The sequence below is a fragment of the Megalopta genalis genome, unplaced genomic scaffold, assembly GCF_051020955.1.
Source record: "Megalopta genalis isolate 19385.01 unplaced genomic scaffold, iyMegGena1_principal scaffold0122, whole genome shotgun sequence".
Lineage (NCBI taxonomy): Eukaryota > Metazoa > Arthropoda > Insecta > Hymenoptera > Halictidae > Megalopta > Megalopta genalis.
Window position 1 is genome coordinate 239,832 of NW_027476191.1, and position 72,089 is coordinate 311,920.

General features: G+C 39.6%; 1 protein-coding gene across 1 annotated transcript; it reads left to right on the forward strand.

Annotated features, from left to right (window-relative positions):
* The first annotated feature begins 51,272 nt into the window (after window positions 1-51,272).
* Window positions 51,273-58,740, forward strand: LOC143262387 (uncharacterized). The gene is made up of 2 exons (XM_076528194.1): window positions 51,273-51,514; window positions 57,939-58,740. The coding sequence occupies exons 1-2, from the start codon at window positions 51,273-51,275 to the stop codon at window positions 58,738-58,740; spliced, it is 1,044 nt and encodes a 347-aa protein (XP_076384309.1).
* The last annotated feature ends 13,349 nt before the right edge of the window (window positions 58,741-72,089 follow it).

Below are 72,089 nucleotides of genomic sequence, written 5' to 3' on the forward strand. Positions count from 1 at the left end.
AGAATATGCCAAAACCGAATTATAGAGAACGAGGACAATTATCTTCCGGAGATATGCCAGAAAGACTGCACTCGAAGTATTGGGCTCATTCTCCAAAACATATTGACCCAGCAGCATCAAAATTAAGGCCGTCAAAACCTTGTAGGGTTTGCCAAAAAAATAAAAAACGTATAGAAACAACGTGGGAGTGTAAGAAGTGAAAAGTTCCCTTACATCTACCAGAATGATTCGAATTGTCTCACACTATTGCAGATTATTAATTTTGTATTACTGATTTTCGTGTAAATAAACTTTTTGTAGTACTTGCATCTACCACAATTATTGCATCAGGCTGTAATTACTTATCAAATATTTTTAATTTTAAAAGGGCGCCGCCGCTAATATTTATATTTGGCCCGATCATCGTACTACGGGCTATGCCCGTAATATTCACTTTTGGCCCGATCAGCGTACTACGGGCTATGCCCGTAGTTGTCGTTTAACAATTTGAGCGCCACGCTGATTTTTAAGGAAGTCCCCGCCAGGCCACGCGCGCCGCTTAAAAGCGCTGAAATTGTAGAGCCAATGTCTCTTATCGCAGTAGAAGATAGTTTACGTTAAGAACGTGATCCTTATAAGCATTCATTCAACACGTTGGACGCCAAGTCTGTTTTGTTCTCTTTACCGTTTGACCCGCTAGATAAGATTTTATCGAAATGGATTCGTGGCCGGCATTACTTTTACGACAAACCAGTTCATTGCAGTACTTGGTCCTGTGCAGACAAAAATTTTCTTTAACCCTAAGCGTCAAAATGCCAGTCCGAGAGTGTGTGTAAAAGACGGTCTAAAAAACAACAACACAAACTCCAAAGAAAACCGGGAAAAGGCTCTGTAGTACGAAAATATTGTTAATTATGTTATGATAAAAATGTAACAAAACATGGTAGAGTAATGGCCAGGAGAAAGACTAAGCGAGGTGTCACATTTTGTAATACCCGTAAAGGAGATCGGTTATTATGTTTACCGTGTTTGAATGAAATCCATTAATCCTGTAATGAGTCAAAATTATGTAAATTTGAAATAATTTTTCTGTAAATCCATAAAACAGTGTAAATTTTATAGTTCTATATCATGTTACACGATGTCAGCCAGTGGTGGTTGACGCGGCCTAAACGGAAAGTCTAGTGTCAGCCACCGATGGCTGACGTGGCGCTCAACGTATTAAGGGGGGATAAAAGGGACGGTTGGGTCCACCCGATGGCCTGCCATTGGCTAACTGAAACGAGATTCTAACGCAGTAGCTTCAGATTTTTATAAAAGCAACTTGCTTCGTCTTCTACCTCTCATTTTGATCCTGCTTGCCACAGAAAATCTGCGTTGCGTCGACGAGTCTGAACAGCTAGTATAGCTAGAAGGAATTGCTATAGTGTCTTCGAAGTGACAGTTTCCGTGCAACTAGAAGGAATTCTTACAGTGAATTTTACGATGATTCGCTCTATTACCGATCTTGCCAAGGATTGCGCTCCTTCGAATGAGGTAATTAATTTTTGACCTTTTAATTTCGCAAGTTCGCCGTAGTTTCAGGATCATACAATTATGTTGTCCAAATTTGTATATTGTAACTGGTTTATAAAATTGATTGCCATTTTTTATAGAATCTTAAATGACTAACGTCAGAGAATGCATTAGGATCAACAGAATTAATAAAAAATTCATGATGTCATTCAAAAAGTGATATGGTTAATAGACTCATCTAATAATTTGGAGATAAACAAAATTAAAATACAGGCTCGATAAATTATTTAACGACTAACTGAATTAATATATGCATTCTCATTAATATAATGTATTCTCTGTTACCGTATTTAACCAATAGATGAAATAATTTTCAAATCCATTAAATTATTCTCACAAATACAATTAAGTAATTTGGCGATCAACCGAACCAATATACAAATTTACAAAATAATATATATATGTAATAAGAACGAAATATTCGCTTTTCGTTACAGAGATCGAGAAATGGAGCGAATAACGAGGCGTCCGCTGCGATGGACGAAATACATGTACAGCTCGCAGTACGGTTTCTTGTAAAGAGATCGAAAAGCTACACGATCGGCAAACACCCGTCGTCAAGAAGACAGAGACAATCGAGTAGGGTTGCGAGGACTGTTGCGAGGACGATTGCGAGTTCCATTCCGAGTTTGTCTGCCAGTTCGATTGCCAGATTGATTTCGAGTCCAATTGCGAATTCGATTGCGAGTTCGAGTTCGACTGTAAGTTCGACTGCGAGTCCATCTTCGAATTCGACCGCACAAGAATCTCTGCAATATTTACGCTTGGCGCCAAGAACAGGGCACAGAACCCTAGCGGAACCGCAGTTCAAGGAACCGCTAACTTATCAATGTTATTATTGCCCGAAATACTTTCTGCACAAAATGGTCTATAGACAGCACGCAATTTGCCATATTCGGAAGCTCCACTGATATACGAAATACAAGAAGGGATACAAATCGATAATAGAAAAGAGAAGACACGAATTTTTTTCGATCGCGTCGCATAAAACAATCGGCTCTTTTCAGGGCCATACATATTAACCCCGGAAAGTACGTCCATAAATATTATTGATAAGTGATCAGTGTTTAGTGACCATGTAGTGAAAGTAAACGTTGAAATTGCCTGCCCGGAGACATTCTTCTCTTCGTCACCGTCGGCTACAGATCAGCTGCGCAGTTCATCAAAAATTGTACGAGGTCAATGCACTATCCTCCTGCACCCATTTCCGTGCATGAAGTGGATTTACAACTAAATGGGTGAGTTTTTTATTAATTATATTCTTCATATACAAATTACATACGCCTTTTAACGCGAATATTTATTATTAAATTAGCTTTGCGAATCATTCGTTGAACTGTGTTCGGAAACGGTATTATTTAAATTAAAATATCATTTACGTACCTTGTTAAACTTCACTGTACACCTTGCTTAAAAATTTCGTATCTTACACACGAGGTGTCATGCACACTAGAAAATTAAAACGGCCGTCACGGTTAAATTACTTATTATTTTGAATTCGAAAAATTAGTAAATATTCTTCAGACATTCTGAAGTAAGAATAAATAGCGTTCTTCTTAAAATTATCACTGTAATGTAATAAAATTAAATTCGGAAGTTCACGCACCGTGACTTGTTCATTGATGCGAAAGCAGCACTTCACCTCTCATTGGTCAGTGTTTATCGTTAATAACTCGTAAACAAAGCCGCGGATTGTATTTTCGCAAAGGAAAAAGTTACTTCAAATGACCTTAGCTATCCCTCATTTTCTGCTGTTAAAATAATTGTGGAACGCCCTGTACATATATATATATATATATATATATATATATATATATATAATGGAAATTACTTTCCTTAGACATCAAATTATAAAAACATATCAATCGTAATCAAATAAAGTTTTCATTTAATCTCAAAACAAAACATATTTCAATGCTTTCTATAAATACTATAGAAATTGAAAGAGTATCAACTTCAGTTTTTTAAAATAGAACTTCTTTATTCGTCTCCTAATACTTGCCATCGATGAAAAATATGTTTATTTTGCAAAAAAATCTACTATTCCAATGTAATGTGAGATGTTGCATTGAAAATGAACTTCACGCGTTCAGTCTGCAGGGGAAATTGTGAAAGCGGCTACCTGATTGGGTTTGCGGAAATATGTCTAGTCTCAGCCCCTGACTTTTGCTGCTTAACCTCTTAAATCTGCGATTTACGTTCGAGAATTTCGGGCCGGAAACGTAAACAAGCTCGCGCAGCCTTCGAGCCATTCGCACGACTTGTACAATACGCTGATCGGGCCAATCGTAAATATTACGGGCATCGCTCGTGGTACGACGGTCGCGGTTGGTAATTTGCCCCATCACAAATAGCACAGACAAGGTTCGTGATGCGTTCTTATTATCTCTTCGTATCGTGATCAGTTTCAAGTTATTCTTGATCACATTCGCACATCGAAATTTATCTTCATAAATTCTAGAGAAGCATCCCCACAAGATGTTTTCAAGAAAAAGATTTCGTGATGAGAGCAGTGAGATTTGTGCTAATAATTTTGCTAACGAAAGTGACAGTAGTGACAATATATGTTCTGTTCGAAGAAAATGCATGCGATTAGATATTGATGATACTTCTGACGACGATCAACTACCAGAGCCCTGGCTTTGGAGAGGAATAAGAAATAGTCCAAAAATCTGAGACTATACGATGACTGCTAGCCTAAGAGAGGCAGCCTCACTCTGACTTAGGAGGAAGTAGAAGAGAATTAGATATATTTAATCTAATATTTATTTGATGACATATTCTGGCAAAATATTGTAACCGAAACTAACCGGTATGCAGATCAAATACGAGTGAATCCATGCAGAACAGGAGAAATCGACGACACTTGATTTCCTGTAGATTCTAACGAAATCAAAAGATATTTTGCATTGTCCATAATAACTGCACAGGTAAAAAAACCAGAAAAACAAATGAATTGGTCGAAGAGGGCTGTTATTGAAAGGCCGATGAAATGCCTTTGAAAAGATATCTGCAAATTACAAGGTGTTTGCATTTCGCAAACAATAATCTGTTTGTCAATACAGATAAATTGAGCAAGATTAAACCTGTGATCAATTATTTGAACAAAAACTTTAAAGAAGTATATATAATGAAAGAGAAGACAATGCTATTGATGAATCGCTCATGAAATTGTAGGGGCGCTTATCTTATAGGCAATTTAACCCGTCATAAAAGGCTGACTCATCGAAATGACTACACAAGGATCCAATCGTACTCCAAAACCACATTGTATTACAGAGTACAACAAGGGAATGAATGGAATTGATCTCCAAGACCAAATATTAGCAAGCTTTCCAGTAGTGAGGAAATACATGAAAGGAAGTAAAAAAAATATTTTTATCTGCTGGTCTAATTAATTCCTACATTTTATGCAACGAAATAAATAACGGGTGGAAACAATGTTACGTTGACTATAGGATCAACATAGCCGAATCACTATTGAAGAATATGCCAAAACCGAATTATAGAGAACGAGGACAATTATCTTCCGGAGATATGCCAGAAAGACTGCACTCGAAGTATTGGGCTCATTCTCCAAAACATATTGACCCAGCAGCATCAAAATTAAGGCCGTCAAAACCTTGTAGGGTTTGCCAAAAAAATAAAAAACGTATAGAAACAACGTGGGAGTGTAAGAAGTGAAAAGTTCCCTTACATCTACCAGAATGATTCGAATTGTCTCACACTATTGCAGATTATTAATTTTGTATTACTGATTTTCGTGTAAATAAACTTTTTGTAGTACTTGCATCTACCACAATTATTGCATCAGGCTGTAATTACTTATCAAATATTTTTAATTTTAAAAGGGCGCCGCCGCTAATATTTATATTTGGCCCGATCATCGTACTACGGGCTATGCCCGTAATATTCACTTTTGGCCCGATCAGCGTACTACGGGCTATGCCCGTAGTTGTCGTTTAACAATTTGAGCGCCACGCTGATTTTTAAGGAAGTCCCCGCCAGGCCACGCGCGCCGCTTAAAAGCGCTGAAATTGTAGAGCCAATGTTTCTTATCGCAGTAGAAGATAGTTTACGTTAAGAACATGATCCTTATAAGCATTCATTCAACACGTTGGACGCCAAGTCTGTTTTGTTCTCTTTACCGTTTGACCCGCTAGATAAGATTTTATCGAAATGGATTCGTGGCCGGCATTACTTTTACGACAAACCAGTTCATTGCAGTACTTGGTCCTGTGCAGACAAAAATTTTCTTTAACCCTAAGCGTCAAAATGCCAGTCCGAGAGTGTGTGTGAAAGACGGTCTAAAAAACAACAACACAAACTCCAAAGAAAACCGGGAAAAGGCTCTGTAGTACGAAAATATTGTTAATTATGTTATGATAAAAATGTAACAAAACATGGTAGAGTAATGGCCAGGAGAAAGACTAAGCGAGGTGTCACATTTTGTAATACCCGTAAAGGAGATCGGTTATTATGTTTACCGTGTTTGAATGAAATCCATTAATCCTGTAATGAGTCAAAATTATGTAAATTTGAAATAATTTTTCTGTAAATCCATAAAACAGTGTAAATTTTATAGTTCTATATCATGTTACACGATGTCAGCCAGTGGTGGTTGACGCGGCCTAAACGGAAAGTCTAGTGTCAGCCACCGATGGCTGACGTGGCGCTCAACGTATTAAGGGGGGATAAAAGGGACGGTTGGGTCCACCTGATGGCCTGCCATTGGCTAACTGAAACGAGATTCTAACGCAGTAGCTTCAGATTTTTATAAAAGCAACTTGCTTCGTCTTCTACCTCTCATTTTGATCCTGCTTGCCACAGAAAATCTGCGTTGCGTCGACGAGTCTGAACAGCTAGTATAGCTAGAAGGAATTGCTATAGTGTCTTCGAAGTGACAGTTTCCGTGCAACTAGAAGGAATTCTTACAGTGATTTTTACGATGATTCGCTCTATTACCGATCTTGCCAAGGATTGCGCTCCTTCGAATGAGGTAATTAATTTTTGACCTTTTAATTTCGCAAGTTCGCCGTAGTTTCAGGATCATACAATTATGTTGTCCAAATTTGTATATTGTAACTGGTTTATAAAATTGATTGCCATTTTTTATAGAATCTTAAATGACTAACGTCAGAGAATGCATTAGGATCAACAGAATTAATAAAAAATTCATGATGTCATTCAAAAAGTGATATGGTTAATAGACTCATCTAATAATTTGGAGATAAACAAAATTAAAATACAGGCTCGATAAATTATTTAACGACTAACTGAATTAATATATGCATTCTCATTAATATAATGCATTCTCTGTTACCGTATTTAACCAATAGATGAAATAATTTTCAAATCCATTAAATTATTCTCACAAATACAATTAAGTAATTTGGCGATCAACCGAACCAATATACAAATTTACAAAATAATATATATATGTAATAAGAACGAAATATTCGCTTTTCGTTACAGAGATCGAGAAATGGAGCGAATAACGAGGCGTCCGCTGCGATGGACGAAATACATGAACAGCTCGCAGTACGGTTTCTTGTAAAGAGATCGAAAAGCTACACGATCGGCAAACACCCGTCGTCAAGAAGACAGAGACAATCGAGTAGGGTTGCGAGGACTGTTGCGAGGACGATTGCGAGTTCCATTCCGAGTTTGTCTGCCAGTTCGATTGCCAGATTGATTTCGAGTCCAATTGCGAATTCGATTGCGAGTTCGAGTTCGACTGTAAGTTCGACTGCGAGTCCATCTTCGAATTCGACCGCACAAGAATCTCTGCAATATTTACGCTTGGCGCCAAGAACAGGGCACAGAACCCTAGCGGAACCGCAGTTCAAGGAACCGCTAACTTATCAATGTTATTATTGCCCGAAATACTTTCTGCACAAAATGGTCTATAGACAGCACGCAATTTGCCATATTCGGAAGCTCCACTGATATACGAAATACAAGAAGGGATACAAATCGATAATAGAAAAGAGAAGACACGAATTTTTTTCGATCGCGTCGCATAAAACAATCGGCTCTTTTCAGGGCCATACATATTAACCCCGGAAAGTACGTCCATAAATATTATTGATAAGTGATCAGTGTTTAGTGACCATGTAGTGAAAGTAAACGTTGAAATTGCCTGCCCGGAGACATTCTTCTCTTCGTCACCGTCGGCTACAGATCAGCTGCGCAGTTCATCAAAAATTGTACGAGGTCAATGCACTATCCTCCTGCACCCATTTCCGTGCATGAAGTGGATTTACAACTAAATGGGTGAGTTTTTTATTAATTATATTCTTCATATACAAATTACATACGCCTTTTAACGCGAATATTTATTATTAAATTAGCTTTGCGAATCATTCGTTGAACTGTGTTCGGAAACGGTATTATTTAAATTAAAATATCATTTACGTACCTTGTTAAACTTCACTGTACACCTTGCTTAAAAATTTCGTATCTTACACACGAGGTGTCATGCACACTAGAAAATTAAAACGGCCGTCACGGTTAAATTACTTATTATTTTGAATTCGAAAAATTAGTAAATATTCTTCAGACATTCTGAAGTAAGAATAAATAGCGTTCTTCTTAAAATTATCACTGTAATGTAATAAAATTAAATTCGGAAGTTCACGCACCGTGACTTGTTCATTGATGCGAAAGCAGCACTTCACCTCTCATTGGTCAGTGTTTATCGTTAATAACTCGTAAACAAAGCCGCGGATTGTATTTTCGCAAAGGAAAAAGTTACTTCAAATGACCTTAGCTATCCCTCATTTTCTGCTGTTAAAATAATTGTGGAACGCCCTGTACATATATATATATATATATATATATATAATGGAAATTACTTTCCTTAGACATCAAATTATAAAAACATATCAATCGTAATCAAATAAAGTTTTCATTTAATCTCAAAACAAAACATATTTCAATGCTTTCTATAAATACTATAGAAATTGAAAGAGTATCAACTTCAGTTTTTTAAAATAGAACTTCTTTATTCGTCTCCTAATACTTGCCATCGATGAAAAATATGTTTATTTTGCAAAAAAATCTACTATTCCAATGTAATGTGAGATGTTGCATTGAAAATGAACTTCACGCGTTCAGTCTGCAGGGGAAATTGTGAAAGCGGCTACCTGATTGGGTTTGCGGAAATATGTCTAGTCTCAGCCCCTGACTTTTGCTGCTTAACCTCTTAAATCTGCGATTTACGTTCGAGAATTTCGGGCCGGAAACGTAAACAAGCTCGCGCAGCCTTCGAGCCATTCGCACGACTTGTACAATACGCTGATCGGGCCAATCGTAAATATTACGGGCATCGCTCGTGGTACGACGGTCGCGGTTGGTAATTTGCCCCATCACAAATAGCACAGACAAGGTTCGTGATGCGTTCTTATTATCTCTTCGTATCGTGATCAGTTTCAAGTTATTCTTGATCACATTCGCACATCGAAATTTATCTTCATAAATTCTAGAGAAGCATCCCCACAAGATGTTTTCAAGAAAAAGATTTCGTGATGAGAGCAGTGAGATTTGTGCTAATAATTTTGCTAACGAAAGTGACAGTAGTGACAATATATGTTCTGTTCGAAGAAAATGCATGCGATTAGATATTGATGATACTTCTGACGACGATCAACTACCAGAGCCCTGGCTTTGGAGAGGAATAAGAAATAGTCCAAAAATCTGAGACTATACGATGACTGCTAGCCTAAGAGAGGCAGCCTCACTCTGACTTAGGAGGAAGTAGAAGAGAATTAGATATATTTAATCTAATATTTATTTGATGACATATTCTGGCAAAATATTGTAACCGAAACTAACCGGTATGCAGATCAAATACGAGTGAATCCATGCAGAACAGGAGAAATCGACGACACTTGATTTCCTGTAGATTCTAACGAAATCAAAAGATATTTTGCATTGTCCATAATAACTGCACAGGTAAAAAAACCAGAAAAACAAATGAATTGGTCGAAGAGGGCTGTTATTGAAAGGCCGATGAAATGCCTTTGAAAAGATATCTGCAAATTACAAGGTGTTTGCATTTCGCAAACAATAATCTGTTTGTCAATACAGATAAATTGAGCAAGATTAAACCTGTGATCAATTATTTGAACAAAAACTTTAAAGAAGTATATATAATGAAAGAGAAGACAATGCTATTGATGAATCGCTCATGAAATTGTAGGGGCGCTTATCTTATAGGCAATTTAACCCGTCATAAAAGGCTGACTCATCGAAATGACTACACAAGGATCCAATCGTACTCCAAAACCACATTGTATTACAGAGTACAACAAGGGAATGAATGGAATTGATCTCCAAGACCAAATATTAGCAAGCTTTCCAGTAGTGAGGAAATACATGAAAGGAAGTAAAAAAAATATTTTTATCTGCTGGTCTAATTAATTCCTACATTTTATGCAACGAAATAAATAACGGGTGGAAACAATGTTACGTTGACTATAGGATCAACATAGCCGAATCACTATTGAAGAATATGCCAAAACCGAATTATAGAGAACGAGGACAATTATCTTCCGGAGATATGCCAGAAAGACTGCACTCGAAGTATTGGGCTCATTCTCCAAAACATATTGACCCAGCAGCATCAAAATTAAGGCCGTCAAAACCTTGTAGGGTTTGCCAAAAAAATAAAAAACGTATAGAAACAACGTGGGAGTGTAAGAAGTGAAAAGTTCCCTTACATCTACCAGAATGATTCGAATTGTCTCACACTATTGCAGATTATTAATTTTGTATTACTGATTTTCGTGTAAATAAACTTTTTGTAGTACTTGCATCTACCACAATTATTGCATCAGGCTGTAATTACTTATCAAATATTTTTAATTTTAAAAGGGCGCCGCCGCTAATATTTATATTTGGCCCGATCATCGTACTACGGGCTATGCCCGTAATATTCACTTTTGGCCCGATCAGCGTACTACGGGCTATGCCCGTAGTTGTCGTTTAACAATTTGAGCGCCACGCTGATTTTTAAGGAAGTCCCCGCCAGGCCACGCGCGCCGCTTAAAAGCGCTGAAATTGTAGAGCCAATGTTTCTTATCGCAGTAGAAGATAGTTTACGTTAAGAACATGATCCTTATAAGCATTCATTCAACACGTTGGACGCCAAGTCTGTTTTGTTCTCTTTACCGTTTGACCCGCTAGATAAGATTTTATCGAAATGGATTCGTGGCCGGCATTACTTTTACGACAAACCAGTTCATTGCAGTACTTGGTCCTGTGCAGACAAAAATTTTCTTTAACCCTAAGCGTCAAAATGCCAGTCCGAGAGTGTGTGTGAAAGACGGTCTAAAAAACAACAACACAAACTCCAAAGAAAACCGGGAAAAGGCTCTGTAGTACGAAAATATTGTTAATTATGTTATGATAAAAATGTAACAAAACATGGTAGAGTAATGGCCAGGAGAAAGACTAAGCGAGGTGTCACATTTTGTAATACCCGTAAAGGAGATCGGTTATTATGTTTACCGTGTTTGAATGAAATCCATTAATCCTGTAATGAGTCAAAATTATGTAAATTTGAAATAATTTTTCTGTAAATCCATAAAACAGTGTAAATTTTATAGTTCTATATCATGTTACACGATGTCAGCCAGTGGTGGTTGACGCGGCCTAAACGGAAAGTCTAGTGTCAGCCACCGATGGCTGACGTGGCGCTCAACGTATTAAGGGGGGATAAAAGGGACGGTTGGGTCCACCTGATGGCCTGCCATTGGCTAACTGAAACGAGATTCTAACGCAGTAGCTTCAGATTTTTATAAAAGCAACTTGCTTCGTCTTCTACCTCTCATTTTGATCCTGCTTGCCACAGAAAATCTGCGTTGCGTCGACGAGTCTGAACAGCTAGTATAGCTAGAAGGAATTGCTATAGTGTCTTCGAAGTGACAGTTTCCGTGCAACTAGAAGGAATTCTTACAGTGATTTTTACGATGATTCGCTCTATTACCGATCTTGCCAAGGATTGCGCTCCTTCGAATGAGGTAATTAATTTTTGACCTTTTAATTTCGCAAGTTCGCCGTAGTTTCAGGATCATACAATTATGTTGTCCAAATTTGTATATTGTAACTGGTTTATAAAATTGATTGCCATTTTTTATAGAATCTTAAATGACTAACGTCAGAGAATGCATTAGGATCAACAGAATTAATAAAAAATTCATGATGTCATTCAAAAAGTGATATGGTTAATAGACTCATCTAATAATTTGGAGATAAACAAAATTAAAATACAGGCTCGATAAATTATTTAACGACTAACTGAATTAATATATGCATTCTCATTAATATAATGCATTCTCTGTTACCGTATTTAACCAATAGATGAAATAATTTTCAAATCCATTAAATTATTCTCACAAATACAATTAAGTAATTTGGCGATCAACCGAACCAATATACAAATTTACAAAATAATATATATATGTAATAAGAACGAAATATTCGCTTTTCGTTACAGAGATCGAGAAATGGAGCGAATAACGAGGCGTCCGCTGCGATGGACGAAATACATGAACAGCTCGCAGTACGGTTTCTTGTAAAGAGATCGAAAAGCTACACGATCGGCAAACACCCGTCGTCAAGAAGACAGAGACAATCGAGTAGGGTTGCGAGGACTGTTGCGAGGACGATTGCGAGTTCCATTCCGAGTTTGTCTGCCAGTTCGATTGCCAGATTGATTTCGAGTCCAATTGCGAATTCGATTGCGAGTTCGAGTTCGACTGTAAGTTCGACTGCGAGTCCATCTTCGAATTCGACCGCACAAGAATCTCTGCAATATTTACGCTTGGCGCCAAGAACAGGGCACAGAACCCTAGCGGAACCGCAGTTCAAGGAACCGCTAACTTATCAATGTTATTATTGCCCGAAATACTTTCTGCACAAAATGGTCTATAGACAGCACGCAATTTGCCATATTCGGAAGCTCCACTGATATACGAAATACAAGAAGGGATACAAATCGATAATAGAAAAGAGAAGACACGAATTTTTTTCGATCGCGTCGCATAAAACAATCGGCTCTTTTCAGGGCCATACATATTAACCCCGGAAAGTACGTCCATAAATATTATTGATAAGTGATCAGTGTTTAGTGACCATGTAGTGAAAGTAAACGTTGAAATTGCCTGCCCGGAGACATTCTTCTCTTCGTCACCGTCGGCTACAGATCAGCTGCGCAGTTCATCAAAAATTGTACGAGGTCAATGCACTATCCTCCTGCACCCATTTCCGTGCATGAAGTGGATTTACAACTAAATGGGTGAGTTTTTTATTAATTATATTCTTCATATACAAATTACATACGCCTTTTAACGCGAATATTTATTATTAAATTAGCTTTGCGAATCATTCGTTGAACTGTGTTCGGAAACGGTATTATTTAAATTAAAATATCATTTACGTACCTTGTTAAACTTCACTGTACACCTTGCTTAAAAATTTCGTATCTTACACACGAGGTGTCATGCACACTAGAAAATTAAAACGGCCGTCACGGTTAAATTACTTATTATTTTGAATTCGAAAAATTAGTAAATATTCTTCAGACATTCTGAAGTAAGAATAAATAGCGTTCTTCTTAAAATTATCACTGTAATGTAATAAAATTAAATTCGGAAGTTCACGCACCGTGACTTGTTCATTGATGCGAAAGCAGCACTTCACCTCTCATTGGTCAGTGTTTATCGTTAATAACTCGTAAACAAAGCCGCGGATTGTATTTTCGCAAAGGAAAAAGTTACTTCAAATGACCTTAGCTATCCCTCATTTTCTGCTGTTAAAATAATTGTGGAACGCCCTGTACATATATATATATATATATATATATATATATATATATATAATGGAAATTACTTTCCTTAGACATCAAATTATAAAAACATATCAATCGTAATCAAATAAAGTTTTCATTTAATCTCAAAACAAAACATATTTCAATGCTTTCTATAAATACTATAGAAATTGAAAGAGTATCAACTTCAGTTTTTTAAAATAGAACTTCTTTATTCGTCTCCTAATACTTGCCATCGATGAAAAATATGTTTATTTTGCAAAAAAATCTACTATTCCAATGTAATGTGAGATGTTGCATTGAAAATGAACTTCACGCGTTCAGTCTGCAGGGGAAATTGTGAAAGCGGCTACCTGATTGGGTTTGCGGAAATATGTCTAGTCTCAGCCCCTGACTTTTGCTGCTTAACCTCTTAAATCTGCGATTTACGTTCGAGAATTTCGGGCCGGAAACGTAAACAAGCTCGCGCAGCCTTCGAGCCATTCGCACGACTTGTACAATACGCTGATCGGGCCAATCGTAAATATTACGGGCATCGCTCGTGGTACGACGGTCGCGGTTGGTAATTTGCCCCATCACAAATAGCACAGACAAGGTTCGTGATGCGTTCTTATTATCTCTTCGTATCGTGATCAGTTTCAAGTTATTCTTGATCACATTCGCACATCGAAATTTATCTTCATAAATTCTAGAGAAGCATCCCCACAAGATGTTTTCAAGAAAAAGATTTCGTGATGAGAGCAGTGAGATTTGTGCTAATAATTTTGCTAACGAAAGTGACAGTAGTGACAATATATGTTCTGTTCGAAGAAAATGCATGCGATTAGATATTGATGATACTTCTGACGACGATCAACTACCAGAGCCCTGGCTTTGGAGAGGAATAAGAAATAGTCCAAAAATCTGAGACTATACGATGACTGCTAGCCTAAGAGAGGCAGCCTCACTCTGACTTAGGAGGAAGTAGAAGAGAATTAGATATATTTAATCTAATATTTATTTGATGACATATTCTGGTAAAATATTGTAACCGAAACTAACCGGTATGCAGATCAAATACGAGTGAATCCATGCAGAACAGGAGAAATCGACGACACTTGATTTCCTGTAGATTCTAACGAAATCAAAAGATATTTTGCATTGTCCATAATAACTGCACAGGTAAAAAAACCAGAAAAACAAATGAATTGGTCGAAGAGGGCTGTTATTGAAAGGCCGATGAAATGCCTTTGAAAAGATATCTGCAAATTACAAGGTGTTTGCATTTCGCAAACAATAATCTGTTTGTCAATACAGATAAATTGAGCAAGATTAAACCTGTGATCAATTATTTGAACAAAAACTTTAAAGAAGTATATATAATGAAAGAGAAGACAATGCTATTGATGAATCGCTCATGAAATTGTAGGGGCGCTTATCTTATAGGCAATTTAACCCGTCATAAAAGGCTGACTCATCGAAATGACTACACAAGGATCCAATCGTACTCCAAAACCACATTGTATTACAGAGTACAACAAGGGAATGAATGGAATTGATCTCCAAGACCAAATATTAGCAAGCTTTCCAGTAGTGAGGAAATACATGAAAGGAAGTAAAAAAAATATTTTTATCTGCTGGTCTAATTAATTCCTACATTTTATGCAACGAAATAAATAACGGGTGGAAACAATGTTACGTTGACTATAGGATCAACATAGCCGAATCACTATTGAAGAATATGCCAAAACCGAATTATAGAGAACGAGGACAATTATCTTCCGGAGATATGCCAGAAAGACTGCACTCGAAGTATTGGGCTCATTCTCCAAAACATATTGACCCAGCAGCATCAAAATTAAGGCCGTCAAAACCTTGTAGGGTTTGCCAAAAAAATAAAAAACGTATAGAAACAACGTGGGAGTGTAAGAAGTGAAAAGTTCCCTTACATCTACCAGAATGATTCGAATTGTCTCACACTATTGCAGATTATTAATTTTGTATTACTGATTTTCGTGTAAATAAACTTTTTGTAGTACTTGCATCTACCACAATTATTGCATCAGGCTGTAATTACTTATCAAATATTTTTAATTTTAAAAGGGCGCCGCCGCTAATATTTATATTTGGCCCGATCATCGTACTACGGGCTATGCCCGTAATATTCACTTTTGGCCCGATCAGCGTACTACGGGCTATGCCCGTAGTTGTCGTTTAACAATTTGAGCGCCACGCTGATTTTTAAGGAAGTCCCCGCCAGGCCACGCGCGCCGCTTAAAAGCGCTGAAATTGTAGAGCCAATGTTTCTTATCGCAGTAGAAGATAGTTTACGTTAAGAACATGATCCTTATAAGCATTCATTCAACACGTTGGACGCCAAGTCTGTTTTGTTCTCTTTACCGTTTGACCCGCTAGATAAGATTTTATCGAAATGGATTCGTGGCCGGCATTACTTTTACGACAAACCAGTTCATTGCAGTACTTGGTCCTGTGCAGACAAAAATTTTCTTTAACCCTAAGCGTCAAAATGCCAGTCCGAGAGTGTGTGTGAAAGACGGTCTAAAAAACAACAACACAAACTCCAAAGAAAACCGGGAAAAGGCTCTGTAGTACGAAAATATTGTTAATTATGTTATGATAAAAATGTAACAAAACATGGTAGAGTAATGGCCAGGAGAAAGACTAAGCGAGGTGTCACATTTTGTAATACCCGTAAAGGAGATCGGTTATTATGTTTACCGTGTTTGAATGAAATCCATTAATCCTGTAATGAGTCAAAATTATGTAAATTTGAAATAATTTTTCTGTAAATCCATAAAACAGTGTAAATTTTATAGTTCTATATCATGTTACACGATGTCAGCCAGTGGTGGTTGACGCGGCCTAAACGGAAAGTCTAGTGTCAGCCACCGATGGCTGACGTGGCGCTCAACGTATTAAGGGGGGATAAAAGGGACGGTTGGGTCCACCTGATGGCCTGCCATTGGCTAACTGAAACGAGATTCTAACGCAGTAGCTTCAGATTTTTATAAAAGCAACTTGCTTCGTCTTCTACCTCTCATTTTGATCCTGCTTGCCACAGAAAATCTGCGTTGCGTCGACGAGTCTGAACAGCTAGTATAGCTAGAAGGAATTGCTATAGTGTCTTCGAAGTGACAGTTTCCGTGCAACTAGAAGGAATTCTTACAGTGATTTTTACGATGATTCGCTCTATTACCGATCTTGCCAAGGATTGCGCTCCTTCGAATGAGGTAATTAATTTTTGACCTTTTAATTTCGCAAGTTCGCCGTAGTTTCAGGATCATACAATTATGTTGTCCAAATTTGTATATTGTAACTGGTTTATAAAATTGATTGCCATTTTTTATAGAATCTTAAATGACTAACGTCAGAGAATGCATTAGGATCAACAGAATTAATAAAAAATTCATGATGTCATTCAAAAAGTGATATGGTTAATAGACTCATCTAATAATTTGGAGATAAACAAAATTAAAATACAGGCTCGATAAATTATTTAACGACTAACTGAATTAATATATGCATTCTCATTAATATAATGCATTCTCTGTTACCGTATTTAACCAATAGATGAAATAATTTTCAAATCCATTAAATTATTCTCACAAATACAATTAAGTAATTTGGCGATCAACCGAACCAATATACAAATTTACAAAATAATATATATATGTAATAAGAACGAAATATTCGCTTTTCGTTACAGAGATCGAGAAATGGAGCGAATAACGAGGCGTCCGCTGCGATGGACGAAATACATGAACAGCTCGCAGTACGGTTTCTTGTAAAGAGATCGAAAAGCTACACGATCGGCAAACACCCGTCGTCAAGAAGACAGAGACAATCGAGTAGGGTTGCGAGGACTGTTGCGAGGACGATTGCGAGTTCCATTCCGAGTTTGTCTGCCAGTTCGATTGCCAGATTGATTTCGAGTCCAATTGCGAATTCGATTGCGAGTTCGAGTTCGACTGTAAGTTCGACTGCGAGTCCATCTTCGAATTCGACCGCACAAGAATCTCTGCAATATTTACGCTTGGCGCCAAGAACAGGGCACAGAACCCTAGCGGAACCGCAGTTCAAGGAACCGCTAACTTATCAATGTTATTATTGCCCGAAATACTTTCTGCACAAAATGGTCTATAGACAGCACGCAATTTGCCATATTCGGAAGCTCCACTGATATACGAAATACAAGAAGGGATACAAATCGATAATAGAAAAGAGAAGACACGAATTTTTTTCGATCGCGTCGCATAAAACAATCGGCTCTTTTCAGGGCCATACATATTAACCCCGGAAAGTACGTCCATAAATATTATTGATAAGTGATCAGTGTTTAGTGACCATGTAGTGAAAGTAAACGTTGAAATTGCCTGCCCGGAGACATTCTTCTCTTCGTCACCGTCGGCTACAGATCAGCTGCGCAGTTCATCAAAAATTGTACGAGGTCAATGCACTATCCTCCTGCACCCATTTCCGTGCATGAAGTGGATTTACAACTAAATGGGTGAGTTTTTTATTAATTATATTCTTCATATACAAATTACATACGCCTTTTAACGCGAATATTTATTATTAAATTAGCTTTGCGAATCATTCGTTGAACTGTGTTCGGAAACGGTATTATTTAAATTAAAATATCATTTACGTACCTTGTTAAACTTCACTGTACACCTTGCTTAAAAATTTCGTATCTTACACACGAGGTGTCATGCACACTAGAAAATTAAAACGGCCGTCACGGTTAAATTACTTATTATTTTGAATTCGAAAAATTAGTAAATATTCTTCAGACATTCTGAAGTAAGAATAAATAGCGTTCTTCTTAAAATTATCACTGTAATGTAATAAAATTAAATTCGGAAGTTCACGCACCGTGACTTGTTCATTGATGCGAAAGCAGCACTTCACCTCTCATTGGTCAGTGTTTATCGTTAATAACTCGTAAACAAAGCCGCGGATTGTATTTTCGCAAAGGAAAAAGTTACTTCAAATGACCTTAGCTATCCCTCATTTTCTGCTGTTAAAATAATTGTGGAACGCCCTGTACATATATATATATATATATATATATATATATATATATATATATATATATAATGGAAATTACTTTCCTTAGACATCAAATTATAAAAACATATCAATCGTAATCAAATAAAGTTTTCATTTAATCTCAAAACAAAACATATTTCAATGCTTTCTATAAATACTATAGAAATTGAAAGAGTATCAACTTCAGTTTTTTAAAATAGAACTTCTTTATTCGTCTCCTAATACTTGCCATCGATGAAAAATATGTTTATTTTGCAAAAAAATCTACTATTCCAATGTAATGTGAGATGTTGCATTGAAAATGAACTTCACGCGTTCAGTCTGCAGGGGAAATTGTGAAAGCGGCTACCTGATTGGGTTTGCGGAAATATGTCTAGTCTCAGCCCCTGACTTTTGCTGCTTAACCTCTTAAATCTGCGATTTACGTTCGAGAATTTCGGGCCGGAAACGTAAACAAGCTCGCGCAGCCTTCGAGCCATTCGCACGACTTGTACAATACGCTGATCGGGCCAATCGTAAATATTACGGGCATCGCTCGTGGTACGACGGTCGCGGTTGGTAATTTGCCCCATCACAAATAGCACAGACAAGGTTCGTGATGCGTTCTTATTATCTCTTCGTATCGTGATCAGTTTCAAGTTATTCTTGATCACATTCGCACATCGAAATTTATCTTCATAAATTCTAGAGAAGCATCCCCACAAGATGTTTTCAAGAAAAAGATTTCGTGATGAGAGCAGTGAGATTTGTGCTAATAATTTTGCTAACGAAAGTGACAGTAGTGACAATATATGTTCTGTTCGAAGAAAATGCATGCGATTAGATATTGATGATACTTCTGACGACGATCAACTACCAGAGCCCTGGCTTTGGAGAGGAATAAGAAATAGTCCAAAAATCTGAGACTATACGATGACTGCTAGCCTAAGAGAGGCAGCCTCACTCTGACTTAGGAGGAAGTAGAAGAGAATTAGATATATTTAATCTAATATTTATTTGATGACATATTCTGGTAAAATATTGTAACCGAAACTAACCGGTATGCAGATCAAATACGAGTGAATCCATGCAGAACAGGAGAAATCGACGACACTTGATTTCCTGTAGATTCTAACGAAATCAAAAGATATTTTGCATTGTCCATAATAACTGCACAGGTAAAAAAACCAGAAAAACAAATGAATTGGTCGAAGAGGGCTGTTATTGAAAGGCCGATGAAATGCCTTTGAAAAGATATCTGCAAATTACAAGGTGTTTGCATTTCGCAAACAATAATCTGTTTGTCAATACAGATAAATTGAGCAAGATTAAACCTGTGATCAATTATTTGAACAAAAACTTTAAAGAAGTATATATAATGAAAGAGAAGACAATGCTATTGATGAATCGCTCATGAAATTGTAGGGGCGCTTATCTTATAGGCAATTTAACCCGTCATAAAAGGCTGACTCATCGAAATGACTACACAAGGATCCAATCGTACTCCAAAACCACATTGTATTACAGAGTACAACAAGGGAATGAATGGAATTGATCTCCAAGACCAAATATTAGCAAGCTTTCCAGTAGTGAGGAAATACATGAAAGGAAGTAAAAAAAATATTTTTATCTGCTGGTCTAATTAATTCCTACATTTTATGCAACGAAATAAATAACGGGTGGAAACAATGTTACGTTGACTATAGGATCAACATAGCCGAATCACTATTGAAGAATATGCCAAAACCGAATTATAGAGAACGAGGACAATTATCTTCCGGAGATATGCCAGAAAGACTGCACTCGAAGTATTGGGCTCATTCTCCAAAACATATTGACCCAGCAGCATCAAAATTAAGGCCGTCAAAACCTTGTAGGGTTTGCCAAAAAAATAAAAAACGTATAGAAACAACGTGGGAGTGTAAGAAGTGAAAAGTTCCCTTACATCTACCAGAATGATTCGAATTGTCTCACACTATTGCAGATTATTAATTTTGTATTACTGATTTTCGTGTAAATAAACTTTTTGTAGTACTTGCATCTACCACAATTATTGCATCAGGCTGTAATTACTTATCAAATATTTTTAATTTTAAAAGGGCGCCGCCGCTAATATTTATATTTGGCCCGATCATCGTACTACGGGCTATGCCCGTAATATTCACTTTTGGCCCGATCAGCGTACTACGGGCTATGCCCGTAGTTGTCGTTTAACAATTTGAGCGCCACGCTGATTTTTAAGGAAGTCCCCGCCAGGCCACGCGCGCCGCTTAAAAGCGCTGAAATTGTAGAGCCAATGTTTCTTATCGCAGTAGAAGATAGTTTACGTTAAGAACGTGATCCTTATAAGCATTCATTCAACACGTTGGACGCCAAGTCTGTTTTGTTCTCTTTACCGTTTGACCCGCTAGATAAGATTTTATCGAAATGGATTCGTGGCCGGCATTACTTTTACGACAAACCAGTTCATTGCAGTACTTGGTCCTGTGCAGACAAAAATTTTCTTTAACCCTAAGCGTCAAAATGCCAGTCCGAGAGTGTGTGTGAAAGACGGTCTAAAAAACAACAACACAAACTCCAAAGAAAACCGGGAAAAGGCTCTGTAGTACGAAAATATTGTTAATTATGTTATGATAAAAATGTAACAAAACATGGTAGAGTAATGGCCAGGAGAAAGACTAAGCGAGGTGTCACATTTTGTAATACCCGTAAAGGAGATCGGTTATTATGTTTACCGTGTTTGAATGAAATCCATTAATCCTGTAATGAGTCAAAATTATGTAAATTTGAAATAAATTTTCTGTAAATCCATAAAACAGTGTAAATTTTATAGTTCTATATCATGTTACACGATGTCAGCCAGTGGTGGTTGACGCGGCCTAAACGGAAAGTCTAGTGTCAGCCACCGATGGCTGACGTGGCGCTCAACGTATTAAGGGGGGATAAAAGGGACGGTTGGGTCCACCCGATGGCCTGCCATTGGCTAACTGAAACGAGATTCTAACGCAGTAGCTTCAGATTTTTATAAAAGCAACTTGCTTCGTCTTCTACCTCTCATTTTGATCCTGCTTGCCACAGAAAATCTGCGTTGCGTCGACGAGTCTGAACAGCTAGTATAGCTAGAAGGAATTGCTATAGTGTCTTCGAAGTGACAGTTTCCGTGCAACTAGAAGGAATTCTTACAGTGATTTTTACGATGATTCGCTCTATTACCGATCTTGCCAAGGATTGCGCTCCTTCGAATGAGGTAATTAATTTTTGACCTTTTAATTTCGCAAGTTCGCCGTAGTTTCAGGATCATACAATTATGTTGTCCAAATTTGTATATTGTAACTGGTTTATAAAATTGATTGCCATTTTTTATAGAATCTTAAATGACTAACGTCAGAGAATGCATTAGGATCAACAGAATTAATAAAAAATTCATGATGTCATTCAAAAAGTGATATGGTTAATAGACTCATCTAATAATTTGGAGATAAACAAAATTAAAATACAGGCTCGATAAATTATTTAACGACTAACTGAATTAATATATGCATTCTCATTAATATAATGCATTCTCTGTTACCGTATTTAACCAATAGATGAAATAATTTTCAAATCCATTAAATTATTCTCACAAATACAATTAAGTAATTTGGCGATCAACCGAACCAATATACAAATTTACAAAATAATATATATATATGTAATAAGAACGAAATATTCGCTTTTCGTTACAGAGATCGAGAAATGGAGCGAATAACGAGGCGTCCGCTGCGATGGACGAAATACATGAACAGCTCGCAGTACGGTTTCTTGTAAAGAGATCGAAAAGCTACACGATCGGCAAACACCCGTCGTCAAGAAGACAGAGACAATCGAGTAGGGTTGCGAGGACTGTTGCGAGGACGATTGCGAGTTCCATTCCGAGTTTGTCTGCCAGTTCGATTGCCAGATTGATTTCGAGTCCAATTGCGAATTCGATTGCGAGTTCGAGTTCGACTGTAAGTTCGACTGCGAGTCCATCTTCGAATTCGACCGCACAAGAATCTCTGCAATATTTACGCTTGGCGCCAAGAACAGGGCACAGAACCCTAGCGGAACCGCAGTTCAAGGAACCGCTAACTTATCAATGTTATTATTGCCCGAAATACTTTCTGCACAAAATGGTCTATAGACAGCACGCAATTTGCCATATTCGGAAGCTCCACTGATATACGAAATACAAGAAGGGATACAAATCGATAATAGAAAAGAGAAGACACGAATTTTTTTCGATCGCGTCGCATAAAACAATCGGCTCTTTTCAGGGCCATACATATTAACCCCGGAAAGTACGTCCATAAATATTATTGATAAGTGATCAGTGTTTAGTGACCATGTAGTGAAAGTAAACGTTGAAATTGCCTGCCCGGAGACATTCTTCTCTTCGTCACCGTCGGCTACAGATCAGCTGCGCAGTTCATCAAAAATTGTACGAGGTCAATGCACTATCCTCCTGCACCCATTTCCGTGCATGAAGTGGATTTACAACTAAATGGGTGAGTTTTTTATTAATTATATTCTTCATATACAAATTACATACGCCTTTTAACGCGAATATTTATTATTAAATTAGCTTTGCGAATCATTCGTTGAACTGTGTTCGGAAACGGTATTATTTAAATTAAAATATCATTTACGTACCTTGTTAAACTTCACTGTACACATTGCTTAAAAATTTCGTATCTTACACACGAGGTGTCATGCACACTAGAAAATTAAAACGGCCGTCACGGTTAAATTACTTATTATTTTGAATTCGAAAAATTAGTAAATATTCTTCAGACGTTCTGAAGTAAGAATAAATAGCGTTCTTCTTAAAATTATCACTGTAATGTAATAAAATTAAATTCGGAAGTTCACGCACCGTGACTTGTTCATTGATGCGAAAGCAGCACTTCACCTCTCATTGGTCAGTGTTTATCGTTAATAACTCGTAAACAAAGCCGCGGATTGTATTTTCGCAAAGGAAAAAGTTACTTCAAATGACCTTAGCTATCCCTCATTTTCTGCTGTTAAAATAATTGTGGAACGCCCTGTACATATATATATATATATATAATGGAAATTACTTTTCTTAGACATCAAATTATAAAAACATATCAATCGTAATCAAATAAAGTTTTCATTTAATCTCAAAACAAAACATATTTCAATGCTTTCTATAAATACTATAGAAATTGAAAGAGTATCAACTTCAGTTTTTTAAAATAGAACTTCTTTATTCGTCTCCTAATACTTGCCATCGATGAAAAATATGTTTATTTTGCAAAAAAATCTACTATTCCAATGTAATGTGAGATGTTGCATTGAAAATGAACTTCACGCGTTCAGTCTGCAGGGGAAATTGTGAAAGCGGCTACCTGATTGGGTTTGCGGAAATATGTCTAGTCTCAGCCCCTGACTTTTGCTGCTTAACCTCTTAAATCTGCGATTTACGTTCGAGAATTTCGGGCCGGAAACGTAAACAAGCTCGCGCAGCCTTCGAGCCATTCGCACGACTTGTACAATACGCTGATCGGGCCAATCGTAAATATTACGGGCATCGCTCGTGGTACGACGGTCGCGGTTGGTAATTTGCCCCATCACAAATAGCACAGACAAGGTTCGTGATGCGTTCTTATTATCTCTTCGTATCGTGATCAGTTTCAAGTTATTCTTGATCACATTCGCACATCGAAATTTATCTTCATAAATTCTAGAGAAGCATCCCCACAAGATGTTTTCAAGAAAAAGATTTCGTGATGAGAGCAGTGAGATTTGTGCTAATAATTTTGCTAACGAAAGTGACAGTAGTGACAATATATGTTCTGTTCGAAGAAAATGCATGCGATTAGATATTGATGATACTTCTGACGACGATCAACTACCAGAGCCCTGGCTTTGGAGAGGAATAAGAAATAGTCCAAAAATCTGAGACTATACGATGACTGCTAGCCTAAGAGAGGCAGCCTCACTCTGACTTAGGAGGAAGTAGAAGAGAATTAGATATATTTAATCTAATATTTATTTGATGACATATTCTGGCAAAATATTGTAACCGAAACTAACCGGTATGCAGATCAAATACGAGTGAATCCATGCAGAACAGGAGAAATCGACGACACTTGATTTCCTGTAGATTCTAACGAAATCAAAAGATATTTTGCATTGTCCATAATAACTGCACAGGTAAAAAAACCAGAAAAACAAATGAATTGGTCGAAGAGGGCTGTTATTGAAAGGCCGATGAAATGCCTTTGAAAAGATATCTGCAAATTACAAGGTGTTTGCATTTCGCAAACAATAATCTGTTTGTCAATACAGATAAATTGAGCAAGATTAAACCTGTGATCAATTATTTGAACAAAAACTTTAAAGAAGTATATATAATGAAAGAGAAGACAATGCTATTGATGAATCGCTCATGAAATTGTAGGGGCGCTTATCTTATAGGCAATTTAACCCGTCATAAAAGGCTGACTCATCGAAATGACTACACAAGGATCCAATCGTACTCCAAAACCACATTGTATTACAGAGTACAACAAGGGAATGAATGGAATTGATCTCCAAGACCAAATATTAGCAAGCTTTCCAGTAGTGAGGAAATACATGAAAGGAAGTAAAAAAAATATTTTTATCTGCTGGTCTAATTAATTCCTACATTTTATGCAACGAAATAAATAACGGGTGGAAACAATGTTACGTTGACTATAGGATCAACATAGCCGAATCACTATTGAAGAATATGCCAAAACCGAATTATAGAGAACGAGGACAATTATCTTCCGGAGATATGCCAGAAAGACTGCACTCGAAGTATTGGGCTCATTCTCCAAAACATATTGACCCAGCAGCATCAAAATTAAGGCCGTCAAAACCTTGTAGGGTTTGCCAAAAAAATAAAAAACGTATAGAAACAACGTGGGAGTGTAAGAAGTGAAAAGTTCCCTTACATCTACCAGAATGATTCGAATTGTCTCACACTATTGCAGATTATTAATTTTGTATTACTGATTTTCGTGTAAATAAACTTTTTGTAGTACTTGCATCTACCACAATTATTGCATCAGGCTGTAATTACTTATCAAATATTTTTAATTTTAAAAGGGCGCCGCCGCTAATATTTATATTTGGCCCGATCATCGTACTACGGGCTATGCCCGTAATATTCACTTTTGGCCCGATCAGCGTACTACGGGCTATGCCCGTAGTTGTCGTTTAACAATTTGAGCGCCACGCTGATTTTTAAGGAAGTCCCCGCCAGGCCACGCGCGCCGCTTAAAAGCGCTGAAATTGTAGAGCCAATGTCTCTTATCGCAGTAGAAGATAGTTTACGTTAAGAACGTGATCCTTATAAGCATTCATTCAACACGTTGGACGCCAAGTCTGTTTTGTTCTCTTTACCGTTTGACCCGCTAGATAAGATTTTATCGAAATGGATTCGTGGCCGGCATTACTTTTACGACAAACCAGTTCATTGCAGTACTTGGTCCTGTGCAGACAAAAATTTTCTTTAACCCTAAGCGTCAAAATGCCAGTCCGAGAGTGTGTGTGAAAGACGGTCTAAAAAACAACAACACAAACTCCAAAGAAAACCGGGAAAAGGCTCTGTAGTACGAAAATATTGTTAATTATGTTATGATAAAAATGTAACAAAACATGGTAGAGTAATGGCCAGGAGAAAGACTAAGCGAGGTGTCACATTTTGTAATACCCGTAAAGGAGATCGGTTATTATGTTTACCGTGTTTGAATGAAATCCATTAATCCTGTAATGAGTCAAAATTATGTAAATTTGAAATAATTTTTCTGTAAATCCATAAAACAGTGTAAATTTTATAGTTCTATATCATGTTACACGATGTCAGCCAGTGGTGGTTGACGCGGCCTAAACGGAAAGTCTAGTGTCAGCCACCGATGGCTGACGTGGCGCTCAACGTATTAAGGGGGGATAAAAGGGACGGTTGGGTCCACCTGATGGCCTGCCATTGGCTAACTGAAACGAGATTCTAACGCAGTAGCTTCAGATTTTTATAAAAGCAACTTGCTTCGTCCTCTACCTCTCATTTTGATCCTGCTTGCCACAGAAAATCTGCGTTGCGTCGACGAGTCTGAACAGCTAGTATAGCTAGAAGGAATTGCTATAGTGTCTTCGAAGTGACAGTTTCCGTGCAACTAGAAGGAATTCTTACAGTGATTTTTACGATGATTCGCTCTATTACCGATCTTGCCAAGGATTGCGCTCCTTCGAATGAGGTAATTAATTTTTGACCTTTTAATTTCGCAAGTTCGCCGTAGTTTCAGGATCATACAATTATGTTGTCCAAATTTGTATATTGTAACTGGTTTATAAAATTGATTGCCATTTTTTATAGAATCTTAAATGACTAACGTCAGAGAATGCATTAGGATCAACAGAATTAATAAAAAATTCATGATGTCATTCAAAAAGTGATATGGTTAATAGACTCATCTAATAATTTGGAGATAAACAAAATTAAAATACAGGCTCGATAAATTATTTAACGACTAACTGAATTAATATATGCATTCTCATTAATATAATGCATTCTCTGTTACCGTATTTAACCAATAGATGAAATAATTTTCAAATCCATTAAATTATTCTCACAAATACAATTAAGTAATTTGGCGATCAACCGAACCAATATACAAATTTACAAAATAATATATATATGTAATAAGAACGAAATATTCGCTTTTCGTTATAGAGATCGAGAAATGGAGCGAATAACGAGGCGTCCGCTGCGATGGACGAAATACATGAACATCTCGCAGTACGGTTTCTTGTAAAGAGATCGAAAAGCTACACGATCGGCAAACACCCGTCGTCAAGAAGACAGAGACAATCGAGTAGGGTTGCGAGGACTGTTGCGAGGACGATTGCGAGTTCCATTCCGAGTTTGTCTGCCAGTTCGATTGCCAGATTGATTTCGAGTCCAATTGCGAATTCGATTGCGAGTTCGAGTTCGACTGTAAGTTCGACTGCGAGTCCATCTTCGAATTCGACCGCACAAGAATCTCTGCAATATTTACGCTTGGCGCCAAGAACAGGGCACAGAACCCTAGCGGAACCGCAGTTCAAGGAACCGCTAACTTATCAATGTTATTATTGCCCGAAATACTTTCTGCACAAAATGGTCTATAGACAGCACGCAATTTGCCATATTCGGAAGCTCCACTGATGTACGAAATACAAGAAGGGTTACAAATCGATAATAGAAAAGAGAAGACACGAATTTTTTTCGATCGCGTCGCATAAAACAATCGGCTCTTTTCAGGGCCATACATATTAACCCCGGAAAGTACGTCCATAAATATTATTGATAAGTGATCAGTGTTTAGTGACCATGTAGTGAAAGTAAACGTTGAAATTGCCTGCCCGGAGACATTCTTCTCTTCGTCACCGTCGGCTACAGATCAGCTGCGCAGTTCATCAAAAATTGTACGAGGTCAATGCACTATCCTCCTGCACCCATTTCCGTGCATGAAGTGGATTTACAACTAAATGGGTGAGTTTTTTATTAATTATATTCTTCATATACAAATTACATACGCCTTTTAACGCGAATATTTATTATTAAATTAGCTTTGCGAATCATTCGTTGAACTGTGTTCGGAAACGGTATTATTTAAATTAAAATATCATTTACGTACCTTGTTAAACTTCACTGTACACATTGCTTAAAAATTTCGTATCTTACACACGAGGTGTCATGCACACTAGAAAATTAAAACGGCCGTCACGGTTAAATTACTTATTATTTTGAATTCGAAAAATTAGTAAATATTCTTCAGACATTCTGAAGTAAGAATAAATAGCGTTCTTCTTAAAATTATCACTGTAATGTAATAAAATTAAATTCGGAAGTTCACGCACCGTGACTTGTTCATTGATGCGAAAGCAGCACTTCACCTCTCATTGGTCAGTGTTTATCGTTAATAACTCGTAAACAAAGCCGCGGATTGTATTTTCGCAAAGGAAAAAGTTACTTCAAATGACCTTAGCTATCCCTCATTTTCTGCTGTTAAAATAATTGTGGAACGCCCTGTACATATATATATATATATATATAATGGAAATTACTTTTCTTAGACATCAAATTATAAAAACATATCAATCGTAATCAAATAAAGTTTTCATTTAATCTCAAAACAAAACATATTTCAATGCTTTCTATAAATACTATAGAAATTGAAAGAGTATCAACTTCAGTTTTTTAAAATAGAACTTCTTTATTCGTCTCCTAATACTTGCCATCGATGAAAAATATGTTTATTTTGCAAAAAAATCTACTATTCCAATGTAATGTGAGATGTTGCATTGAAAATGAACTTCACGCGTTCAGTCTGCAGGGGAAATTGTGAAAGCGGCTACCTGATTGGGTTTGCGGAAATATGTCTAGTCTCAGCCCCTGACTTTTGCTGCTTAACCTCTTAAATCTGCGATTTACGTTCGAGAATTTCGGGCCGGAAACGTAAACAAGCTCGCGCAGCCTTCGAGCCATTCGCACGACTTGTACAATACGCTGATCGGGCCAATCGTAAATATTACGGGCATCGCTCGTGGTACGACGGTCGCGGTTGGTAATTTGCCCCATCACAAATAGCACAGACAAGGTTCGTGATGCGTTCTTATTATCTCTTCGTATCGTGATCAGTTTCAAGTTATTCTTGATCACATTCGCACATCGAAATTTATCTTCATAAATTCTAGAGAAGCATCCCCACAAGATGTTTTCAAGAAAAAGATTTCGTGATGAGAGCAGTGAGATTTGTGCTAATAATTTTGCTAACGAAAGTGACAGTAGTGACAATATATGTTCTGTTCGAAGAAAATGCATGCGATTAGATATTGATGATACTTCTGACGACGATCAACTACCAGAGCCCTGGCTTTGGAGAGGAATAAGAAATAGTCCAAAAATCTGAGACTATACGATGACTGCTAGCCTAAGAGAGGCAGCCTCACTCTGACTTAGGAGGAAGTAGAAGAGAATTAGATATATTTAATCTAATATTTATTTGATGACATATTCTGGCAAAATATTGTAACCGAAACTAACCGGTATGCAGATCAAATACGAGTGAATCCATGCAGAACAGGAGAAATCGACGACACTTGATTTCCTGTAGATTCTAACGAAATCAAAAGATATTTTGCATTGTCCATAATAACTGCACAGGTAAAAAAACCAGAAAAACAAATGAATTGGTCGAAGAGGGCTGTTATTGAAAGGCCGATGAAATGCCTTTGAAAAGATATCTGCAAATTACAAGGTGTTTGCATTTCGCAAAAAATAATCTGTTTGTCAATACAGATAAATTGAGCAAGATTAAACCTGTGATCAATTATTTGAACAAAAACTTTAAAGAAGTATATATAATGAAAGAGAAGACAATGCTATTGATGAATCGCTCATGAAATTGTAGGGGCGCTTATCTTATAGGCAATTTAACCCGTCATAAAAGGCTGACTCATCGAAATGACTACACAAGGATCCAATCGTACTCCAAAACCACATTGTATTACAGAGTACAACAAGGGAATGAATGGAATTGATCTCCAAGACCAAATATTAGCAAGCTTTCCAGTAGTGAGGAAATACATGAAAGGAAGTAAAAAAAATATTTTTATCTGCTGGTCTAATTAATTCCTACATTTTATGCAACGAAATAAATAACGGGTGGAAACAATGTTACGTTGACTATAGGATCAACATAGCCGAATCACTATTGAAGAATATGCCAAAACCGAATTATAGAGAACGTGGACAATTATCTTCCGGAGATATGCCAGAAAGACTGCACTCGAAGTATTGGGCTCATTCTCCAAAACATATTGACCCAGCAGCATCAAAATTAAGGCCGTCAAAACCTTGTAGGGTTTGCCAAAAAAATAAAAAACGTATAGAAACAACGTGGGAGTGTAAGAAGTGAAAAGTTCCCTTACATCTACCAGAATGATTCGAATTGTCTCACACTATTGCAGATTATTAATTTTGTATTACTGATTTTCGTGTAAATAAACTTTTTGTAGTACTTGCATCTACCACAATTATTGCATCAGGCTGTAATTACTTATCAAATATTTTTAATTTTAAAAGGGCGCCGCCGCTAATATTTATATTTGGCCCGATCATCGTACTACGGGCTATGCCCGTAATATTCACTTTTGGCCCGATCAGCGTACTACGGGCTATGCCCGTAGTTGTCGTTTAACAATTTGAGCGCCACGCTGATTTTTAAGGAAGTCCCCGCCAGGCCACGCGCGCCGCTTAAAAGCGCTGAAATTGTAGAGCCAATGTTTCTTATCGCAGTAGAAGATAGTTTACGTTAAGAACGTGATCCTTATAAGCATTCATTCAACACGTTGGACGCCAAGTCTGTTTTGTTCTCTTTACCGTTTGACCCGCTAGATAAGATTTTATCGAAATGGATTCGTGGCCGGCATTACTTTTACGACAAACCAGTTCATTGCAGTACTTGGTCCTGTGCAGACAAAAATTTTCTTTAACCCTAAGCGTCAAAATGCCAGTCCGAGAGTGTGTGTGAAAGACGGTCTAAAAAACAACAACACAAACTCCAAAGAAAACCGGGAAAAGGCTCTGTAGTACGAAAATATTGTTAATTATGTTATGATAAAAATGTAACAAAACATGGTAGAGTAATGGCCAGGAGAAAGACTAAGCGAGGTGTCACATTTTGTAATACCCGTAAAGGAGATCGGTTATTATGTTTACCGTGTTTGAATGAAATCCATTAATCCTGTAATGAGTCAAAATTATGTAAATTTGAAATAAATTTTCTGTAAATCCATAAAACAGTGTAAATTTTATAGTTCTATATCATGTTACACGATGTCAGCCAGTGGTGGTTGACGCGGCCTAAACGGAAAGTCTAGTGTCAGCCACCGATGGCTGACGTGGCGCTCAACGTATTAAGGGGGGATAAAAGGGACGGTTGGGTCCACCCGATGGCCTGCCATTGGCTAACTGAAACGAGATTCTAACGCAGTAGCTTCAGATTTTTATAAAAGCAACTTGCTTCGTCTTCTACCTCTCATTTTGATCCTGCTTGCCACAGAAAATCTGCGTTGCGTCGACGAGTCTGAACAGCTAGTATAGCTAGAAGGAATTGCTATAGTGTCTTCGAAGTGACAGTTTCCGTGCAACTAGAAGGAATTCTTACAGTGATTTTTACGATGATTCGCTCTATTACCGATCTTGCCAAGGATTGCGCTACTTCGAATGAGGTAATTAATTTTTGACCTTTTAATTTCGCAAGTTCGCCGTAGTTTCAGGATCATACAATTATGTTGTCCAAATTTGTATATTGTAACTGGTTTATAAAATTGATTGCCATTTTTTATAGAATCTTAAATGACTAACGTCAGAGAATGCATTAGGATCAACAGAATTAATAAAAAATTCATGATGTCATTCAAAAAGTGATATGGTTAATAGACTCATCTAATAATTTGGAGATAAACAAAATTAAAATACAGGCTCGATAAATTATTTAACGACTAACTGAATTAATATATGCATTCTCATTAATATAATGCATTCTCTGTTACCGTATTTAACCAATAGATGAAATAATTTTCAAATCCATTAAATTATTCTCACAAATACAATTAAGTAATTTGGCGATCAACCGAACCAATATACAAATTTACAAAATAATATATATATGTAATAAGAACGAAATATTCGCTTTTCGTTACAGAGATCGAGAAATGGAGCGAATAACGAGGCGTCCGCTGCGATGGACGAAATACATGAACAGCTCGCAGTACGGTTTCTTGTAAAGAGATCGAAAAGCTACACGATCGGCAAACACCCGTCGTCAAGAAGACAGAGACAATCGAGTAGGGTTGCGAGGACTGTTGCGAGGACGATTGCGAGTTCCATTCCGAGTTTGTCTGCCAGTTCGATTGCCAGATTGATTTCGAGTCCAATTGCGAATTCGATTGCGAGTTCGAGTTCGACTGTAAGTTCGACTGCGAGTCCATCTTCGAATTCGACCGCACAAGAATCTCTGCAATATTTACGCTTGGCGCCAAGAACAGGGCACAGAACCCTAGCGGAACCGCAGTTCAAGGAACCGCTAACTTATCAATGTTATTATTGCCCGAAATACTTTCTGCACAAAATGGTCTATAGACAGCACGCAATTTGCCATATTCGGAAGCTCCACTGATATACGAAATACAAGAAGGGATACAAATCGATAATAGAAAAGAGAAGACACGAATTTTTTTCGATCGCGTCGCATAAAACAATCGGCTCTTTTCAGGGCCATACATATTAACCCCGGAAAGTACGTCCATAAATATTATTGATAAGTGATCAGTGTTTAGTGACCATGTAGTGAAAGTAAACGTTGAAATTGCCTGCCCGGAGACATTCTTCTCTTCGTCACCGTCGGCTACAGATCAGCTGCGCAGTTCATCAAAAATTGTACGAGGTCAATGCACTATCCTCCTGCACCCATTTCCGTGCATGAAGTGGATTTACAACTAAATGGGTGAGTTTTTTATTAATTATATTCTTCATATACAAATTACATACGCCTTTTAACGCGAATATTTATTATTAAATTAGCTTTGCGAATCATTCGTTGAACTGTGTTCGGAAACGGTATTATTTAAATTAAAATATCATTTACGTACCTTGTTAAACTTCACTGTACACCTTGCTTAAAAATTTCGTATCTTACACACGAGGTGTCATGCACACTAGAAAATTAAAACGGCCGTCACGGTTAAATTACTTATTATTTTGAATTCGAAAAATTAGTAAATATTCTTCAGACATTCTGAAGTAAGAATAAATAGCGTTCTTCTTAAAATTATCACTGTAATGTAATAAAATTAAATTCGGAAGTTCACGCACCGTGACTTGTTCATTGATGCGAAAGCAGCACTTCACCTCTCATTGGTCAGTGTTTATCGTTAATAACTCGTAAACAAAGCCGCGGATTGTATTTTCGCAAAGGAAAAAGTTACTTCAAATGACCTTAGCTATCCCTCATTTTCTGCTGTTAAAATAATTGTGGAACGCCCTGTACATATATATATATATATATATATAATGGAAATTACTTTTCTTAGACATCAAATTATAAAAACATATCAATCGTAATCAAATAAAGTTTTCATTTAATCTCAAAACAAAACATATTTCAATGCTTTCTATAAATACTATAGAAATTGAAAGAGTATCAACTTCAGTTTTTTAAAATAGAACTTCTTTATTCGTCTCCTAATACTTGCCATCGATGAAAAATATGTTTATTTTGCAAAAAAATCTACTATTCCAATGTAATGTGAGATGTTGCATTGAAAATGAACTTCACGCGTTCAGTCTGCAGGGGAAATTGTGAAAGCGGCTACCTGATTGGGTTTGCGGAAATATGTCTAGTCTCAGCCCCTGACTTTTGCTGCTTAACCTCTTAAATCTGCGATTTACGTTCGAGAATTTCGGGCCGGAAACGTAAACAAGCTCGCGCAGCCTTCGAGCCATTCGCACGACTTGTACAATACGCTGATCGGGCCAATCGTAAATATTACGGGCATCGCTCGTGGTACGACGGTCGCGGTTGGTAATTTGCCCCATCACAAATAGCACAGACAAGGTTCGTGATGCGTTCTTATTATCTCTTCGTATCGTGATCAGTTTCAAGTTATTCTTGATCACATTCGCACATCGAAATTTATCTTCATAAATTCTAGAGAAGCATCCCCACAAGATGTTTTCAAGAAAAAGATTTCGTGATGAGAGCAGTGAGATTTGTGCTAATAATTTTGCTAACGAAAGTGACAGTAGTGACAATATATGTTCTGTTCGAAGAAAATGCATGCGATTAGATATTGATGATACTTCTGACGACGATCAACTACCAGAGCCCTGGCTTTGGAGAGGAATAAGAAATAGTCCAAAAATCTGAGACTATACGATGACTGCTAGCCTAAGAGAGGCAGCCTCACTCTGACTTAGGAGGAAGTAGAAGAGAATTAGATATATTTAATCTAATATTTATTTGATGACATATTCTGGCAAAATATTGTAACCGAAACTAACCGGTATGCAGATCAAATACGAGTGAATCCATGCAGAACAGGAGAAATCGACGACACTTGATTTCCTGTAGATTCTAACGAAATCAAAAGATATTTTGCATTGTCCATAATAACTGCACAGGTAAAAAAACCAGAAAAACAAATGAATTGGTCGAAGAGGGCTGTTATTGAAAGGCCGATGAAATGCCTTTGAAAAGATATCTGCAAATTACAAGGTGTTTGCATTTCGCAAACAATAATCTGTTTGTCAATACAGATAAATTGAGCAAGATTAAACCTGTGATCAATTATTTGAACAAAAACTTTAAAGAAGTATATATAATGAAAGAGAAGACAATGCTATTGATGAATCGCTCATGAAATTGTAGGGGCGCTTATCTTATAGGCAATTTAACCCGTCATAAAAGGCTGACTCATCGAAATGACTACACAAGGATCCAATCGTACTCCAAAACCACATTGTATTACAGAGTACAACAAGGGAATGAATGGAATTGATCTCCAAGACCAAATATTAGCAAGCTTTCCAGTAGTGAGGAAATACATGAAAGGAAGTAAAAAAAATATTTTTATCTGCTGGTCTAATTAATTCCTACATTTTATGCAACGAAATAAATAACGGGTGGAAACAATGTTACGTTGACTATAGGATCAACATAGCCGAATCACTATTGAAGAATATGCCAAAACCGAATTATAGAGAACGAGGACAATTATCTTCCGGAGATATGCCAGAAAGACTGCACTCGAAGTATTGGGCTCATTCTCCAAAACATATTGACCCAGCAGCATCAAAATTAAGGCCGTCAAAACCTTGTAGGGTTTGCCAAAAAAATAAAAAACGTATAGAAACAACGTGGGAGTGTAAGAAGTGAAAAGTTCCCTTACATCTACCAGAATGATTCGAATTGTCTCACACTATTGCAGATTATTAATTTTGTATTACTGATTTTCGTGTAAATAAACTTTTTGTAGTACTTGCATCTACCACAATTATTGCATCAGGCTGTAATTACTTATCAAATATTTTTAATTTTAAAAGGGCGCCGCCGCTAATATTTATATTTGGCCCGATCATCGTACTACGGGCTATGCCCGTAATATTCACTTTTGGCCCGATCAGCGTACTACGGGCTATGCCCGTAGTTGTCGTTTAACAATTTGAGCGCCACGCTGATTTTTAAGGAAGTCCCCGCCAGGCCACGCGCGCCGCTTAAAAGCGCTGAAATTGTAGAGCCAATGTCTCTTATCGCAGTAGAAGATAGTTTACGTTAAGAACGTGATCCTTATAAGCATTCATTCAACACGTTGGACGCCAAGTCTGTTTTGTTCTCTTTACCGTTTGACCCGCTAGATAAGATTTTATCGAAATGGATTCGTGGCCGGCATTACTTTTACGACAAACCAGTTCATTGCAGTACTTGGTCCTGTGCAGACAAAAATTTTCTTTAACCCTAAGCGTCAAAATGCCAGTCCGAGAGTGTGTGTGAAAGACGGTCTAAAAAACAACAACACAAACTCCAAAGAAAACCGGGAAAAGGCTCTGTAGTACGAAAATATTGTTAATTATGTTATGATAAAAATGTAACAAAACATGGTAGAGTAATGGCCAGGAGAAAGACTAAGCGAGGTGTCACATTTTGTAATACCCGTAAAGGAGATCGGTTATTATGTTTACCGTGTTTGAATGAAATCCATTAATCCTGTAATGAGTCAAAATTATGTAAATTTGAAATAATTTTTCTGTAAATCCATAAAACAGTGTAAATTTTATAGTTCTATATCATGTTACACGATGTCAGCCAGTGGTGGTTGACGCGGCCTAAACGGAAAGTCTAGTGTCAGCCACCGATGGCTGACGTGGCGCTCAACGTATTAAGGGGGGATAAAAGGGACGGTTGGGTCCACCTGATGGCCTGCCATTGGCTAACTGAAACGAGATTCTAACGCAGTAGCTTCAGATTTTTATAAAAGCAACTTGCTTCGTCTTCTACCTCTCATTTTGATCCTGCTTGCCACAGAAAATCTGCGTTGCGTCGACGAGTCTGAACAGCTAGTATAGCTAGAAGGAATTGCTATAGTGTCTTCGAAGTGACAGTTTCCGTGCAACTAGAAGGAATTCTTACAGTGATTTTTACGATGATTCGCTCTATTACCGATCTTGCCAAGGATTGCGCTCCTTCGAATGAGGTAATTAATTTTTGACCTTTTAATTTCGCAAGTTCGCCGTAGTTTCAGGATCATACAATTATGTTGTCCAAATTTGTATATTGTAACTGGTTTATAAAATTGATTGCCATTTTTTATAGAATCTTAAATGACTAACGTCAGAGAATGCATTAGGATCAACAGAATTAATAAAAAATTCATGATGTCATTCAAAAAGTGATATGGTTAATAGACTCATCTAATAATTTGGAGATAAACAAAATTAAAATACAGGCTCGATAAATTATTTAACGACTAACTGAATTAATATATGCATTCTCATTAATATAATGCATTCTCTGTTACCGTATTTAACCAATAGATGAAATAATTTTCAAATCCATTAAATTATTCTCACAAATACAATTAAGTAATTTGGCGATCAACCGAACCAATATACAAATTTACAAAATAATATATATATGTAATAAGAACGAAATATTCGCTTTTCGTTACAGAGATCGAGAAATGGAGCGAATAACGAGGCGTCCGCTGCGATGGACGAAATACATGAACATCTCGCAGTACGGTTTCTTGTAAAGAGATCGAAAAGCTACACGATCGGCAAACACCCGTCGTCAAGAAGACAGAGACAATCGAGTAGGGTTGCGAGGACTGTTGCGAGGACGATTGCGAGTTCCATTCCGAGTTTGTCTGCCAGTTCGATTGCCAGATTGATTTCGAGTCCAATTGCGAATTCGATTGCGAGTTCGAGTTCGACTGTAAGTTCGACTGCGAGTCCATCTTCGAATTCGACCGCACAAGAATCTCTGCAATATTTACGCTTGGCGCCAAGAACAGGGCACAGAACCCTAGCGGAACCGCAGTTCAAGGAACCGCTAACTTATCAATGTTATTATTGCCCGAAATACTTTCTGCACAAAATGGTCTATAGACAGCACGCAATTTGCCATATTCGGAAGCTCCACTGATATACGAAATACAAGAAGGGATACAAATCGATAATAGAAAAGAGAAGACACGAATTTTTTTCGATCGCGTCGCATAAAACAATCGGCTCTTTTCAGGGCCATACATATTAACCCCGGAAAGTACGTCCATAAATATTATTGATAAGTGATCAGTGTTTAGTGACCATGTAGTGAAAGTAAACGTTGAAATTGCCTGCCCGGAGACATTCTTCTCTTCGTCACCGTCGGCTACAGATCAGCTGCGCAGTTCATCAAAAATTGTACGAGGTCAATGCACTATCCTCCTGCACCCATTTCCGTGCATGAAGTGGATTTACAACTAAATGGGTGAGTTTTTTATTAATTATATTCTTCATATACAAATTACATACGCCTTTTAACGCGAATATTTATTATTAAATTAGCTTTGCGAATCATTCGTTGAACTGTGTTCGGAAACGGTATTATTTAAATTAAAATATCATTTACGTACCTTGTTAAACTTCACTGTACACATTGCTTAAAAATTTCGTATCTTACACACGAGGTGTCATGCACACTAGAAAATTAAAACGGCCGTCACGGTTAAATTACTTATTATTTTGAATTCGAAAAATTAGTAAATATTCTTCAGACATTCTGAAGTAAGAATAAATAGCGTTCTTCTTAAAATTATCACTGTAATGTAATAAAATTAAATTCGGAAGTTCACGCACCGTGACTTGTTCATTGATGCGAAAGCAGCACTTCACCTCTCATTGGTCAGTGTTTATCGTTAATAACTCGTAAACAAAGCCGCGGATTGTATTTTCGCAAAGGAAAAAGTTACTTCAAATGACCTTAGCTATCCCTCATTTTCTGCTGTTAAAATAATTGTGGAACGCCCTGTACATATATATATATATATATAATGGAAATTACTTTTCTTAGACATCAAATTATAAAAACATATCAATCGTAATCAAATAAAGTTTTCATTTAATCTCAAAACAAAACATATTTCAATGCTTTCTATAAATACTATAGAAATTGAAAGAGTATCAACTTCAGTTTTTTAAAATAGAACTTCTTTATTCGTCTCCTAATACTTGCCATCGATGAAAAATATGTTTATTTTGCAAAAAAATCTACTATTCCAATGTAATGTGAGATGTTGCATTGAAAATGAACTTCACGCGTTCAGTCTGCAGGGGAAATTGTGAAAGCGGCTACCTGATTGGGTTTGCGGAAATATGTCTAGTCTCAGCCCCTGACTTTTGCTGCTTAACCTCTTAAATCTGCGATTTACGTTCGAGAATTTCGGGCCGGAAATGTAAACAAGCTCGCGCAGCCTTCGAGCCATTCGCACGACTTGTACAATACGCTGATCGGGCCAATCGTAAATATTACGGGCATCGCTCGTGGTACGACGGTCGCGGTTGGTAATTTGCCCCATCACAAATAGCACAGACAAGGTTCGTGATGCGTTCTTATTATCTCTTCGTATCGTGATCAGTTTCAAGTTATTCTTGATCACATTCGCACATCGAAATTTATCTTCATAAATTCTAGAGAAGCATCCCCACAAGATGTTTTCAAGAAAAAGATTTCGTGATGAGAGCAGTGAGATTTGTGCTAATAATTTTGCTAACGAAAGTGACAGTAGTGACAATATATGTTCTGTTCGAAGAAAATGCATGCGATTAGATATTGATGATACTTCTGACGACGATCAACTACCAGAGCCCTGGCTTTGGAGAGGAATAAGAAATAGTCCAAAAATCTGAGACTATACGATGACTGCTAGCCTAAGAGAGGCAGCCTCACTCTGACTTAGGAGGAAGTAGAAGAGAATTAGATATATTTAATCTAATATTTATTTGATGACATATTCTGGCAAAATATTGTAACCGAAACTAACCGGTATGCAGATCAAATACGAGTGAATCCATGCAGAACAGGAGAAATCGACGACACTTGATTTCCTGTAGATTCTAACGAAATCAAAAGATATTTTGCATTGTCCATAATAACTGCACAGGTAAAAAAACCAGAAAAACAAATGAATTGGTCGAAGAGGGCTGTTATTGAAAGGCCGATGAAATGCCTTTGAAAAGATATCTGCAAATTACAAGGTGTTTGCATTTCGCAAACAATAATCTGTTTGTCAATACAGATAAATTGAGCAAGATTAAACCTGTGATCAATTATTTGAACAAAAACTTTAAAGAAGTATATATAATGAAAGAGAAGACAATGCTATTGATGAATCGCTCATGAAATTGTAGGGGCGCTTATCTTATAGGCAATTTAACCCGTCATAAAAGGCTGACTCATCGAAATGACTACACAAGGATCCAATCGTACTCCAAAACCACATTGTATTACAGAGTACAACAAGGGAATGAATGGAATTGATCTCCAAGACCAAATATTAGCAAGCTTTCCAGTAGTGAGGAAATACATGAAAGGAAGTAAAAAAAATATTTTTATCTGCTGGTCTAATTAATTCCTACATTTTATGCAACGAAATAAATAACGGGTGGAAACAATGTTACGTTGACTATAGGATCAACATAGCCGAATCACTATTGAAGAATATGCCAAAACCGAATTATAGAGAACGAGGACAATTATCTTCCGGAGATATGCCAGAAAGACTGCACTCGAAGTATTGGGCTCATTCTCCAAAACATATTGACCCAGCAGCATCAAAATTAAGGCCGTCAAAACCTTGTAGGGTTTGCCAAAAAAATAAAAAACGTATAGAAACAACGTGGGAGTGTCAGAAGTGAAAAGTTCCCTTACATCTACCAGAATGATTCGAATTGTCTCACACTATTGCAGATTATTAATTTTGTATTACTGATTTTCGTGTAAATAAACTTTTTGTAGTACTTGCATCTACCACAATTATTGCATCAGGCTGTAATTACTTATCAAATATTTTTAATTTTAAAAGGGCGCCGCCGCTAATATTTATATTTGGCCCGATCATCGTACTACGGGCTATGCCCGTAATATTCACTTTTGGCCCGATCAGCGTACTACGGGCTATGCCCGTAGTTGTCGTTTAACAATTTGAGCGCCACGCTGATTTTTAAGGAAGTCCCCGCCAGGCCACGCGCGCCGCTTAAAAGCGCTGAAATTGTAGAGCCAATGTTTCTTATCGCAGTAGAAGATAGTTTACGTTAAGAACGTGATCCTTATAAGCATTCATTCAACACGTTGGACGCCAAGTCTGTTTTGTTCTCTTTACCGTTTGACCCGCTAGATAAGATTTTATCGAAATGGATTCGTGGCCGGCATTACTTTTACGACAAACCAGTTCATTGCAGTACTTGGTCCTGTGCAGACAAAAATTTTCTTTAACCCTAAGCGTCAAAATGCCAGTCCGAGAGTGTGTGTGAAAGACGGTCTAAAAAACAACAACACAAACTCCAAAGAAAACCGGGAAAAGGCTCTGTAGTACGAAAATATTGTTAATTATGTTATGATAAAAATGTAACAAAACATGGTAGAGTAATGGCCAGGAGAAAGACTAAGCGAGGTGTCACATTTTGTAATACCCGTAAAGGAGATCGGTTATTATGTTTACCGTGTTTGAATGAAATCCATTAATCCTGTAATGAGTCAAAATTATGTAAATTTGAAATAATTTTTCTGTAAATACATAAAACAGTGTAAATTTTATAGTTCTATATCATGTTACACGATGTCAGCCAGTGGTGGTTGACGCGGCCTAAACGGAAAGTCTAGTGTCAGCCACCGATGGCTGACGTGGCGCTCAACGTATTAAGGGGGGATAAAAGGGACGGTTGGGTCCACCTGATGGCCTGCCATTGGCTAACTGAAACGAGATTCTAACGCAGTAGCTTCAGATTTTTATAAAAGCAACTTGCTTCGTCTTCTACCTCTCATTTTGATCCTGCTTGCCACAGAAAATCTGCGTTGCGTCGACGAGTCTGAACAGCTAGTATAGCTAGAAGGAATTGCTATAGTGTCTTCGAAGTGACAGTTTCCGTGCAACTAGAAGGAATTCTTACAGTGATTTTTACGATGATTCGCTCTATTACCGATCTTGCCAAGGATTGCGCTACTTCGAATGAGGTAATTAATTTTTGACCTTTTAATTTCGCAAGTTCGCCGTAGTTTCAGGATCATACAATTATGTTGTCCAAATTTGTATATTGTAACTGGTTTATAAAATTGATTGCCATTTTTTATAGAATCTTAAATGACTAACGTCAGAGAATGCATTAGGATCAACAGAATTAATAAAAAATTCATGATGTCATTCAAAAAGTGATATGGTTAATAGACTCATCTAATAATTTGGAGATAAACAAAATTAAAATACAGGCTCGATAAATTATTTAACGACTAACTGAATTAATATATGCATTCTCATTAATATAATGCATTCTCTGTTACCGTATTTAACCAATAGATGAAATAATTTTCAAATCCATTAAATTATTCTCACAAATACAATTAAGTAATTTGGCGATCAACCGAACCAATATACAAATTTACAAAATAATATATATATGTAATAAGAACGAAATATTCGCTTTTCGTTACAGAGATCGAGAAATGGAGCGAATAACGAGGCGTCCGCTGCGATGGACGAAATACATGAACAGCTCGCAGTACGGTTTCTTGTAAAGAGATCGAAAAGCTACACGATCGGCAAACACCCGTCGTCAAGAAGACAGAGACAATCGAGTAGGGTTGCGAGGACTGTTGCGAGGACGATTGCGAGTTCCATTCCGAGTTTGTCTGCCAGTTCGATTGCCAGATTGATTTCGAGTCCAATTGCGAATTCGATTGCGAGTTCGAGTTCGACTGTAAGTTCGACTGCGAGTCCATCTTCGAATTCGACCGCACAAGAATCTCTGCAATATTTACGCTTGGCGCCAAGAACAGGGCACAGAACCCTAGCGGAACCGCAGTTCAAGGAACCGCTAACTTATCAATGTTATTATTGCCCGAAATACTTTCTGCACAAAATGGTCTATAGACAGCACGCAATTTGCCATATTCGGAAGCTCCACTGATATACGAAATACAAGAAGGGATACAAATCGATAATAGAAAAGAGAAGACACGAATTTTTTTCGATCGCGTCGCATAAAACAATCGGCTCTTTTCAGGGCCATACATATTAACCCCGGAAAGTACGTCCATAAATATTATTGATAAGTGATCAGTGTTTAGTGACCATGTAGTGAAAGTAAACGTTGAAATTGCCTGCCCGGAGACATTCTTCTCTTCGTCACCGTCGGCTACAGATCAGCTGCGCAGTTCATCAAAAATTGTACGAGGTCAATGCACTATCCTCCTGCACCCATTTCCGTGCATGAAGTGGATTTACAACTAAATGGGTGAGTTTTTTATTAATTATATTCTTCATATACAAATTACATACGCCTTTTAACGCGAATATTTATTATTAAATTAGCTTTGCGAATCATTCGTTGAACTGTGTTCGGAAACGGTATTATTTAAATTAAAATATCATTTACGTACCTTGTTAAACTTCACTGTACACATTGCTTAAAAATTTCGTATCTTACACACGAGGTGTCATGCACACTAGAAAATTAAAACGGCCGTCACGGTTAAATTACTTATTATTTTGAATTCGAAAAATTAGTAAATATTCTTCAGACATTCTGAAGTAAGAATAAATAGCGTTCTTCTTAAAATTATCACTGTAATGTAATAAAATTAAATTCGGAAGTTCACGCACCGTGACTTGTTCATTGATGCGAAAGCAGCACTTCACCTCTCATTGGTCAGTGTTTATCGTTAATAACTCGTAAACAAAGCCGCGGATTGTATTTTCGCAAAGGAAAAAGTTACTTCAAATGACCTTAGCTATCCCTCATTTTCTGCTGTTAAAATAATTGTGGAACGCCCTGTACATATATATATATATATATATATATATATATATATATAATGGAAATTACTTTTCTTAGACATCAAATTATAAAAACATATCAATCGTAATCAAATAAAGTTTTCATTTAATCTCAAAACAAAACATATTTCAATGCTTTCTATAAATACTATAGAAATTGAAAGAGTATCAACTTCAGTTTTTTAAAATAGAACTTCTTTATTCGTCTCCTAATACTTGCCATCGATGAAAAATATGTTTATTTTGCAAAAAAATCTACTATTCCAATGTAATGTGAGATGTTGCATTGAAAATGAACTTCACGCGTTCAGTCTGCAGGGGAAATTGTGAAAGCGGCTACCTGATTGGGTTTGCGGAAATATGTCTAGTCTCAGCCCCTGACTTTTGCTGCTTAACCTCTTAAATCTGCGATTTACGTTCGAGAATTTCGGGCCGGAAACGTAAACAAGCTCGCGCAGCCTTCGAGCCATTCGCACGACTTGTACAATACGCTGATCGGGCCAATCGTAAATATTACGGGCATCGCTCGTGGTACGACGGTCGCGGTTGGTAATTTGCCCCATCACAAATAGCACAGACAAGGTTCGTGATGCGTTCTTATTATCTCTTCGTATCGTGATCAGTTTCAAGTTATTCTTGATCACATTCGCACATCGAAATTTATCTTCATAAATTCTAGAGAAGCATCCCCACAAGATGTTTTCAAGAAAAAGATTTCGTGATGAGAGCAGTGAGATTTGTGCTAATAATTTTGCTAACGAAAGTGACAGTAGTGACAATATATGTTCTGTTCGAAGAAAATGCATGCGATTAGATATTGATGATACTTCTGACGACGATCAACTACCAGAGCCCTGGCTTTGGAGAGGAATAAGAAATAGTCCAAAAATCTGAGACTATACGATGACTGCTAGCCTAAGAGAGGCAGCCTCACTCTGACTTAGGAGGAAGTAGAAGAGAATTAGATATATTTAATCTAATATTTATTTGATGACATATTCTGGCAAAATATTGTAACCGAAACTAACCGGTATGCAGATCAAATACGAGTGAATCCATGCAGAACAGGAGAAATCGACGACACTTGATTTCCTGTAGATTCTAACGAAATCAAAAGATATTTTGCATTGTCCATAATAACTGCACAGGTAAAAAAACCAGAAAAACAAATGAATTGGTCGAAGAGGGCTGTTATTGAAAGGCCGATGAAATGCCTTTGAAAAGATATCTGCAAATTACAAGGTGTTTGCATTTCGCAAACAATAATCTGTTTGTCAATACAGATAAATTGAGCAAGATTAAACCTGTGATCAATTATTTGAACAAAAACTTTAAAGAAGTATATATAATGAAAGAGAAGACAATGCTATTGATGAATCGCTCATGAAATTGTAGGGGCGCTTATCTTATAGGCAATTTAACCCGTCATAAAAGGCTGACTCATCGAAATGACTACACAAGGATCCAATCGTACTCCAAAACCACATTGTATTACAGAGTACAACAAGGGAATGAATGGAATTGATCTCCAAGACCAAATATTAGCAAGCTTTCCAGTAGTGAGGAAATACATGAAAGGAAGTAAAAAAAATATTTTTATCTGCTGGTCTAATTAATTCCTACATTTTATGCAACGAAATAAATAACGGGTGGAAACAATGTTACGTTGACTATAGGATCAACATAGCCGAATCACTATTGAAGAATATGCCAAAACCGAATTATAGAGAACGAGGACAATTATCTTCCGGAGATATGCCAGAAAGACTGCACTCGAAGTATTGGGCTCATTCTCCAAAACATATTGACCCAGCAGCATCAAAATTAAGGCCGTCAAAACCTTGTAGGGTTTGCCAAAAAAATAAAAAACGTATAGAAACAACGTGGGAGTGTAAGAAGTGAAAAGTTCCCTTACATCTACCAGAATGATTCGAATTGTCTCACACTATTGCAGATTATTAATTTTGTATTACTGATTTTCGTGTAAATAAACTTTTTGTAGTACTTGCATCTACCACAATTATTGCATCAGGCTGTAATTACTTATCAAATATTTTTAATTTTAAAAGGGCGCCGCCGCTAATATTTATATTTGGCCCGATCATCGTACTACGGGCTATGCCCGTAATATTCACTTTTGGCCCGATCAGCGTACTACGGGCTATGCCCGTAGTTGTCGTTTAACAATTTGAGCGCCACGCTGATTTTTAAGGAAGTCCCCGCCAGGCCACGCGCGCCGCTTAAAAGCGCTGAAATTGTAGAGCCAATGTTTCTTATCGCAGTAGAAGATAGTTTACGTTAAGAACGTGATCCTTATAAGCATTCATTCAACACGTTGGACGCCAAGTCTGTTTTGTTCTCTTTACCGTTTGACCCGCTAGATAAGATTTTATCGAAATGGATTCGTGGCCGGCATTACTTTTACGACAAACCAGTTCATTGCAGTACTTGGTCCTGTGCAGACAAAAATTTTCTTTAACCCTAAGCGTCAAAATGCCAGTCCGAGAGTGTGTGTGAAAGACGGTCTAAAAAACAACAACACAAACTCCAAAGAAAACCGGGAAAAGGCTCTGTAGTACGAAAATATTGTTAATTATGTTATGATAAAAATGTAACAAAACATGGTAGAGTAATGGCCAGGAGAAAGACTAAGCGAGGTGTCACATTTTGTAATACCCGTAAAGGAGATCGGTTATTATGTTTACCGTGTTTGAATGAAATCCATTAATCCTGTAATGAGTCAAAATTATGTAAATTTGAAATAAATTTTCTGTAAATCCATAAAACAGTGTAAATTTTATAGTTCTATATCATGTTACACGATGTCAGCCAGTGGTGGTTGACGCGGCCTAAACGGAAAGTCTAGTGTCAGCCACCGATGGCTGACGTGGCGCTCAACGTATTAAGGGGGGATAAAAGGGACGGTTGGGTCCACCCGATGGCCTGCCATTGGCTAACTGAAACGAGATTCTAACGCAGTAGCTTCAGATTTTTATAAAAGCAACTTGCTTCGTCTTCTACCTCTCATTTTGATCCTGCTTGCCACAGAAAATCTGCGTTGCGTCGACGAGTCTGAACAGCTAGTATAGCTAGAAGGAATTGCTATAGTGTCTTCGAAGTGACAGTTTCCGTGCAACTAGAAGGAATTCTTACAGTGATTTTTACGATGATTCGCTCTATTACCGATCTTGCCAAGGATTGCGCTCCTTCGAATGAGGTAATTAATTTTTGACCTTTTAATTTCGCAAGTTCGCCGTAGTTTCAGGATCATACAATTATGTTGTCCAAATTTGTATATTGTAACTGGTTTATAAAATTGATTGCCATTTTTTATAGAATCTTAAATGACTAACGTCAGAGAATGCATTAGGATCAACAGAATTAATAAAAAATTCATGATGTCATTCAAAAAGTGATATGGTTAATAGACTCATCTAATAATTTGGAGATAAACAAAATTAAAATACAGGCTCGATAAATTATTTAACGACTAACTGAATTAATATATGCATTCTCATTAATATAATGCATTCTCTGTTACCGTATTTAACCAATAGATGAAATAATTTTCAAATCCATTAAATTATTCTCACAAATACAATTAAGTAATTTGGCGATCAACCGAACCAATATACAAATTTACAAAATAATATATATATGTAATAAGAACGAAATATTCGCTTTTGGTTACAGAGATCGAGAAATGGAGCGAATAACGAGGCGTCCGCTGCGATGGACGAAATACATGAACAGCTCGCAGTACGGTTTCTTGTAAAGAGATCGAAAAGCTACACGATCGGCAAACACCCGTCGTCAAGAAGACAGAGACAATCGAGTAGGGTTGCGAGGACTGTTGCGAGGACGATTGCGAGTTCCATTCCGAGTTTGTCTGCCAGTTCGATTGCCAGATTGATTTCGAGTCCAATTGCGAATTCGATTGCGAGTTCGAGTTCGACTGTAAGTTCGACTGCGAGTCCATCTTCGAATTCGACCGCACAAGAATCTCTGCAATATTTAAGCTTGGCGCCAAGAACAGGGCACAGAACCCTAGCGGAACCGCAGTTCAAGGAACCGCTAACTTATCAATGTTATTATTGCCCGAAATACTTTCTGCACAAAATGGTCTATAGACAGCACGCAATTTGCCATATTCGGAAGCTCCACTGATATACGAAATACAAGAAGGGATACAAATCGATAATAGAAAAGAGAAGACACGAATTTTTTTCGATCGCGTCGCATAAAACAATCGGCTCTTTTCAGGGCCATACATATTAACCCCGGAAAGTACGTCCATAAATATTATTGATAAGTGATCAGTGTTTAGTGACCATGTAGTGAAAGTAAACGTTGAAATTGCCTGCCCGGAGACATTCTTCTCTTCGTCACCGTCGGCTACAGATCAGCTGCGCAGTTCATCAAAAATTGTACGAGGTCAATGCACTATCCTCCTGCACCCATTTCCGTGCATGAAGTGGATTTACAACTAAATGGGTGAGTTTTTTTATTAATTATATTCTTCATATACAAATTACATACGCCTTTTAACGCGAATATTTATTATTAAATTAGCTTTGCGAATCATTCGTTGAACTGTGTTCGGAAACGGTATTATTTAAATTAAAATATCATTTACGTACCTTGTTAAACTTCACTGTACACCTTGCTTAAAAATTTCGTATCTTACACACGAGGTGTCATGCACACTAGAAAATTAAAACGGCCGTCACGGTTAAATTACTTATTATTTTGAATTCGAAAAATTAGTAAATATTCTTCAGACATTCTGAAGTAAGGATAAATAGCTCTAATATTTACAATATGTAACAATCCAAGGAAATCGCGATGTGCGAAAAGACCCTACCTACCTAGGAGACTGATTACCACTCAAAGGATTGCAGGGCAATCCTTTGGTCATTGTACTCGTCAAAATTGTCTACGTTATCTACGTAATAAAAAAAGGAAAATTCTGAACATTAACTCACTACTTGTTTGGAGGAGAGCGCTACGTTAGAGTCCTGGAACAAAAAAAAAAAGCAGAGACATATTAAAATACCGTCCGTCAGCGTTCACGAAATAATTATTCAATTTTAATTGAATAATTGAAATAATTGAAAATTATGCTAACAAACCTGCCTCCTCGACGAAGCCCGACACGTTGCCTCTCGATCTCAGCAGTTATTTGCAGTAGCAATTTGCAGCAGTCATTTGCAGCAGCCATCTTCTTCAGATCTGCAACAGCAATACAAAATTCGGTTAAATTCGATCGCAATGCGAAAACCGATTAAAATGAATAAGCAAAGAGCTGCGACGTACCACGTAGCAGTCTTTGTTGTCGCGATTGATTTTGTCGTCCTTGGATTTCGAGGAAAATGATGCAATGGTCAGCCAAAAACCCACCCGAATACGGTGTAACCGAGGCCCACGGTCGAATACATAAATAGAACGATGAATCTGCGACGTGAAAATCGCGGCAGCGAGCGCGATCAAGCGCGATCAAGTACGATCAAGCACGATCTCAAGCGCGATCTCAACGGAGAGATCAGGCGCGATCTCAAGCCGGATGATCGAACGCAATTTCAAGCGAAATTAAGCGTGACCTCGGGCGAGATGAAGCGCGTTCAAGCGCCGATTATCCCGGCGAGCCGATGTGCCAATTAAATATTTCAGCGGATGATATTCCAAAATAATATATAATAAATATCACGAAATAACCGGAGAATAGAATTTAGCGAACGCCGAGAATGCCGGAGGATAAGGTGACCGAGAATATCGCGGACCAACTCCTTTCGATTCGAAATCGCCGAGCAAATGATTCGAGGAATGGCGGAGCACGCGATCGCGGTCCGCGGACCCACCCTTCGCGAACCGAGGCTGCTGAGCAAATGACTTCGCGAATGTCGGACTAGCGGTCGCGTCGCCCCACCCGTTCGACAGTATTTACAGCCGCGCCCCGATTTATTAGGGTATACAGGCGACCGCGAGTCGGCACAAAAAATACAACTGTTACTATTCTCCCTTGAAGCAGGTCGAAACCAGAAACACTGCGAAATTTGCTTGCGTACCCGTCGAATGAGAAAACAGACCCCGTTGTATCCTCACTACCCTGTTGCTGCGTCGTTCCACGCGAAGTCGAACATTGCGTTGTGCAATCATTTTTCAAGTAATATGTCAACCGGTTTCATATCGGAAGACATTTTAACTGTGAATATAATATAGAATGAATGTTTCAATAATTTCTCCGATTTGTAGGATTTTCATTTTGTATAATTTAAGTGCGGTTTATAGATGCGTAATTAACTTAGAGTTTGACGTATTGTTTTCGACATCCTCGTGACGTATTACAGCCGCGCCCCGATTTATTAGAGTATAGAGACGACCGCGAGTCGGCACAAAAAATACAACTGTTACTATTCTCCTTTGAAACAAGTCGAAACCGAAACGCCGCGCAATTCGCGCAATAAAAAACTAACCCCCGTTACGTCACTCTGTTGTTGTGTCGTTCCGCGCGAAATCAAATATTTCGTTGTGCAATCATTTTTTCGGACCATTATTCAGATATTATTATATCATTATTGCGATTATTATAACGTTAAAATTATGTTGGAACGTATTATATTATTATATGATCATAGTATTATAATATTGTTATTATAATTACTATGATTATTATAATAACAATTAATATATTAATATAATTTTGAGTGGCAAGTCACCGGTCGAACGCGAAGGATTAAATGATTGAGAAGATAAGAAATATAAAATTACGTACGTTCCCGTGCGACTGCGCTATATGTAAAATTACATATTTATTAACAGATATATTATTGCGTAATTGCAATTAACGGTCGCGTACACTATTTTTACACATAGCTCCATAGGATGCCACATCAACGCGCAAACGGATTTAAAGGACGAATACGTACAGGTTGTCGATACGTAAGTAAATTTTCTCGTCTTCCAAAGAATATATTATAATTTCACCTAATATTATTATTATTAAAACTGTATATTATTTCTTAATACATTTTTCTCAACCGCTGGCGAAAAGGATTCGAACATCTTTCAAAACGCAATTAACTTCTTCGATACTGGACCGAACGCGACTTTAATGTCTCAATGTTTTCGAAGTCTTACTTATTAATTTATTATTTTTGAATTCGGGAATTTCAATTCGGTTGCATCATCATTTGCGATTCATGCAATTTAATTGTCCAGTATTTTGCAATTGTGCTGCGATTGGAATTACGAATTGCATTGTAATTGAATCGAATTGAATAGAGATCCGAATCACAGATTACAATGTGATCGAATGACAATGTAATTGAATTGCAATGCGATCGAATTACAATGTAATTGAATCACGATGTGACAGAATTACAACGCGATTGAATTGCGATGTAACCTTTATTCATTAAAATTCCTCGAGCAATTCGATCGTAACTCTCCGCGAGCCTAGCCAAGGGGAAGCTAATTAAAAAACTTGAATAAAATACATTCAGTCGAAAAATATGCAAGTTACACTTCGACAGAAATATTCCGTCGTCTTCTCAGATTGGCCTCGATCTCCCAAAGAAGATTCCTAAACGTCTGGATGTCTTTCGATCCGATCTTCAAATTAACGAGATGGGGCGTCGTTCAAGGCTTCGTCGACAAAGTAAATATTCTCATTTCACCGTCTAACCCGAACGAGGTGCATAAAGGGAGAATGGCATCGAGGGCCACGTGTGTCACGTACAATGATCTTGTTCGCAGATCATTGCGTGGAGGAAGGGTTACCAAGTGCCAGACTTTGCTGGACTTGCTGTTAGATCTGTCGCAGAACGGCGACGCCCTCACCGACGAGGACGTTCGGAACGAGGTGAACACGTTCATATTCGCCGGTCTCGATACCACGGTCACCAGGGTGTCCTGGATCCTTTATGCGTTAGGCCCCCAACGGAGTATCAGGTGAGTGTACTGGCAACGCTCGCCGCGCCAGCGAATTCAACCCTTCTGGTATCGACCATGAGAATCGTGTGCACGCGAGCGAAAAATTATCGAGCACGTTAGAGACGCAGTTCGGGCAAAGACTCGGCGAGAAAAATCGTATAAACTTTACAAACCTTTTTGTAAACGAGTGAAACAACATTCAAAGATGAACACAGATTCGGAGATAAAACTGTTATTGGAAGTATGTATTAACCCTTTGCGAGTTAACCCTCGAGGGGTGCACTCCGAGGCACCGCTAGAATTTTTGTATCATCAAATAATTCTTATATCAAGAAAGTCTAGATTTGCACCATGTCATGTAAAATGGGAACACTGTAAGACGGAACAATTATTTTAGGTTTACAGTTGAAACGGCTTTGAGCGCAAAGGGTTAAGAAAACAACAACGTTTTCCCATCAATTTTACCGATGGAAAAGGAAGAACGTGGATGTTAAAAGAGGGAAGGCGGATGACGAAAGCGAAGCAATTTATCCGATATTTGTCCGACATCGCGTATTTAGTTTATTTGATTAGTATTTATATTGTTCTGCGAGAGGAACAGCGAGATGTTCGTCGAGTTTTTACCGAGTGCCACAAGATGCTTGTCGGTGTGGACGAATCTAAAGCGGCCGGTGGACCACTGGGACGACCTGCTGGTCCACCTAACGGTGGAAAAACTCGATCCAAAGTCGAGAGAGGAGTGGATCCACGAAACCCGCGCCGCCGTTGATCCACCCACGTACGCCAGTCTCGACGAGTTCCTGGAGCATCGGGCCGGGTCCTTCGCGGAGCTCAGGATGGCTCCGGAGCCCTCGGCTACCTCCGCGGAGCGTAGGCCGGGCCGACCTCCACCACCGGTACGCTCCCACGCGATGGCGACGACGACGGCGAGCCGTTGCCGAAAGTACGGCGACAACCACCCGCTGTTCCGGTGCCCTGCGTTCAGGGGTATGGCGCTCAACCTGCGCAGGGATTTCGTTAGGGCGCGCGGTTGCTGTTTCAACTGCCTCGGTTCGGGACACCCCGCGACATGGTGTCCCTCCGCGTCGCGCTGCTCCGATTGTAACGGCTCGCACCACACCCTGATTCAACAGAATTCCGGGGTTGTTGGCGGGCCACAGTCAACCACGGTAGAACCCAGGCGGGAGGCAGCGACGAACATCTCCGCATCGTCCGCGGTCCACAACTGCGTCGCACGCTGGAGCGGGAGCGGTGCCGTACTGCTCGCGACCGCTCTAGTATGGGTAGTGACACGCGCCGGGGGGGGGGGGTAAGGCCGGTGAGGGTCTTGTTGGACCAGGGATCGGAGGCGACCTTCGTCTCCGAATCCCTCGTCCAGGCCCTCCGCATTCCTAAACGGCCCGCGGCTATCACCGTGGCGGGTGCGGGGGACGCGCCGGTGGATCGTGTGACTTCGCGGGTCGACCTGGTCTTACGGTTGACCGGGCGCGGGAACGCTCCTGTGCCGCTTTCCGCGTTCGTCCTCCGGAGACTAACTGGGCACGCGTCCAAGACGACCGTCGATATTTGCATTTACCCGCATCTGCAGGACCTCGTTTTAGCGGACCCTGATCCGACTTTAGATCTCCCAGTAGATCTCTTAATCGGGGCCGATCGTTACGGTGATGTGATCGGTCCCGGCCTGCGCAGCGGAACGACCGGCCAGCCCATCGCGCAGGAAACGGTATTCGGTTGGGTCGTCTCGGGCGCCGCATCGACACCCGCGAACGATCCCGATCCCTCCGTGGCGTCCCTGCACTGTCGCGCGGAGGAGCAGTTGGAGCAGCAATTGCGATTGTTCTGGGAGCTCGAGGAGGCGAGTCCCAAATCTGTTCTCTCCCCTGACGAGTCGAGGTGCGAGGAACATTTCGTCAAAACAGTCTCACGGCGGGCGGACGGACGATGCGTGGTTCGGTTACCCCTGCGTACCGAACCACCCCTCGCTCTCGGCTCGTCAAAGGGCCGTGCCCTAGTCATGCTCCGTGGAGTCGAGCGGCGACTCAGGGGCGACAGTCAGTTGGAGACCGCGTACCGGGACTTTCTGGCCGAATATGACGCCCTCGAGCATATGGAGGAGGCCCCTCAGGGACCGCAGGATGGCGCGGTGTTCCCTCTGCACCACCCAGTGGTCAAGCGGAACGTGGACGGAACACCGCGCTTCCGCGTTGTTTTCAAGGCCTCCAGCCCCACTTCAAACGGACTGTCGCTGAACGATTACTTACTGACCGGGCCGAAGTTGCAGTGAGACATCTTCTCGGTACTGTTGCGCTGGCGAGTCCCGCGATTCGCCCTCAAGGCCGACATCGAGAAGCCTGCCGTGACGAGCTCACACACCTCCTAGGGCGTGGGGGCTTCAAGCCAGGAAAATGGGCAGCCAACACCCTTCTGGTGTTGGCGAATAGCCAGAAGTCGGCGGCGGTGGACCTCACGGGGGCTGCTCATCAGCACCATCCCGTGTTGCGGGTGGATTGGAGTCCGGACTCCGACTCCTTCGGGTTCACCGTCGTCCCAGACTCCGCTCCGTCGGTCACGAAGAGAGCGGTGATATCGGTGATCGCGCGCTTGTACGATCCGCTAGGCTGGGCGGCATCGGCAGTAATCAAAGTAAAAATATTGCTGCAGGAGCTATGGTTGGGGGGTGCGGATTGGGATGCTCCGCTCCCGGACGAGCTCAACCAGCCGTGGCGCGAACTCGTCGCCGAGTTACCGCTCTTAATCGCCGCGCGTGTGCCACGCTGGTTTGGCTCCTTTTTTCTCGTATAAACGGCGAGGCGGCGAGACAATAACACGATCAACGTGCGTTGGCCCGACCGTCAAACGCTCGCTTCGGCCGTATGTATACGCGGCGTTTTTGCCTTAGAAGGCAATGACCCGGCCATCGACACCTGACGATGCTTCCCCTTGAACATCGGCCAGGTGTCTATATATACTGCCGCACATTTCGATAAACGTTACAATTCGATACAATACAGTGCAACGCAATACAATTTGGATTGTCAAGATTTTGGTCGTTAACGTCACGTGTTTAATTCTGCGCCCTTGCGACCATCCGAATCCCTGCTTCACTTTTCTACGGTGAACGGAACCGTGCTCCAACAATCGTAATTATTAACAATTCTTTTGCGCCGTGCGCAACACATTTTATACAAGTTTACGTGGACTGTGGAGGCCGACATACCTCAGCGAGCGACACGTCGTCGGACTACATCATTTTGTCTCCTTACGACCTCCGGCAATTATTTTGTGCCGTACGCAACAATAATAAAATTATGATATCTATAAAAGTAAAAGGATTAGCGTTTACTTCTCGTATTTTCATCAATACTACTACTAGTATTTACATTTCGGCTCGTATTGCGACTGTCCTCGAGCATCAGTCTGGTCTGGACTGTTTAGCGCGCTTTGACGGCTACCGCTTGGGTAGTCGAGTTTCGTCGAGCTAAATGGCACGGGAAGGGGTTAGTGTTCGCATGTCCGGAAATGATTTTGCTCTTTTACTACTTTCACGTACACGGCGGATTTCGCTGATAAAAACATCGCCGACCACGTACCGCCACGGGACTGAGCGGCCGCACGGTCAGCGTGACCTCGTAAAATCCCCAAAATTAGCATTTGAAAAATATGGTAAGACGATGACCATTTCCCCCGCCAAACAGGACAGAGGTACAAGAAAAAGTAACCACAAGGGTGTTCCTTAGTTACATGTGTAAAAAATGATTTTTGAGCGTGAAGAAATAATGTGCGTAAAATTTCAAAGCGACTGGACAATGGTAACCGGTGTCGCATCGGGATCAAAGATTTGAAATTTCTATTATTTACGTTAATTTTAATATAAATGTGCTCCACTGTTTTAGAGGCAGTACTAAATATTTTTTAATGAAAATATAATCTTACGTGTATATAATATTATCGAGACTTAATTTAAAATTATACGTTATAATAAAATTAATTGAAATATCTTATAAAATGTTACATACTGGTCAATATACGGCTTTTATTCAGATTGATTTGCTGGCATTTGGATGACGTCACCGATAATCTTCCAATACTTGTAAAATGAATTGTTTATTATATTTGTTTTTCTTTAATAAGTTAGTACATACGGTGATAAAGTTCAAGCCTCGTTCTACATGTCACACAATTTTTATTAGGCTCTCAGGAGGAAGAAAGAAGAAACGTAAATGAAGAAACGAAAGAACTTCAAGAAGATCCGTATGAAATGATTTTTCACAGTAAGGAAATTGTGAACAGAAATTACGTATTCTAATCGAGAGACTAACATTTGAAATAGCAGCTACACCATCTTACATAAAATATCTCGTGCAGGCATTAAAATCATATCTCTTCGGCAAGAGAGCATCAGATAAGTAAGTACATACGTAATCATACAATGGTAAAAATTCGCAGCCTATTTGAATATGAATTATTTACAAATTAATTTTCTGTTACATTATGTGTTATTAAAGAATGGAGGAAAATCATCACCTTTCGCCACGACACTTCACAATTCCAAGGACGATATGCAACAAAACAATTTAACGTAGAATACAATTTTGTACTCTTCTAATTATGCATGATATCAATGCAGCTTTTCAAGTAGAGTTTTTAAAAATAACAATGTATTTTACTTAGATAACTACAACGATAATAAAATAAAATGAATTACACATTAAGTATTTGATAAATAAATGTAATCGAAATTATGTCGTCTTTGATTTTATTGTAAACAGAAATATTTGTCCAAACTATATCATGTTTGGTGTCATTTTAATCATATAAGTATCAGGAATATATTTAAAAAATAAGTATTAAAATGTTGAAATTAAAAAAAAGTTATGTCATTGTATTATGAATTGCCTTTCGGGAATTCGAGTCAAAGGAGGAGCGGCGCGTGCCGCAACACACGTATTCGCAGACTCCGTCGAACCTTAGTATTCGCGTAGCGAGAAAATTGATAAAATACAAGGCCATTGCAATATCACGGCGTCAGTGATGACAGACTAAAATTATGCGAGGATGAGAGAAACTACTACAACTTCTTTGAAACTGGATCAAATGATTTGAATTTTTTCTAGATGATAGAAAGACTAATATACTAGACAATAACTAAATTACTTTGATACAATTTTGCTATTACAGTAGACCTCCGTTTATTTGGACTCTGTTTATCTGACATAGTAACATGTTTACCGACAAGTAGATGTCAGGAACGATGCCCCTCTTACCCGACTCTAGTCTACGCGACTGTTTTTGCTTCTTACTTAAAGAGTCTAGCATAATCTTCCTGCGAAGAATGTGAGATAAGTAACGATTTAATTAAGTTACTCGTATCTGTTTGATTCATCCAGAAACTATATTTTCAGTATGACTTCTCATAAATGAAACAAAAAAGTAAAAGTAAGTGCTTTGTATTGACGAAAAATTTGTAATTAATAGACGCTTGAGAAAAAATTAATTAAACAATTAATCCCCCTTGTCTCGTAAATATGATATTGGTATATATATATATGTATGTATATGTATGTATATGTATATATGTATACAGTAGATGTACGAATACCAACTATACATACACATAAGCGTGCAAGTATGAAAGATCTAATAAAAGCATGAATGTGGTAAAATAGAAAATAAAATAAAAAACATCAAAATATATAAGGAATACATATCAAATACTATTGAGAATTAAATATACAGAAATTAAAGTTTATACAAAACACATATTAAAAATATTATAAAGATTATTTTGATGTTCAATATTTTAGTGTATACAGAAATTTAGATACAGATTGTAGCGGCACACGGTCGGCGACCGTAATAACCATAAAACTGTCTGCTTGCAGATGTCAAGGGTTCGACGGAGAGAAAATTTCCTTGACGTTTGCCAGACCCGGAAATTTCTTTGTCTCTTTGTTTTTTATCACTGCCACATGCACTGTAGGCCTAGTCGCGGAGAAAGTCGCCGGCCGCGTACCGCTACCCGGCCGAACGGCCAGCGCGCCCCTACAGCGAGGGTTCGACGATGGCTGCCTCCCCCGCCAAACTAAGCGGGGGAAAAGAAGACAGCGAGTCTCCCAAAAAGGCGTGGCCTTTTTGGGGGACATAATATAAATAACAGCGGCAAGAAACTGAAATTCTTCTCGTCTAAGCATTACGCCGAGCCTCTACACGTTTAACTATTCCAACGCGCCCCATCTAGTATCCATCAGCACCGCGCGTCATTTTATATACATCTCCGAATAAAATCTAGTGCAATTTCACTCTGTGTCCTTCCGTTGTACCCCGAACACATTGCGTTACAATTGGTGACCCCGACGTGATCGCAACGAGGGACCAGTCAGGGACAGTGAATCATCCGTTCTAAGTTAACGAAACTCAAAAAAAAAACCATGTTTGGAAACAGCGACAACGTGACGGGAACCCCCGAAATCAACAAAGTGGGTATACGTATACCGCCCTTTTGGCACAACAACCCGACGTTGTGGTTCGCCCAAGTCGAAGGACAATTCGCCTTAAACGGCATAACAGCCGACACGACCAAATTCTATTATATCACGTCGAATCTGGACTACAGATGCATGGAGGAGGTGCAAGACATAATAGGAAACCCTCCGGAAACCGACAAATACAAGAAAATAAAAGACGAGCTAATTCGGCGGCTGTCGACATCAGAGGAGCAGAGGATCCACCAACTCATAGAGCGAGAAGAGATCGGAGACCGGACACCATCCCAATTCCTACGTCACATCAGGAATTTGGCCGGCAGTACCGTGACTGACAAGTTCCTGCGGACGCTATTTTTAAATAGACTGCCAGCATCGATGCGTCCCATCCTCGCAACGCAAATGGACTCGCCGCTGGACAAGATGGCGGAACTGGCAGATAAAGTAAAAGAGCTCAACCCGTCGGGACAATGCTCGGCTGTGGCATCATCCGATACCAAATTCGACATCCTGCGTGAGCAAATGACCCGCCTAACGCAACAAGTAGCAGAGCTGACGAAACGCACCGCCGATGCCACGGAAAGCCGACGAAGCCGGGACCGCAGACCAGCACGAAACGGATGGCGAAGACGGAGCAGAACGCGAAGCCCATCCCAGCCAGGCGTCTGCTGGTATCACCGAAAATTCGGAGACCGCGCCACACGATGTACAACACCCTGCACACACGTCAGCCAGCAGGGAAACGAGACCGATCGGCCCTAGACGAGGCGAGGAGCGCCGATCCCAAAACAAGCCGCCTCTTCATGATGGATAAGGACACGAAGGTACAGTACCTCATCGATACCGGCGCCGATATTTGTGTATACCCGCGATCCCTAATAAAAGGACGACCGACGAAAAGTAACTACACCCTGTACGCAGCAAACGTGTCAACCATCTCGACGTATGGTGACATCGTCCTGCACCTAAACTTCGGGTTGCGTCGCGTCCTAACATGGAAATTCGTAATCGCGGACATTTCGAAACCCATAATCGGTGCTGACTTCTTAAAGAACTTCGGCTTGCTTGTAGATATTAAGAATAAGCGACTCATAGACAATAATACAAACGTTACAGCACGCGGAATATTAGGGACCGCCGATATAGAATCAATTAAAACGGTTGTCGGCGATTCACCCTACATCAAACTCCTAACCGCCTTCGTGGAAATAACTCGCCCGCCACAGACAAACAAAACAGCAAAACATAGCATTACACACCACATACAGACTACGGACGGACCACCGATTTTCGCGAAACCGAGGAGACTCGCCCCCGATAGGTTAAAAAGCGACAGACAGGAATTCCAACACCTTTTATCAGAAGGAGTGATTCGGCCATCCAAAAGTCCATGGGCCTCACCCCTTCACTTAGTCCAGAAAAAGGACAATGGATGGCGACCCTGCGGCGACTATCGCGCACTAAATACGCGCACAATCCCGGACCGTTACCCGTTGCCTCATATCGAAGATTTTTCCCAAGCTTTGCACGGAAAAACAATTTTTTCAAAATTAGACCTGGTTAAAGCATACCACCAAATTCCAATTGAACCCGCAGACATAGAGAAAACTGCAATTACAACTCCATTCGGTCTTTTTGAATACGTTAGGATGCCGTTCGGACTACGGAACTCTGCCCAGACATTTCAGAGATTTATCAACGAAGTTTTACGCGGTTTAGATTTCTGCTATGCATACCTAGACGACATATTAATAGCATCCAGGGACGAAACCGAACACTTAGATCATATTAAACAAATTTTTACACGCCTACAAGAATACGGAGTTGTAATTAATCCAGCTAAATGCACATTCGGCAAAGATACGATAGATTTTTTGGGATACACGGTAAATTGCAAAGGGACGACACCGAACCCAGACAAAGTAGAGGCAATCCGTAGTTTCCCCAAACCCACAAACGTACGCGAGTTGAGACGATTCTTAGGAATGGTCAACTTCTACCGCCGATTCATTCAAGGTGCAGCAAGATTGCAAGCCCCGTTGACCGACCTGTTGAAAGGTGCACCTACACGTGGAAACTCGCAGGTAAACTGGACACAAGACGCCGATATTGCCTTTGCACAGGTAAAGGAGGCACTAGCGCAAGCTACCCTCTTGGCGCATCCAGTACCTGGCGCGCAGTTGTCACTTAGTGTAGATGCATCCGACTACGCAATGGGTGCGGTTTTACAACAACGGGTCAGCAACACCTGGCAGCCTATAGCATTTTACACCAAAACCCTCTCCTCGGCACAACGAAAATACAGCGCGTACGACAGAGAACTGTTAGCAATGTACACCGCCGTGCGACGATTCCGTTACCAAATCGAAGGACAGGCAATCATAGTATTCACAGACCACAAACCTCTGGTTTACGCTTTTAAACAGCGGCCAGAGAAATGTACACCTAGACAATTCAGGCACCTAGATTTCATAGGACAATTCACGACGGACATACGACACGTCAACGGGACAGACAATATAGTCGCGAACGCTCTATCCCGGGTAGAGGAATTACACAGACCAGCATGCGTAGACATTAGACAAATAGCCGAAGCTCAAGAGTCAGATGAAGAGCTCCAACGTCTCTTACTGGCTGAGACGGCGCTTAATTTAAAAAAACTACGTTTTCCAACGGCTACCGGAGGAGATGTAGAGGTATATTGCGACATCGCCACACCTACCGTCCGACCATACGTGCCCAAAAATTATCGCCGACAAATTTTCAAAACTTTGCACGGTCTATCACACCCCGGAACAAGACCATCAAAAAAACTAATCGCGGACCGTTTCGTGTGGCCAGCAATGAACAGAGACTGCACCCAATGGACCAAAGAGTGCACCCAATGCCAACGAAACAAAATCACGCGCCATACAATATCACCAACAGGCAGGTTCGAACCACCGAACTCCAGATTCGAACATGTCCATATCGATATAGTAGGGCCACTACCGATTTCACAAGGATTTCGCTACTGTCTTACCTGCGTCGATCGCTTCACCCGTTGGCCAGAGGCGATCCCAATGGAAGACATCACCGCAGAGACAGTAGCGAGAACCTTGGTAACCGGATGGATTGCGCGTTTTGGGATACCCGCAAAAATCACCACTGACCAAGGCAGACAATTCGAGTCCCAGCTCTTCAAATAGTTAACTCGAAGAACCGGCGCCAAGCACATCAGAACGACGGCGTACAACCCAGCAGCTAACGGCATGGTCGAAAGACTCCACCGGCAATTAAAAGCCGCCATAAGGTGCTACGATACCGACGACTGGACAGAAGCCTTACCCCTTATATTATTAGGGATAAGGACCGCAGTGAAGGAAGACATACAAACAACCCCAGCAGAGATGGTCTACGGCAGCAACCTCCGACTTCCAGGAGAATTTTTCATGTCAAACCCAGAGACCGACATCTCAGAATTCGTAAACCAACTACGACACAAAATTCAAAAATTAAAACCGCGTCCAGCAACAAACCACGGTCACAAAAGTATATTCGTCCATAAAGATCTAGGCACAACCGAGTACGTCTTCCTCCGACACGATGCAGTAAAATCACCATTGCAATCTCCATACGACGGACCGTACAAAGTTTTGAAACGCGGAGATAAAAATTTTACCATACGAGTAGGCAGTCAGGAGAAAACAGTCTCAATAGATCGCTTAAAACCGGCGCATATAGTAAGCGATGAGCACGATAGTAGAGTGAAAAGCAAAGAAGCAAGCCACCGCGAAATTGCTAACGCGCCGCATAGCATCTTAAAAAACAGTTCAGCACCGATTACTACACGATCCGGCCGCACAGTTAAATTTACAGACCGATACATCGCGCGTTAAATTAAAGATACCACATGTATATACTTTAGCATATAAGACGAAAAACCCACTGTACACATATAATAAGGAACACCGCGAGCGGATACAAAATTTGTATTCTTTTTTTTTATATAGTCATAATATAGCGTTTACACTGGCAAGGGGGTGATGTAGCGGCACACGGTCGGCGACCGTAATAACCATAAAACTGTCCGCTTGCAGATGTCAAGGGTTCGACGGAGAGAAAACGTCCTTGACGTTTGCAAGACCCGGAAATTTCTTTGTCTCTTTGTTTTTTATCACTGCCACATGCACTGCAGGCCTAGTCGCGGAGAAAGTCGCCGGCCGCGTACCGCTACCCGGCCGAACGGCCAGCGCGCCCCTACAGCGAGGGTTCGACGATGGCTGCCTCCCCCGCCAAACTAAGCGGGGGAAAAGAAGACAGCGAGTCTCCCAAAAAGGCGTGGCCTTTTTGGGGGACATAATATAAATAACAGCGGCAAGAAACTGAAATTCTTCTCGTCTAAGCATTACGCCGAGCCTCTACACGTTTAACTATTCCGCCGCGCTCCATCTAGTATCCATCAGCACCGCGCGTCATTTTATATACATCTCCGAATAAAATCTAGTGCAATTTCACTCTGTGTCCTTCCGTTGTACCCCGAACACATTGCGTTACACAGATGATAACTAGAAAAGGCTCAATAACAAGTACGCAGTAGTTAACTTTTCATTCTTACAAGGCACAGTAACTCGATCAAAAACTACTATTTATATTTTGTTAAATATTTTGTATTTGTATTTATGTAAAAGACATCAACATATATTTTAAATGTTTTTTACGAAGTGCACCATAGATAAAGAAAACCATATAATTTGTCGAAAACTTCGGACGCCACTTTAATGGGCACAGTAATTAACACACTTAACCTATCTGGCTATCACACTGAACTGGAAATTAATTGGAATTGTATGTTGCCCGAAATATTGGACAGCCGCTACATTAGGAACATGAGTATCCGAGAGGCCACAGAAACGGAGTACAAAAAACCAATTGTGATTAGCACGAAACTAATTAAAAAACCTCAAGCGAACCCACGCAATGTAGGGTCGCACACTTAGTGTACGCCTTCGCTGATTATTTCAGCGAAGCAAATTTTAAAAAGATCTTAGCTCGCGAGTCATTAGATTCGCTCGAGCGTACCCACGCAATGTCGGGTCGCACACTTAGTGTGTGCCTTCGCTGATTATTTCAGCGAAGGAAAATTTCAAACGATCTTAGCTCGCGAGTCATTAGATTCGCTCGAGCGTACCCACGCAATGTCGGGTCGCACACTGAGTGTGCGCCTTCGCTGATCCTTTCAGCGAAGGAAATTTTAAAAAGATCTTAGCTCGCGAGTCATTAGATTCGCTCGAGCGTACCCACGCAATGTCGGGTCGCACACTTAGTGTGCGCCTTCGCTGATTATTTCAGCGAAGGAAAATTTAAAAAGATCTTAGCTCGCGAGTCATTAGATTCGCTCGAGCGTACCCACGCAATGTCGGGTCGCACACTTAGTGTGCGCCTTCGCTGATTCTTTCAGCGAAGGAAAATTTAAAAAGATCTTAGCTCGCGAGTCATTAGATTCGCTCGAGCGTACCCACGCAATGTCGGGTTGCACACTTCGTGTGCGAATTTTTCCTTGCATGTTGCAGATGATGTTCATGCGGATCGGCAGTGAGGTGTGCTTGCGATGCTACCATTGACAGCGCCAATGCGGTTGAGGGAACGACCGACAATGTTCTGGCCAGAAGGAAAGAAATCGCTCTGGCATTCAACGCCGGGAAAACTGTAGGTATATGCAATATATATGTACGATGAAATGTATATTCATAATGTATGTACTTCTAATTCTACTTCCGTGTTACAGTCGCAGTGGAAGACCATTCTCGGCAAATTAGCTCGGGAGGCGGAAACCATCTCCCTTTTGTCCGGAAGGTAAGAAATCGCTCTGGCATTCAACGCCAGGAAAACTGTGGGTATATGCAATATATATGTACGATGAAATGCATATTCATAATATATATACTTCTAATTCTGCTGTTATGTTACAGTCGCAGTGGCGAAATATATTAGGCCAGCTGGCTCGGGGGACAGCTAGGCCTAACCTGGCGAACCTAGTGGCTCCTAATGTAAGTAAATGAAAAATACTTTTATATATAATTTAATATAGTAATATATGTATAATAACAAATAATAATAATAATATATACTTATACGTTGCAGAGAGAGCTGAAAAAACTTTTTAAAAGAACTGTTTATGGCCCCCAGAAGAGGGGCAATGAAAAAAGAAGAGGAAGAGGAGGAAGAGGAGGGAGAGGAGGGAGCGCAAATATATCGTTAATTTTTATTAAATGAAAGTTTGAATAAAAAATTTAAATTAAATAATGGTAAATTTAGTGCCAGCACCAACGGTTAAACTACTGTTATTCGTTAATTTTAAGAATTTTTAAATTTTTAAAGACTGATTTGGTATTAAGTAATTTTTGGGGGCTGTTGCCCGTCACTTTCGTTATAAATGGAATAAGTCTGTTTTCATTAAAATTTTAGTTTAACAATAAGTGTTTCATTTACATTGAAAGGATTCTGAATAAGGAAAATTTTGTTATTTGTACGAATTATAAATATTATTGATTTCTCTCTTAATTTAATATAATTGAAACCTGATTACCTGATTATAAATTATAGTATTTATTTGCGTGTGTTGTAGAAGAAGAAAGTAATATTAATATAAGTAAAAGTGATTTTTATACTTTTTGTATCAGGGTTAATTAAAATAAAGTTAGTGTTTTTAATTATCTTTTAATTATCTTTTTAACTTGAATAATTCCGTGTACGAACAGAATTCAACGAATGATTCGCAAAGCTGATTTAATAATAAATAATCGCGTTAAGGTACGTAAAGGATTTGTTTTTTAGAAAAATATGAAAAATATTATCGATAAGAAACTCACCCATTTAGTTGAGGATGCATTTGCTGACTCGTACGAACTGACCTCGTACAACGAACAGCTGATCCGAGGTCAATAACCGCAACATTCGAGGGATACTGTCGGCGGAACCTCTGGTATGGTTATTTGCGAAGTTCACTTACACTGCACTGTCACCAAACACTGATCAGTTATTTAATCACTGATAATCCGAATCACTTGTGGATATTTAAGAAAGATCACTGAGACTCGTTCGCGGATAATCGTTTATTCGACGCGTTCGTTCGGAAGTCGACGTTTCACTGCCGAAAAATTCGGGCCCTGACTGTGGGTCCTTGTTGTTCGTCGTTCGGCCGTCCGAGGAAATGACACTCGATACCACTTTCTTTGCACGGCCATTAATTACGTTCTAAGAGCGCAGGGCGACAGCGGGTCGAACACAGTTTACGTCTCGGCATATCTTGTTTATTTCATTTGGCGGTACCCTGCGCTTCGAAGAAAATGGTATCGGAGACGAACGACAAGGGCCCACGGTCGAGGCCACGATTTTTTGGCAGTGAAACGTCGACTGCAGAACGAACACGTCGAATAAACGATTATCCGCGAACGTGTCGTATAAACGATTATCTGCAAACGCGTCTCAGTCATCTTTCGTAATATCCACAAATGTTTCGGATTATCAGTGATTAATTAAGTGATCAGTGTTTGGTGACAGTGCAGTGAAAGATCAGCTGTACGTTGTACAAGGTCAGTGCCCTTCGACATCGTGAATTTCAGCCAGCAAATGCATCCTCAACTAAATGGGTGAGTTTCTTACTGATAATATTTTTCATATCTCTCTAATAAACAAATCCTTTACGTCCCTTATTTATTATTAAATCAGCTTTGCAAATCATTCGTTAATCTTCACTGTACACTTTGCATAAAAATTCATGTGGTACACACGTGGTGTCATGCACACCAGAAAATTAAAACGGCTGTCACGGTTAAACTACATATTATTTCGGGTCCGAAAAATTAGTAAATATTCTTCAGACGTTCTAAAGTAAAGGAGAACAGCGTTTTTCTTAAAAATATCACTGTTATGTAGTAAAAAAAATCCGGAAAGTTCTCGTCTTGTGACTTGTTCAATACTTCGAACGCGGCTCGAGTCCGTCCCGACCTTCTGTCAAAGCCTCGTGCTGCGGACTCTCTCGCGGACCCTCTCCCTCGCACCGTCACCTCTCATTGGCCAGTGTTTTTCGTTAATAACTCATAAACAAAGCCCCAGATTGCATTTTCGCAAAGGAAAAAGTTACTTCAAATGACTTCAGCTACCCCTCATTTTCGGCTGTTAAAATAATTGTGGGACACCCTGTATATATTTTTTCAATACATGTTAGTTTTACAATAAAATTTTCATAATTATATAATTTTTCTGACAATGTTCGTCAACGGGTTGTACTCGACGATGCAGTCGTGTATCATCAGGCAGTATGCGGCTATCGAAGGCAGGACATCCTTTTGACATTCGAATTCGATTCGCACGTCGATGGTTGAATTTTTGAGCGCTTCGTTTTGTCGCGAGCTATCGATGACGACGAACGGTTTCCATAATAGGACTCTTGAAGTTTGGCGTATATGTCGTAGAGCAACGCGTATTTATCTTTTTCGAAATCTATATTTAAATCGTCGTAAGGATACATTTCCGAGTTCAAGAATAGTCGACTATTGGATAAGAAGCACGAATCGAATTGGGTAGCGTTTTTCTTTAAATCATTTTTCCTTTCGGTTTCTAACGCGAATATCACGTATCGCTGTTTTTCCATTTGCGGAGCTGTTTTTATCGCCCACGTGTGCTTCGTGGTTGTTTGCAGCATCGAATATTTATACAGTTCCCACGAACAGAAACTCATGCTGAACGATCTTTCGCTCTCAAGAATACGCAGCATCGACAACTTTTGTATTTCGTCCAAAGCGAAGCGCGGCATTCTCCATTGAACTTTAGGCAATTCCAGGACAGGTTCCGCATTGTCGGACCAGCTTTGTAGCGCGTTAGCGTCGTTGCGCACGCGAATCAAAATCAATTCGTGCCGAGCATTTATTACAACGCGTTTGTAATCTTCGCAGCAGCCTAGCAATGTCTTCATAGGCACGCAAAAGTTGAAATTTAGCAAATCCGTAAGCGTTGCGATGAAAGTTTCCCTCCGTTGATCGTCGTTTCTGTACATCCAGCATGCATTGGACAGCGCGTTGCTCTTCGTAATGTTCAGACTGACGTAATTCTTCAAGGTCGTCGTTGTATCGGGATTTCTGGACCGATCGATTTCCACTCGTAACGTACCTCGTCGAACATAAACCCTACCGCATTGTTGTCTAGAGCCATCATGTCGTTGGTAGATCCTCCTGGTAGGCTGAGTCTTCCCTCCACGTATAGGAAGCTTTTACACGGAAGAGTGTACCAGTCTTGATGTTGAATGGGTATTCTTATCTCATCGCTATTTTCAAACGCTGTGTTGACGCACGGATTGTAGGTGTGCAGGTCGATCTTAGTTATTCGATCATCGAAGATTGGTGCCACGGATATGTTCAAAATGTCGTCGGGCATGGTGGTGAAGCAAGTTCGATTACTTGGTAACGATGAATCCCAAAGATCGTAGATATTCCACTTTTCGCGCGGTTAGTTTTCTTGTCTTCTTAACGGTTATGTCAAGGTTATGAGACGGTTCGACGAACGTGCATCCGTACCGTGATTTCTTCGTTTCGAAAATCAATCAATTGTCCAGACTGGAAGGTAAATCACTCGTGCTGGCGTTTCCAATACGTTATACTCCGGCGACACGTTGGGCGCGAATTCGTGTATCATGTGAAACAGTTTCCCGTTATCGTACGAACCGATGGTTACGTTGCATTCTATTCGAATATTATTCGTGTTAATGATATTTACGGAAGTGTCCGATACATGCCACGCGTTCGGTGACAGAATGCGCAGGCCCAGTTCGTAATCAGTATTGTGGAAATATAATATATAGGCGGTAATTACTTGGACGATAACACGCTACTTCTTCCCAATAACGTGAACGTGTATGACATCCTTGCGACGAACTATATCAGAGTTCCTCGCAGAAATTTCACACACAATTGTCCGCACACGCTTTCGTCGTAACTTTGATAAATCTTGTGATTGTACGAGATCGCCGCGTTCGGTCCGAAATAACGAATCAATTGGATCGGTGGTCGAAGATCTCCAAAACTATCGAAGTAACTGACTTGCGAACTATGCTTTATATACGGGACCCATTGGGTTTCTGAACCATGACCGCTATACAGATTCACTATTCCTCGTTCGTTTACCCATACTTGTTTCGGCAATTCATCGCGCATGAAAATTCCACGGCCCTTCATAGCGCGATTGTGTTGTCGCGCTTCTTCCAATTGTTCCTTCGCAGCTTTCGCATCGTTTATCGTTTTGATCACCCCAGCAGCGCCATCTGTCAACGCTCCCAAAGCTCCCAAAGCAGGTAACAACAGCGGTAGAAAACCGCCTCGTTTGGCGATCAGTAGAATTCTATCGACACTGTTTCTACTACCATTTTTTCTCTTTCCTTTGACCGCTTGTCGGTCCTCCTCCTCCTTCTTCTTCTTCAGACCCATACCTAACCTCATCAGAATTGTTTTTATCAGTCCGTAACGGTATTCAGAGCTGTTTTTTACCAGACTGTAACGGTATACGGAGCTGTTTTTACCAGTCTGTAACGGTAAGCAGAGCTTTCTTTACCAGTCTGTAACGGTATATGGAGCTGTTTTTACCAGTCTGTAAACGGCATACGAAGCTGTTTTTACCAGTCTGTAACGGTATACAGAGCTCTTTTTACCAGTCCGTAACGGTATATGGAGCTGTTTTTACCAGTCTGTAAACGGCATACAGAGCTGTTTTTACCAGTCTGTAACGGTATAGAGAGCTGATTTATGAGTGTGTAACGGTATACAGAGCTGTTTTTACGGTATACAGTCTGTAAATAGTATATGTCGCTATTACGTCAAGGTTTGTTTTATTTTTCTGTTGATTACGAAAAAAAGAAAAAATGTGCGTACGTCAGCTTACATGGAGAAGCGCTCTATCATTGGAGTACGAGGAGACTGATATCTACGATGCTCGAGCTCTCGTGTAAATATTTTGTCGTTTGAGAGGGAATTTTATCACTAGAAAACAGAGCGAGGGGGGCATGCGTTTCGTACGACAGTCCTTGATTATCTGAGTTCCGACCTGCCGCATGTTCGACGACCACGATGAGATAATTCGGAAACACGTATCTTTGTTACCGAGTATTATACGGTGCGTGATAAGCGGCCCGTCAGGATGTGGTAAAACGAACGTTATGATTAGTCTGTTGGAGAGTCCGAATGGGCTGCGATTCGCAAACGTGTACGTGTATTCGAAATCGCTGCGTCAACCATAGTATCAATACTTGAGCAACTTGCTCTCGTCCGTGGGGGATGTAGGTTATTTTGCCTACTCGGACAACGCGGACGTGATTCCCCCAGCAGATGCTCGACCGAATTCAATATTTATCTTTTGACGACGTTGTTTGCGACGAACAGGATGTCATGAGAGAATATTTCGCGATGGGCAGACAATCGCACGTCGTTTGTTTCTATCTGTCGCAATCGTACGCTAGAATACTCAAACATTTGATCCGTGACAATGCGAATCTAGTGATTCTATTCAATCTAGATGTCACGAATCAGTGACACGTTCATCAGGATCATGCGAATACAAATATGTCGTTCGAAACGAGCAACGCACTTTGTTGGAGGTGTTGGGGACACAAGTATGGATTCCTTGTTATCGGCAAAGACAGTCCTGCGAATCGTGGTCGTTACTGGTGCGGATTTAACGAATTCGTCGTGCTGTGATCGGGGGCTCATTTGGACTGCAAGAGTCGTCGGATTCGCATCGTACCGCTCGATATGTGTCGGTCTAAGGAAAATCGGCGAGCCGCGATCACCAAAGAAATAGCCAAGACCAGTGACGTCATACGTAAGAAGAGTTTAGCCCCGAAGGTTTGGAAAATGGATACGGAGTCGAACATTGAGACGGATTTGCGTTCGTTCGTGGAGCCGTTGAAACAGCTGATTCAAAATACAGCTACGGAAGCGAACGATAATACGCCGATCGTATGCATTTGAAGAAGAAAAAGAAAATATATTCCTCTGTTCCTACCAACGATGACATTGACTATGTGTTGTACGACGACGAAGACGATAACGACGGCGACGACGACGATGGCAACGACGGTGGCAACAGTGACGATAACGAGGCGGGTGGCAACAAGGCGCTCGAACCGATACCTACGATACTTTCGGCGCAACAGGAGAAAGCTTTCGAATCGTCTCCTACGGCCTCGTTGGAATCATCGGTGCGAAACATTTTGAAAAGTCTTGAAACGCACCGCGCCGAATACGAACATTTGTTCAACAATTTTGGACCTTTAGCGATTTCTTTAGCGGACCACCGAAAAATTTGGACGACGTGTACGGAGTGTATTTTCACAATGACAAACTGATGCTTGTAAACACCACGTTTGATGTTTAAAGCAACGACGATATCGTTATCAATAAAATTAGGTACAAGGGAACACCAGGTCTCTACGAATTGATATTCAAAAGAATACCCGACGAGAACCTGTACACCGAGGCCGATAAGAATATTTACAAAAACATTCTCATCGCTACGCGCGCGCATCAACGAGGTAACCAGATAATGGGTGCTGCTCATCTGCAGGGCACGTGAGCGCGAAACGTGCGTTGACTCGAAAGTCCGTTATACGGATTAGTTATTTATGACCAATAAAGATTTCTCGTCCCATAGTTTGCGGGTCTTCCGCGTTTTTAGTTAGTCGTCGGTGAACAGCCTAAGAGTACACTTGTTGTCTCTAAGTTCTCACGAGCAAGCCTCTAGATTAGATCTTGTGTGTTCAATAGATAATCAACAGGTTATGGGCCCCAGCACGCTTCCACTGCGCCGCTAGTGTATTTATTCGGACACATTCAAGTGCATAGTGGTGTGACGTGTGTTTAAAGAATAACGTGCGACACATCATCTTTATCATGGCCAATAAAGATTCAATTGATCTGATCAACCTGGACGGAACGAACTACCCGATGTGGAAATTCGGTATTTCATTCCCGTTGGAGGCAAAAGATCTTTCTGGCTTTGTGAATGGCACAGCAGCAGAGCCTAACCGCACAGGAGTGGACGACTGGAAGAGATGGAACAAATCTCAAGCACAGGCTGCTGTCATTCTCCTTGGATCTGCAGATAAGAGACTACATCCAAATTTGATTAACGGCGCTGATCCAAAACAGATTTGGACAAAACTCAAGGATTTGTATAGTGACTCAAGTGAAGACACTAAACAAAGTGCATGGCAAGAATACTATGCGTTCCGATTTATAGATGGAGAATCTATCGCTCTTCAAGTTCAGCGATTTGGATGCATCTGTAAGAGATTAGCGGATGCAGAAGAAGAACTCTCCGATGCCGCTGTGGAATCTAAGCTGTTGAGTTGCCTAACTTCCAAGTTTTCTGCATTTAGAATGGCATGGGAATGTACTGCAAAAGCGGAGCGAAAGAAAGAAAATCTGATTGCCATGCTCATCCACGAGGATAAACGACTCTCTGAAGCCGAAGGAGAGAACGGGTCATCTCTTGTAGTTCGAGTGCAAGCGCTCGAATCGAAGAAGTATGCGGACGAGAAAGATGCAAAAAGGAACAGTAAATTCAGCAAAAGCGAAGCAACGATGAGGATAGAAGACCTCAAGAAAAGAACAACACGTAATTGCTGCAAAGGAAAGGGTCATTGGGTGAGAGTGCCCGAAGAGAGGACAAAAGAAGCGAACTGAAGACGCAACAGAGTCGAAATTAATAGATTCCACTTACATCAGTGAAGTCACGGCGTATTCTTCGCAAACTACTAACAGTGATAGAGACATATGGATCGCGGATTCTGGAGCGAATATGCATATGTCGTATTGCAAAGACTTGTTTACCTCGCTTGTATCGTTGACCAATAATCATTTTGTGAAAATAGCAGATGACAAAGTGTTAGAAGCAGCAAGAAGAGGAACGATAGTGGTATTAGAGAAAGTGAACAATCGAAATCAAGAAAGAAGAGTTGAAAATGTTTTATATGTGCCAGAGTTGAAACGAAATCTTTTTTCAATTGATACGATAATTGATAAACAGTACTCATTCCATGCATATGCGAAGAGATCCGAAGTTCGTGATAAGCATGGAAATCT

Coding starts and splice junctions, on each gene's coding strand:
- LOC143262387 (XM_076528194.1), top strand. CDS start 51,273: ATGGCATCGAGGGCCACGTGTGTCACGTACAATGATCTTGTTCGCAGA. Junction 51,515..57,938: donor GGCCCCCAACGGAGTATCAG/GTGAGTGTACTG, acceptor GTTTGGAAACAG/CGACAACGTGACGGGAACCC.